We start from the raw sequence: 62,076 nt of genomic DNA, 5'->3' as shown, positions 1-62,076 counted from the left end.
CGCTCAGCCGCCATCTTGATTTTTTGACATTTCGGATTTTTCCCATAATCTGGGTCGTATGTCCGACCAAACGTCATTTTTATTTTTTTTCTGCCACGACTCCTTCTGTCTGTCACTAACTTTAAAGACACCCATGTCGCAAAAAAAACTTTTCCCCATAACTTTCAGTGTTGCCAGACTTTTTTCATAAAAATGGTAAAATGTCATTCGGGTCCCCAAACGTCACCAGACTGCATTCCAAGTTTATGGAATTTTTGGAAATTTCCATTTTCTACTATCCAGGGCCGTAGTGGAAAATTTTCTTCCAAAATGGTAGTTTTTTCCTATTCATGGCAACACTCGAATAACAGACCAACAATCGCCCGGAACATTGTACCCCACTCCGGTGTCGCCATCTGCCGGAAAATTGCTACCAAAGTTTGGGAATTTTTTGATCGCAACAAAATGGCCGCCGGCTCAGTCGCCATCTTGTTTTTTGATAATTAGTGAATGTGGCTCTTAAGAAGACTATACATGTCACAAATATTCAAAAGAAATTTTCAAAAACAATTGCGCATCTCGGAGTGACACCTCCCTAAAAACACCCCGAAATCGCATTTTCAATCCAAGATGGCGGCGCGGCCATTTTGTTTTTCCATTTTTTTCTCTTATTTTTTAGCACACCTTGGCAACCCCAACAAACCACCAAAAAAGAAAAAATTCAAGACCAAAGACAGAAAAGTTTTTCCTTTATCTGGACCATTTTCGGCGCCGAACCCCATTTTTACTTTTTTTCTAACTTAACCCAATCCCGTAAAACAATTCCTTTAAACCACCCATGTCCCAAAATTTTGAGTTTCCGTAACTCCCAGTGTTGCCAAGTCATCGAGCTAAAAATGGTCAAATGTCATTAGTTTGACCTATTTGCAGGAGGCGTCATCCAAAGTTTTGACCGAAAGTCGTTATTTCCTTTTTTTACATTTTTTGACCAAAACTCTTAAAGTATGGCAACACTGGGAATCATTGTTTTTCCAAACGATACTCCTTGACAAACTACATAATCGCCACATACAACCCGACTTTACCAAATGTTGCCAACTACCCGAAAAACGCATTTGAAAAATCGAAAATCTGAAACATTTTACAAAATGGCCGCCAACTCAGCCGCCATCTTGATTTTCTGACATTTTGGATTTTTCCCATAATCTGGGTCGTATAACCGACTAAACCTCATTTTTGGATTTTTTCTCCCATATATCCTTCTATCCGTCCTTAACTTTAAAGACACCCATGTCGCAAAAAATACTTTTCCCCGTAGCTCCCAGTGTTGCCAGGTGATCGAGATGAAAATGGTCAAATGTCATTTGCACGACCCCTTTGCAGGAGGCGTCATCCAAATTTTTGAGCGAAAGTCGTTATTTCTACTTTCGACATTTTTGGACCAAATCTCCTAAGGTATGTTAACACTGGAGAAATTTCTTCACCCAAGCGAAACCTCTCGACAAGACACACAACCGCCTCATACAACTCGACTTTCCGAAGTGTTGCCAACTACTCGAAAAATGCATTCTAAAATTTCGAAATTTTCAATTTTTTACAAAATGGCCGCCCGCTCAGCCGCCATCTTGATTTTCTGACATTTCGGATTTTTCCCATAATCTGGGTCGTATATCCGACCAAATGTCATTTTTATTTTTTTTCTGCCATAATTCTTTCTGTCTGTCACTAACTTTAAAGTCACCCATGTCGCAAAAAAAAGTTGTCCCCATAACTTTCAGTGTTGCCAGACTTTTTTCATAAAAATGGTAAAATGTCATTCGGGTCCCCAAACGTCACCAAACTGCATACTAAGTTTTTGGAATTTTTGGAAATTTCCATTTTCTACTATCCGGGGCCGTGGTGGAAAATTTTCTTCCAAAATGGTAGTTTTTTCCTATTCATGGCAACACTCGAATAACAGACCATCAATCGCTCGGAACATTGTACCCCACTCCGGTGTCGCGATTTGCCGGAAAATTGCTACCAAAGTTAGACAATTTTTATGCTCGCAACAAAATGGCCGACGGCTCAGCCGCCATCTTGTTTTTTGATAATCTATAAATGTGACTCTTAAGAAGACTATACATGTCACAAATATTCAAAAGAAATTTTCAAAAACAATGGCGCATCTCGGAATGACACCTCCCTAAAAACACCCTGAAATCGCATTATCAATCCAAGATGGCGGCGCGGCCATTTTGTTTTTCCATTTTTTTCTCACATTTTTTAGCACACCTTGGCAACCCCAACAAACCACCAAAAAAGAAAAAATTCAGGACCAAAGACAGAAAAGTTTGTGTTTCAAAAAGTGCCGCCATTTTGTTTTTTGGTTCAAAAAATCCAACACTAACAATTTTACCCCTCTCCCCTCTAAATACCCCAAAAATACCCCTGATCAGTGAGTCAGTCAGTCAGTAAGTAGGAATCGAGCTTTATATATTACTAGCTTTTGCCCGCGCCTTCACCCGCGTGAAATTTAGTTTGTCATAGATCGTCATAAATTATAGCCTATATGTTATTCTGGGTTATAAACAATAATACTGTAAAGTTTCATCGAAATCCGTTTAGTAGTTTTTGCGTGACAAAGTAACAAACATCCAGACATCCAAACTTTCGCATTTATAATATTAGTAGGAAGTAGGATTAGTAGTAAATTCGACTGATTTACTACTAATTTAGTATAAGTTCTTTCACATCCACATTCAATACGTCGTTTCTACATATCAACAATAGTATATTTTCTGTTGCATGCGATATGAAAGTGCTGCAAATAATTATAATACTATGTCAACAGAGTGACGACTGACGGTGGCACTGATCTCTTGTAAATCTTACCTGTAAATACACTATTCTATCTAATATGTCTATTATCTACACTACACACTTCATTAATTTTCTCTTCGAATAGTCTTAATAATATAAAAGTCATATACATACAACGTGGCCTAACAATGTGCCTTGCGAAACGAAAGTCCCGAAATAGAGCTCGCAGTACTCATGTTTTTTTGTTTTTCTTGCATACCTATTAATTCAAATTTTCGTCGATTAATATTAGTCGATAAATGCTTAGTATTTTTTCCAAAACACCAGAACAATCAAGTTCAGACATATTACAATACAATAAACACCCGTGTAGTTTACAGAAAAAAATTACAACTTCATTAAATTTCCATGAACGTGAGAAAAATATTATTGCCACTGTTATTGTGTTGGGTTTTAGGATTTTTAAAATATAAACCACTAGCTTTTGCCCGCGACTTCGTCCGCGTGGCGTGTTATATAAAAGAGAGATCTCTGTGTGTGGGAGAAATAAATGCTTAATTTTATTATTTTTAAATGAGTTATAGTATAAGTAGCTCAGTTAAATAATGAATTGTTATTATTTTTTAGATTATTATTTATGATAATTTGGTTTGATATAAATTTAGGAAAATACGATCAGTGGAAGCTAACCCTAAAGTACCTATAGGCTTTCGTCTGGAATTCAAAGATGAGAATGTGGATGTCAGTCGGTATGAAAGTAAAAATTTTACCACATGAAAACTAAAAACCGGCCAAGTGCGAGTCAGACTCGCGCGCGAAGAGTTCTGTACAAAATTAACAAAAAAAAAATCACGTTTGTTGTATGGGGACCCCCCTATTTTTATTTTATTCTTATTTTCAGTATTGGTTGTTATAGCGACAATTGAGATACATATTCTGTAATTTCAACTGACATTAGACAATGAAGTCTCAGTAATAGGGTCCCGTTTTCACTCTTTGGATACGGAACCCTAAAAAGAGTAGCATGGAAGATTAGAGTGGTTCGGTTGGTGGGTGGCTGGCTGGTGCAACCGGGATATGAGAAATGTATTTAGAAAACATATTATTTATAAAATTTCCTTATAAACAACGTTTCTGGTCTTTCTGGAGGGTGGTGCGAGAATGACCAGACTGGATGGCGAACTTACGCGGGAGCACGCTACATATAACTGACCATGGGAAAAGCAGGGCTGTCTTAAATCAACGCCTGCTAGCGCGAGTGTTTGACCCTGCGACTTATTAATGGTCATGGCGAAACATACCTTCAATGGAAATTGTAGTCTCCGAAATTCGAAAGGAAGATCATTTGGGATTAACGGTATTCGCGGTATAAATACCGTTTCTCCCTTTGCAGACCCAGTCAAAATAATACCTTCGACAATATTACGATGCAAGACCCTGACTTGAAGTCTCGTGCCGTTGCATAATTTAGGTGGTTTCAAATTCCTGAGCAACATTACTGGTGCACCGACTCGTAATCGAAGACTGTGGTATGGAAGACCAGCTGGATTAATAGTGTTCAAAAACTCAACCGGATAGTGAACAGCGTCTTCTGTATGTATAACTGTATCTACTGATTTATAAATCATTTCTTCACCTGCAAATGAATTTAGCAAAACGTCATTTATTAGTGCGGCGTGTTCATTTGTGGGTGATAAAATAGCTCTTTCATGCAGCCATTCTATAGGTTTATGTTGAATTTGAGCTATATTTGGATATACGTTATCTATTAATTCCGGGACTGTTGTAACTACAGTGCATAAATTTTCTGGTAAACTTATCAAACTGTCTTTTTCTGGGTATATGCCATTTCCTATTTTAAGTAGTATATTTGAAAAGTTGCCTGCATTGATATCCCCTTTTAAGAGCACTCGCATATTTTTAGTTAAGTTAAGAATTTCAATAGATGGCCATAAAACTGATCTTTTTAAACATGCTTTGATCTCGTCTGCCCGAGTTCCCCTTGGTACAACCGGTAATGTTTGTCTGAAATCTCCGGCTAACATAAGTGTCAAGCCACCCATCAGAGAGTTACTATCTCTCACGTCTTGTAAAGTCCTATTCAACGCCTCAAAACATTTTTTATGAGCCATAGTGCTTTCATCCCAGATTATGATTACAGCTTTACGTAAAACTTTGGCAAGATTGCTTTGCTTTGGAATATTGCAAATTGGGGTTTCCGAAATAGATAAATTAAGCGGTAACTTTAAAGCCGAGTGAGCAGTGCGACCTCCTTCCAATAAAGTTGCAGCAATCCCCGATGAAGCGACAGCTATGGCAATTCCACGATTGCTTCTAATCTTTGCAAGTATCAAATTAATAAGAAAAGTTTTACCAGTTCCACCAGGGGCGTCTAAAAAGAAAATTTTTCCATCGTTTTTATTGATGCTTGCTATAATTTTATTGTATATCAATTTTTGTTCATCTGTTAAGCAATCCTCATTTGTATTAACAAATCGTTGCAATCTAGGGACATCATAGTTTAGTTCACTAATATATGAACCTAATTCATTATTAAATCCTTCCAATCTAGTCGGCTTTGGTAATCCGTACCCTTCTATTGAGCATCCACCTAGAGCTAAGCACGCTGTTTCTATCTCCAAAAGGCACCTATTGAAGATTTCATCCATGAAAGAGCTTACATCGCAAGCTGCTTGCCTCTCAATCTGTCTTTTAAAATCTTCAGAAAGATTTTCTCTGAATTCATTCCATAGACTGACAGGATCTGCAACTTGACAAAATACTAACAAAATAGTAAAGAGTTCTCTCATCATGAACGGAGACTGACAAAGAGCCGCCTCTTGAAGTGTTGTACGCCAATGTTGGTCATCTTCAAGTAACCCAAGTGCCTTGCAAGCAGCTTTAAATGTTGGTTGTACAACACCGTTTATAGTCCTCAGTGATTCAAACGATGTAGGCCCTCGAACTTCATGTAAGAGCAATCGGAGGTGGTAGCACTCTGTATTATTCGGGTGTACGGTGTAAACCCTACCCAACGCGTGTTCTTTTTTAACACCTAGCCAACCATCTACATTTGCTCCTCGTTTTCTTCTTTCAAATTTATTATTGTTCCAAACATAATATGCCGGTACTTCACAGTATAATAAAGTTTTTGCAAAATCGTCGAATCTACATAGTTCAAAGAATGAGGTCAGTGTTGTTTTTGGTGGATTGGATACCCTATCAGCCAAATTAGATGGATTGAAATAAACTCTTTGACCGTTTTCTAAATGCACCGCCAGATGTATAACTGTAGGATATCGCTCATGAATAGGAAACCCGAGGATTCGCCAGACCGCTTCAGCACTACTTATATATCTTCCACTTTCATACATTTTCACTTCATCTTTCGAATCCTCCAGTGTAACAGTCGCTTGATCCGACCCCTTATTTACATATTTACAAATATATTTTATAGATTTTACGGAGTTACAGTACTCAACATTAATATGAGCATTAAATTATGTTCTTAAAAGAACCGCATTATATGGAACTACCCAGCGGTTATCGAGCTCTACCCCGTTGATATGTACAGTAAAGCCACCATCCCCTGGAGATCGTCGCCTATATTAGGGATAGCCGTCATCACCGGTCTGTGTTTCTGAAAGTAAAGGTCTTGGAAACCGTTTAGAGCACACGCTATCTTTCATACACGGAGACTTGTTATTAAAGTTGCCACAGGGGCCATGTATCATGTTCGATCTGATTATTTGATAAAGTTTCGGATCAGCATCTGGATCCGGAATCTCTGCGCAAATAATATTGTCAATCATATCAGCAGAAATGTGCTCAATTAGCCATAAAAGAATGTGTATGTGTGGGAGACCACGTTTTTGATATTCCACGGAATACATGTAACATCGAACATCACCAAAAATTCTGCCTTTATTTATCAAATCCATCATTGTTTTTACTTTGAGGCGAAATATTCTTGCTATTAAATCATGGCGGTCGTAGGATTTTTGATTTGGATGCAGTAGCTTTGTAATTTCTTCCCATTTAGGGTTGCAAGTAAAGGTGATAAATAAATCCGGGCGGCCATAGTGCCGGACGTATGTCATGGCGTCCTGGGTCCGCTCATGCATATATCTTGGCCCACCGGTGAATGAGGATGGCAGTACAACAATTTGACCTAACTGATTTGCTTCTACATCTTGTTGACCAATCGCATCTTTTAGGTGTATGTAGCTCTCAGTTCGTAGTTTTGCCTGATTGTACCTAATAAAATTAAGTCTCTCAGTCTCTATTTTGGCGTACTGGTCCACTATGTATTGGCTAAATAGAGCACAGAAGTAAAGCAAATAGTTTTCTTCCCCCTCCCGTATCATTATGTAATATGAATAGAAACTGGCAGCTGAAACTGTCTTTTTCAGAAGTAGTTTAGTGTTGGGGTCTCGCTGTGATATACCAATCGAATAACCGTCTTCTCCATGGCTGAACATTAACGGGTACTGTAAAGCATCGTATGACCGATGAATTTCACTTATGCGTTGTAGTTGACTACTGCGACTTTCTAATATAATATCCCGTTGCTCAAACTGTTGATCCAATAGCACTAATGCTACTTCATTGACAGCAGGGCTATTATAGCGTCCTCTGTGAGCACCTCCAGAGGTGCGATTGTGTAAAGTTGTTCATGGATGGACAATGAATACAATTGATCATCGATCGTTTATCTAAATTCGAATTGTGTAATTTTGTCCATTTCATGAAGACCGAAAAGTGACCGGTCGTATATAATCGTTTCATGGATTTGCGTTTTATTAATGCAAAACATTCGCTAAAACTCATTATTTTTTAACAAATAACAAATGAAATCCATGTTCAAATGCAGTTTTTTTAATAAAATTTTATGATTGCACCTAAATAACATACTTTTATTCTTAAAAACATTGAATTCGAATTAAAAATTTACCTCTGCAAATCAAATAACCAAACGCATAGAACGAATGAAATACGAGTTCCACTACCCGCCCCCAGGTGGCATACATACTTTAAGGCTAGGCAGGCTAAGTTGAATACTACTCTACAATAGGTGGCGTTAATGGACTACGAAAAACGACGTGAAATGATTACTTCTTTTTATTTATTTATACTTTAATGCCAAAATTTTAACCTAAGGCGAACTTAATCTCACATTTAATAAATTATACATAAATAAGTGTTTTGAGAAGTAGTATTTTAATCTATGTTCTGTGAATGACAAGTGTTATCTGTCAAGTGTCAAAAAACTTGAAAAACTTTTACGAAATTTTTGAATTATGTTAAATTTGTTTATGGCTTGAAGCTCAAATACGTTCCCGTCGAGATCACAGTAAGCATCGTCAAAAGGCTGAAGACATAAACAACAATGATCGAATGGAAGTCTTTTGAATGTTGTATCTTCTTCCACAGCAGTTCCAGATCTTTTCCCACCATATAGAGTAGTCCACTCCGTATAGGTTAAGTACCTAGAAAGCAATAAGCATAAATAAACTTAATTTCGAAAACTTTAAGCCAGTAAAATACAGTAGTTGACAGTACATACATTTTATCTTTCTGATGCTGTCGTTTACCCATGTTTGCTAAGTTTAATTTAACAAGCGATTTCAAGTAGGAATTCGACACAGAATCTGCTGAAAAAGAGAAATTATTTTCTGCAAACCAACCACAAAAACCTTATCTGCAATAAAAGTAACATGAAAAATTGGAAAAGTGGAAAACAAACAACACTGCTGAACAACACCACCACACGAAAAATGACAATTTTGACAATGTCATGAATGTCATATCCACAGAGCACGTCAAGCCAAAGCAGACTTATTTTTTCTAGGGCAGGGCTAAAACAGTGAAAGCCATAGTAGTGCCTAGCCTTACTGTGGCCTTACAGAGCCCCGATCACGGTAACTTTTAACGTCAACAATCCAGACACGCTTCTCGATTCTGCGATACGATTGGTCGTTCAACAGCGTACGTCAGCTGTTTTGACCAATCGTATTGCAGAATCAGAAACGCGTCTGGATTGGAGACGTTAAAAATTACCGTAATCGGGGATCAGTCTATCTAGGCCTGAGCCCCGATTACGGTAACTTTTATAGCGTCTACAATCCAGACGCGTTTCTGATTCTGCGATACGATTGGTCAAAACAGCTGACGTACGCTGTTGAACGACCAATCGTATCGCAGAATCGAGAAGCGTGTCTGGATTGTTGACGTTAAAAGTTACCGTGATCGGGGCTCTGTAAGGCCACAGTAAGGCTAGGCACTACTATGGCTTTCACTGTTTTAGCCCTGCCCTAGAAAAAATAAGTCTGCTTTGGCTTGACGTGCTCTGTGGATATGACATTCATGACATTGTCAAAATTGTCATTTTTCGTGTGGTGGTGTTGTTCAGCAGTGTTGTTTGTTTTCCACTTTTCCAATTTTTCATGTTACTTTTATTGCAGATAAGGTTTTTGTGGTTGGTTTGCAGAAAATAATTTCTCTTTTTCAGCAGATTCTGTGTCGAATTCCTACTTGAAATCGCTTGTTAAATTAAACTTAGCAAACATGGGTAAACGACAGCATCAGAAAGATAAAATGTATGTACTGTCAACTACTGTATTTTACTGGCTTAAAGTTTTCGAAATTAAGTTTATTTATGCTTATTGCTTTCTAGGTACTTAACCTATACGGAGTGGACTACTCTATATGGTGGGAAAAGATCTGGAACTGCTGTGGAAGAAGATACAACATTCAAAAGACTTCCATTCGATCATTGTTGTTTATGTCTTCAGCCTTTTGACGATGCTTACTGTGATCTCGACGGGAACGTATTTGAGCTTCAAGCCATCATCGACTTCATAAAGAAGTTTAAAATCAATCCAGTGACTGGCAAGGTAAGCTATCTGAATACCTACTATTACTTTATTTTAATTTTCAATAAAAACACCATTTCTCATATTTTTAAAAATTATTTTCATTGCAGAAAGTTGATGTCAAGTCTTTAATAAAACTACACTTCCATAAGAATGCTGAAGATGACTATCACTGTCCGGTACTGTTCAAACCTTTCACGAAGAATTCCCACATCGTGGCAATACGAACCAGCGGCAATGTGTACTCCTACGAGGCCGTGGAGCAGCTCAATATCAAGGGCAAGAACTGGAAGGACCTCATCAGTGACACTCCCTTTGTTAGGAGCGATATCATCACCATACAGGACCCCAATAACTTGAATAAGTTCAATATTTCCACATTTCATCATATCAAGAACAATTTGAGGGTGGAGACTGAAGGTATTCTTCTTTGAAATTCAATAATAGCTTATATCTGAAAGAAAGAAAGAAAAAACATTTTTTGGTACCAAAAAATAAAACAGTACAATCAACTTAAAAGGCAAAATACATTGTACCAAAATGTCTGTCTGGAATCAATTAATTTAGTAACAGAATTCAAATAAATATTTAATTTATTTTTAATGCAATTTCAGAGGAGATTGCAATGAGAAAGGACCCACATGCAAAGCTGAAATGTGTGTCAGCTGAAACAAAGGATATATTGCAAGAATTGGAGAAAGAATACAAGGCACCTGAAAAGGTTGAAACCAAAAAAGAGGTTGGTGTCAAATATTAAATCTCATTTATTCTCTAAAACAATCATTATTTATTGCTATGTACAGAATATTTTGGCTATTCGGGCCCAGGGCATTTCTCTTTTCTTTTCATGTATTGTAATAAATTAAATTTCAGGTTGCTGATAAATTCAATGCTGCCCATTACTCAACTGGGATGGTCGCAGCCAGCTTCACGTCCACTGCGATGTTGCCGGAAACTGTGCACGAAGCTGCCATAATTTGTGAGGATGAAGTCAAGTATGACAGAGTGAAGAAAAAAGGTATTAAACGTTTAACACATAGTTTTTTTTAGTGTAATATGGCTGTGTAAAACATGTCCTGAATTAACTTCTTTCTTGGCCAGAGAACAATCCTGATTCTGTGGACACAACAGTATTCTCTAAAATATAAAACAATAAAATGCTTATTTGATTTTCTGGCGTTAAGTTAACACATTGACTTATTGTCATACTCAAGAGTTATTAACCATTTTATTTTCCAGGGTATGTCAGACTGGTGACAAATTATGGCCCCCTAAATTTTGAGCTGTACTGTGACGTCACACCTAAAGCATGCGACAATTTCATCAAACACTGCAATAATGGATACTACAATGGGACAAAATTCCATAGGTCTATAAGGAACTTTATGGTGAGCTGAAGAAAATAATTTTACTTATGAGAAAAATACCAATATTACCATATTACATTAAAAAAATCTGTTGTTTTTGGAGTATTCCTTTTAGAATAAAGATAAACTGCTTATTTATTTCAGATCCAAGGGGGAGATCCCACAGGCACTGGTCTTGGTGGGGAGTCAATATGGAAGAAGCCTTTTGAAGATGAAATCAGGCCTAACCTACATCACATAGGAAGAGGGATTCTTTCCATGGCTAATTCAGGGGCTAACACTAATGGATCTCAGTTGTATGTATTATAATCATAATGAAAATCAATTTTGATGACTGTATAAACTAGAGATGAAACGGATATCCGGCAACTATCCGGTAGGCCGGATATCCGGCCTGAATTTACTATCCGGCCGGATACCGGATATTAAAAAACTACAACAATTTCCTATTAATAAAATGAAATATTTTAATCTTAGAGGTAAACATCAATAAAATGGCTTATAATAATGACGGCTTTTATTTAAAATTCAAAAAGTTACATAAAGCCATAATATTAAGGCCTTTAAAAAAACTAATTTCTTTTTCTGGGCTATTCACTCTAATGACGAATACATAAATAGTAAATATACACGGTGGCCAAAACAAAAAGAAAAATTTAGATTCCTTACATCAAGGTGTATCTAAATCACCCCCATGTGTATAATACGATTTTGCTTAGTTTAGGAGATAGAGTTAATTTTGTGATATTTTAAAATTCTATGACCTAGTAGGTTTAAAAAAAATATCTTATTTTTGGGTTGATTTTTCTCAGATTTCTTTTTTTTGACAGATTCGATATTAATTGCATATATTTGAAAAAAATTATCACCTTCCTATCTTTGATGCAAGATACAAAAGTTTTGCTAGAAACATTAAAATTATGCTTTTAGCAGAACACTAACAAATTTTCAACTTAAAAGTTTAAGTAAAAAAAATATTATTCCGAAATAATAGGATTCCCTATATTAATTCACTCTAAGAAAGTCAAAAACATGTAACGGAATCTCCGACTTACTACTGTAGTGGAACGATTACAGGAAATAGTGGCCCATTAAGTACATGTTTTTTTGTATTATTATGAATGTTCAGGAAACGGCGCAGTTTTTGAAATGGTTTTGGACTTATGGAAGTAATTTTTTTTACTTAAACTTTTAAGTTGAAAGTTTGACAGTGTTCTGCTAAAAGCATAATTTTAATGTTTCTAGCAAAACTTTTGTATCTTGCATGAAAGATAGGAAGGTGATTATTTTTTCAAATATCTGCAATTAATAATGAATCTGTAAAAAAAAAAGAAATCTGAGAAAAATCAACCCAAAATAAAGATAAAAAATTTTAAACCCTACTAGGTCACAGAATTTTAAAATATCACAAAATTAACTCTATCTCCTAAACTAAGCAAAATCGTATTATACACATGGGGGTGATTTAGATACACCTTGATGTAAGGAATCTAAATTTTTCTTTTAGACCTCACTGTTTTGGCCACCCTGTATGATAAGTAAAAATATTGCCAGATAAAATAGGCGATCATTTTTCACTGATGGTCTGATGTCATGATGATGCAGTTCGGTCAGATTACGCAGCAAGTAAACGAATCACACACTCACGAAGGCAACCGAAATCGCCCGAATTTATCTGCCCCTTAGACAAGTGGCAAAATCCGACATTCTATTCGGACTGATTCGATTTTCGAAAAGTGTGTCTAGTCTAGTCTACTAATAGACCCACTGATCGCGTTCGAAGCACCTGTGCGGCGCTAAACTCGTCACGACATGCAACGAGACAATGGGCCAACTATCCGGCCGCCGGATATCCGGCTATCCGGCCTAGCAGCTGGCCGGATATCCGGTATCCGGTATCCGGCCAAACTACTATCCGTTTCATCTCTAGTATAAACTGTACCACTAAAAATAAATACTGTTGTATTTCAGTTTTATAACATTTCGATCCTGTAAACAACTCGATGGTAAACATACAATATTCGGGAAACTTGTTGGTGGCCTGGACACACTAAACATAATGGAACAAATAGAAGTGGACAACAAAGACAGGCCAGTCCACGACATCATAATAGAAGTGGCTCAAGTTTTTGTAGATCCCTTTACAGAGGCTGAAGAACAGGTAAACACTTATTTTTAAATTTGTTACTGCTTTTCAACTAAATTATATGTAAACAAACATATTGAAATGTTCCTAATGGACTAGGTTCTAACAGATTTAGAAAAAAATTTATTCATTTTCAGCTTGCAATAGAAAGAGCTGAAGAATTAAAAAGAAAAGCTGAATCTGAAGGACCAGGAGTAAAACCGAAGAAGGCTTCAACACAACCACTGAAGGTCTTCAGAGAGGGTGTAGGGAAATACCTAAATCTTCAAGAACTGGCATCAACAACCAAATCTAAGGCTCAAGAGGCACCGCCACCCAAAAAACCTAAGAAAGATCCCAAATACAAGTTTGGTAGTTTTGATTCCTGGTAATTAAAAACTGCTGAATAAAGTGGAATGTTTTCAATGTAAATATTAACTATGTAAAATAAATAAATAATAAAAATTATTACTTTACAAAATTCATTTTATTTCAGATGAATTTCTAGAATACTGACAAGATTTTATAAACTAAATCAATGTGCTAATAATATTAATAATGCTAAATTTTGCTACACATTTTTGCATTTTAACTTATCTATCAATTTTAGAAATAGATAAATATGCTAACAATCATTTTATCATTTTCTAAGGCTGACTAATGCATACATTTGTGATAGAATTTAATTCAATAACTTCAAAATGTTTCTTTTCATATTCTTAACTGAAATATTTTTATTTTATGTGATGAATTAATAACTTCATTCTAATATTGATGTCTTACAAATAAAATATGAATATAACAATAAAAATGTGCAATATAAGTACATTTTAATAAAATACAACAAGAAAAGTTTAACATTACACTGTATAACATATTAATCTAAATGATCCTTTACTTTTACTTAAGTACTAATAAAATTCAATGACTGTATGAACACAAGCTGTGAGGAATGACTTCAATTGTAGTTTTGGCGCCTCCTGGCTGTTCTCTGTTTGTCAAATCTCATTTCCATCTCTTCTAACACCTTTGGTGTGTAGCGAACAACCAACTTGACTGACCCAACAGCCTGTTTCAATAATTCAACAGCTTTTTCATGGTTTTCTCCCTCCACAGACACTCCATTTACAGAGAGCAACTGGTCTCCTCTTTTCAAACCCCCATGGCGATCTGCGACCCCACCTGGTATAATCCGGGATATGTAGATGGGTGAATTTTGTTCCTTACCACCCATCACGTTAAATCCTAATCCTTCTTCGGTCTTAGGGAGTTCCACAACTCGAGGATGGGCATGTCCTTCTGCTGCAGCGAATGCCGCCACAGTCGCCTTCGCCGTAGCCGAGGCTCTGATATCAGCCGACCCTTGGATATCCACAGTTTCATAAACATGCTCATAAACCTCTCTCACAGCATTCAAGAAGTCACTCTGCAGCACTTTCTGCAATGCAGCTAATTTGGTTGCAGGCACCTCTCCACTTTGCTGAAGTTTTTCCAACAGTTCAATAGCCCTTTTTATATCTCTAGCTAAGGTCAATTGCTCCCCTGTGCTGCTCATTATAACTCGAAAGTATTTGAATCCAATAAGAGGAAGGGCGTAATTTTAAACAAATTATAAACACAAGATGACGAAAGCAACTATGACAGATGAGAAAGACCACAGAGTAAGACAGATCGATCAATACTTTTTTTAGCTGTTTTACGGCTCTGGGTTCCAGCACTTATGTTTACATGAATCCAATAGTGCCAACAAAAAGAACTAGAAAAGAAATGTCAAAATTGACAACATGTTAATTTATGTCAAAAAAACGTCACCAAAAATTCTTGGGTTGTTGCGATTTTTGTTTTAGTTTCAGTATTTTCTAATCAGTATTCTCCGCTCAGTTTTTATGATAGATTTGCAGTATTAAAAGCAAAATTCTGATTTACTGTCTTAAGTGTGATCGTGCTAAAACTGAAAAGTCTAGATAAGAAGTTGCCATGGATGACTTGGGTAAGTTAATTCTGTGATCATAACCTGTTTGGCTTGTTCTATAACCTTAATAAGGTGTTAAAAATAATAATCAGGACGTCTAGACGATTATTATTACGCATAAATTGATGGCAACAACGTATAAAATAGCTAATAACAACGAAGTAGATGCATACCCATCGAAGTTCGAACTCATCATCTGAGACCTATAACATATACTTTTAAGAGAACTTACAAAAGAACATAATCATAGAAAGTCGCCAAATTATTATAAATCTCATTTCAACTCAGTTTCAGTTTTGTACAGTTTGTGGGCCTTTGTCTGATAAGCTTTGTTTGTATAAGATAACAAAGTTGGTATAACATTTGTTGCATAAAAGCATTTCTCCCACACTCATGAAATCTGGTCTCTTACTAGTAAATTACTGGACTTTGTAAAGCTAAAATACTTATGAATGGTTGAGCTTGAGTCATCAACATTGAATAGCTTTCAAATAAGGTAATCCAACCACGACACACCCAGTTCCTAATTGCAAAACAGAAATTCAATTCTTTTAATAACATGATACATCTTATTAGCTAAGTATTATCTAATTATAAGTTATTTTCCTGTGATCTGACAAAATTGACGATGAGCCATTCTATTTCACGTACAAACACACTCAAAAACAGATTCTTTTTGCATTTTTATAAATTAAATATACATTACATACTGGACATAAAAGTAAGATTATTAATTTTCAATTGGGCCTTCTAAACTTATTAGGTACTTTTAATAATACCTATGTAGGACAAGTTAATAAAATGGTTTTAAGGGTCATTCATGACTTATTATTTACCTGCTGTGAACTGCTGACTTCTCTTTATTTATTGTTGAATGTTGATACTTATATAAGTTTTAATCTTGAAAGGCATTCAATAGATGTTAGTTTAGAATTTAGATAATTCTGAAGTCAGGAGTTTATCTAAATATTTCAAGTTAAATGTTTTATTTTTAGATACAAATTGGCATCTATATGTCATTGTGGTTTTTACCTCATAAAGTATTATTTTCATTGAAATATTGCCTAATTAGTATTGAGGATACAAACAAATAAAATTGATATTTACATGATCAAAAATATTATGTAGGTATATTTGCATTGAAAATAAATGAATTTTGATTATAAGAAAACAACATGATTAATTTATCAATTAATAACCTGCTCAGAAACACTATCTCCTACCTTAATGTTGCGTATTTCGTAACGCACGTCGCACGCGCAGACTGGTAAACAGTGCGTCAGTAAAAAGTTGTTCCTAACTTCTGTCACTTAATTCCCTTCACCCTGGTGACGTACTCCTATTATACCCTTGCCAATTACTCCATTTGCCTTCAAATATCCGGTGTACAGGGCCTGCATTAATCCGCACTCATTTCACGCCATCACATAAATGCTGCGCTGTAATAGGGCCTAGTAATGGCCCCTGATGGCTCCCTTTGGCGTCCGCGTGATTAATGACGCCTATCGAGGCCATCTCCCTACCTTGCAAACGTCTAATAGTCGTAAAATCAGCTCTTCACGAATTTGGGCGTGACCTTTGTTGACTTTTTAATATGAGTTTGCTGTTAAATTTTACCACAAATCTTGTAGGATTTGCATGTGTATTCAGCTATTTAAAAATTTACTGTTGTACTAATTTAGCAATTAAATCAGAGGCATAGATTTGATGGTTAACTCCTCAACGTTTGGGAGATAATTAAAAAAATACTAGGGCAGGGCACAAATCGTTTATAGTTGTTTATAGAATCAATGTTAGTTCCCTGATAAATTACTGCAAATAATCTGCTTTACAAGCAGGTTTACGGTACAAGCAGGTACGTTTTTCTCGCCTCTGGTTTTGTGTAGGAAACAACGACAATCAAAATGATAGAGCCCGATTGATTGGCATCAAATAACAAATAAACTAAGGTTTGATTGATTTGAAATATCCCAGATAAATATTTACAACCATGTCTACAATTTTACGCAGTCACCACGAAGTTCAAGTCCGAGCGTAAAACACAACAACTCTTGAAGGAATTCAAATAAATCAAAGTGGCCATCTGTCTTGCTTCCCATAGACGATCCCATTGACGAAGTGCAGCCGCGTGCCAATCCTCGGAGATAAGTCTTCTAATGAATGCTTATTTATTGCTTTATGCTCTGAATGTATTTTTGGACCAAACACCTTTGATGCACTGCACCATAGTTTCTGTCTATTAGATGTCTGTCTGGTTAAGTTCTACAATAGTTTGTTTTGGTTTTGATCGATCTGTAAATTGTCTTCACCTCCCAAAATCCATAAAGGAACACATATTTTTAAGCACTAGTTATGGTCCCTTACGCAGCCTTTCCCTGATACCGCGGTGCGTTTCATCACGCAATGTAACAGTAAAAATGTGGTTAATTTGTCCACTCCCACATGTAATTAAGTAAATTACTCCAATCTGTCGTACTTCGTTAGCGGCCGTGTCGTAATAGGTGGGCACACCATTAAGACACACCCTCCGCGTACATGCCATTGTCAACATTGATGATTTATTGGGCAGTTAGAGTACATCAACGAGTATTTATTCTGCAAAGGCTGCAATTTCCCTAATAACTTTCTTCCTAATCACCACATCCAGATTAGCCCGCGCTGATCTGTGATTACGCGTGTTATCACAATCCCTGTGAAGTCATCATGACGTCACGGGCCAGGTACGATGAGTTGCGTGTTTCTTTCCCGACCATCTATCAGTCGGACGCGTTCACCCAGCCGTAATAGTTGTGGATCGGGAATTTCGAAACATAATTTTCTTTTCGTCAAAATTGAACGATACTCTACTAGCATTTCTAAGCATTTAAGTACGTTTGGTTTTGAATATTAACCGTGTGTTGTATTTAATGTATTCGAATATTATAATCAACAGCTGGCTGAACTGAATGACGTAGTATTTGTACATGTCCCTTGCCATTTGTAAACATTACTCTTCTATTGATGTTGCGAGTAATTTCACTTTTGGCAGTTGGGCTACATTGATCTTGGCATTTATTCAATGCTGTTACAGACGGTTTTGAGTTCAAGTCTGAAGCCGCGTTAACCCGAATTAGTGTGCTGTGAGTACCAACGATAGTTGTGTGATCAGAGTCGGTTTGTCTGTCGTTTGATCTATCTAGAGCTGTATAGCGGTCATGGCATCTCGCAGTGTTTGCTCGAACCCATTCCTCTAGTTAGGTATGTAAGTGGGTTGAGCTAGCGTCGGAATGGAGACGGGGACCAGCACAAACATTTACTTCCTTATTAAAGCCCACAGGTCAGGAACAATGGTACAGTTAGTTAGGCAACTCGTAAAACGGACACGCCGTAAACTGCAATTTGCTGTTTTAATGAATGCCCGATCACGAATGGAATTATTAAAATTCCTGCGTGCTGTGATTCCACCTGGCCATTCCAGGAATTTCAAAGACAATGTCGTAAAGTTTATACGGAGTTTCAGTTCCAAAGAACAGATCAAAGGATTTAAAAGCGGTTTTTCTAATGACTATCGTAAATTCGAGAAGAGTGAGAGTGATGAGCCGGAAGTGTTGTCAGAGGACACTCGTACGCATTACGCAGTTCCCGGATGCGGCAGAGATTGTGCGGGAACAACGAAATTAGAAATACCACTCATGATTGATCACTTTCTCTCAGAATGCCACCTACTCAACTCCTGAATTTAAAATTTTCCTCTAAACCTTCGTTATTGTTGTTTAGATCGCCTTGACGTTGCTCACAAACACTATCGGCCGGGCAGATCATTAAATTAGTTTTCATCAACAGCCCTTTACAGTCCACTACTGGACTATGAGCCTCCTCCACTATAGTGGAGGGTTTTGCCATAATCCCCATAATTAGTTTTACGAGCCACTAAAATACGACACTGTTAATTAAGTCGAGTTTATAAACGGCATTCCAAAACGTGCTCAAATCAAGGAATATTTAAGTTAGCATTTTCATCATAAATCTAACTTCCATGTCGGAACAATCGTTCAGTCTTGACGAATGCATTCGATTTGTGGCCGTCTTCGCGTATAAATAATCTCCAGCCGGTGGGACTGGAGTGGCGTGCGCCGGCGCCGGCAGCCGAGCCGATGTTGGTGATCTCTACGAGACTTTAGTTGTGACTGGGACGCGTTGACGAATACTCAACTCGGAGCTCACCTAGCGAAAGCGTCACTCGCGACCTCGTCCCCGTGACATTGTCTTATCACTTATCAGTGCTTATCGATATACCGATTCAAATCACCGATATGTGGCCGGCCAATTATCGACTCTATACGCTCTAAGTAAATGCATTCTTGACGGTGAAAAATCGTGTGATAGACGTTCATTAATATTCAATTCAAGCGCTGGTGGTAATTGCAACTGTTTTCTGCATTTTCGCATCGAGTGGGACGGTGTTTACGCGGATCACGTGTAGGCTGTGATTATGGTGCTTTGAGCTCGCTGTGGATATAGTGGGTGTTTTATTTCTAAAAAACAAGCTCGCGATTGGCCCAAGATGGATCGGACAATGTATGGCAAGGTGCTGCCAGGCACTTACTATCCATTCCGCTGCGCGATGAAGGAGAACGGAATATCGCCGGGCTGTGAGTATTGTGTTTTATCAATATAAATTAAATCGACTAAAATTATATCATAGCATACACCCTCGTGCGTTTGTTTACTATTACTGCGCTGAAAGTGTTACGCGTACGTTGCAGATCATTGCGTGCACTCTCCATTTCATGAATCCACCCAACATTATTTGTGTTTATATCCCGTAGAGTGCATCCAAACGGCGTTGGTTGATCACTTGTTTATTTACTTTAAGATTATTGTGTGAAGTGCTACCGTTACTTTTTAGATTTCGACTGTAGTAACTCTACAGATGTTATGTTTGCCAGCTTGTTATTTTTGGAGTGTTTAGTGGAGTGTTGTGTCATAAGTGTCAACAGGTTTGAAATCTTGATAATGTTTTGCCGTCGAGAGTTTTTACATTTTCTCTGTGATCGTGGATTGCACGTGGACTTGTGTGTGTGGAACATACTTTGTGAGTAATGAGTTGTATGTGAAGTCATCGCAACTGTTGGGTAGTAGTTTAATTTGGTCCCATTAGCATCATTTAGTCGGGTTTGCGGTTTTGTTCTGGCTTCTTTTATGACGTCCGCGACTATTCCTGGAAGACCTCGTGGGTGGGACCTAATATTTCTAAATTTTACTCTGCCATTAACTGGTTTATAGACATTTGAAGGGAAACTCTGTAAACATTTTACGTGTAGCGAAACTTTCATATTCTGCGCTTTTTATTGTGTTCGGACCGTTATTTCTCTACTTCCATCATCTTAGATGGATCCATAATATAGTGTGTATGTATTGTATTGTGTTGTGTTGTATGACATCAGCTGCCCGCATGGTATCTGGTGTTAATCACAATGCTAATGAACACCGTGGGCAGCGTCAGCGTAAAGCCAGTTGTACATTGAAGGCTCATAGTATATCCAGAAAAATATGCATTCTCCTTCTTAACACAAGTTTGATTTATTTTCCTTCTGCGCGTTAATGACAGTACCTTGATAAAATTATTGAAAATAATAATGCTAGCTTGATTTTTATGCGAGTCTCTAGGTTTCCACCTGAATCGTACGGATTAAAAGTTTCAGCAGTTGTTTTGTTACATACAAGTGCTGTGAAAAGGGCCTAATACAAATAATGTGTATTGGGTCTTAAGATCAAAATAATAAATCAATCATATTTTGGGTAGACTACATAAAATTCTAATCACGTGTGGACGGTGGATATTACGATGCTCTGTTTATGGCGATACAATAGACCCTGCTTTGTAAATAGTAAACACAAGGACAAGTATATGTATAAGCACCTTTGGAGTTTAATATGAACCATATGTTTTGATATCATTCGTAGAGTTGGATTCTGTGTGAACAATTACAGTGGATTTGATTCTGTTCTTATTCTATCCACAGAACTTTTTAGTATCAATCACTTCCAGCAGTCTTACGATCATTGTTCACGGGTTCACCCTTTTAAATAGTATTTTCGTCAATAAGTATTGTGTTTCCTTCAAATCTTAATACTTTATCTTAAGAATAGTGTCTTTTTAGTATCAATGTCATTATCTTCATCAGTTCTCACTTCAACACGTCTTATATCCGTGATGACAGCAAGTATCATGTCTCTGGCTGTTCTTGCATTTACAATGTCGTTCCTTATTACGGGCATTTGTATTACACCCACTCTGAGCCTTGGTGCTTGAGATTTACGATCCAGATGTACTGTGCCTAGATTACACTTGTGTGTTCTATACCTATACGAATAAGCATACGAGACCCTTATTGAAAATTGCCTTAAATTTTTACTTAAAAAGTTTGTGCAAATGTTCTTCATACACATGCTATTTTATTTAGTTTATTATAAGGAAAAAACAGTGATGCAAGTCAAGGATTGACATCATCTGTTCGCGTAAACAGATCCAGATTAGTGACACACTCGTTATTGTAGGACCGTGCACCTCATTCACCTTGCAAACAATACAAGGTCGAAATTCAATCATGTTTGTTATTTTCATGGTATTAATTTTCACCGTCAGTAACAAGTGAATGCAACACAGCATTAATGTTATATTTATGTTACACCTCTATTAAATCACCTCTATACTACTAATATTACGAATCTGAAGAGCTTGTATGTTTCGTGGAACGCTAATTGCAGGAACTTCTCACTTCAACCGCCTCTGTGGTCTAGTGGTAAGACCACCTGCTTCAGACGCAGAGGTCCCGGGTTCGATTCCCAGTGGGGGCAGATTTTTCTGTTCGGTTTGGTTGGTGGTAGGGCTTGTTCTAAGTCCGCCTGGCTAGCTACCACCATCTTACCTAAGTCTGTCGCCATAACAACAATGTTAACAGCATTGTTGTGTTCCCGCAGTAAGAGGTGATAGCCAGTTCCTCCGTGGTTGAGGATTCCGGGTGAAGCTCGCTTCCACCTTCGGCCTGATCATCACTTACCATCAGGTGAGATACAGGCCAAGAGCTTCCTCGTTGTGGATAAAAAAAAAAAAACTACTGGTCCGAATCGAAAAAAAAATATTTTTCCATTTATCGAGGAAGGTTAGTAAATAAATAATCAATATTGGTAGAATTACCGTGACCTTGGCATACTCCTGGCAGGGGAGAAGGAAAGAATTTAAAGTTCACGTTGAATGTGGCAAACCAGTTTCCATTGAGCATGAATATGTCGTAAATAAACTTGACTCCGGTGACCTTTGTGAGGTTGGGTGACATAACGCTGCTCATGTAACGCACGATGATCATGGGTTTAATGATCGTCAGGATACAAAGCAGGTGTGTTAGGTTTCGGTACTATTGTAGTTTTGTTGCTGCTGTAAAGAGCGGTTTCCTAGGACAGGCTAAAACTGTAATTTAACACAAAGTTCTTACCAAGCCTACATGCTATTTTGTTTATGCATATAGCCAAAGACCCACAGCCTAAGCATTATCTTTATCTACTAAACTAGCTGTTTTGACCCTCTATTGTTTGTTTTCATAAGTCTAGTAGATATTCAATAATGCCTTAAGGATCTCTTCTTAATTTACCTCAGTCAATATTCTAAACTTTATTAAATACGCATTTTTATGAAACTGCTACATGTATGCTAATCTAGGAATGTTCGCTTAAAACTATTTACATTTTAATGTTGTCCCTACAAGTAAACTCGTGAGAAAGAATTTCATACTTCGTTAGCAGAGGATTATGCAATAAATTAGACCATACTTTGCTAAGATCATACAATTTGATAAATAATTCACATGATGTCGCGTCGGCCATACCGCCCCGGGTTAGGCGGCCTGCTGGGTATTCTGTTTATAATCAAAATATTTATGCAAATCCACTCATTACAAATGTATAAAACGTAACTGAAATCGGAATTTGATTAAATTGATTACATTATCGATCGTTTAGTTAGAGTAAGTGATGGCCGTTGGCTTCTGAAGGGAAATGTTGTAAGTTGGCAGGATATAGGTAAGGTCTAGTAAATATCTAGGATGGGTTGCACCATCTTAAATTAACTATAACAAACGTCAAAAGTCAGTCCAACTCCATACAAAAACACCAGTTATGGTTATTACGGTCAAAAGTTAAGGTGGTGCAACTTAACAGTGAAGCTACTGCATTTTTTTCATACTTATGGTAGCTTCAGTTACATTATGTGACCAAATGGCGTTACTATGGATGTGGCAGAGTTCATTAATCACTTTAACAGTGATTCATTAAATATTACTATGAATAGGTTTAAAATTGGACTTCAGAGACCTCACGACAATGAGTCAGTCTTGACGGAAGGCCAGCACCGACGAAAGTCACATTGCCTTAAAAGTCCCAAGCCCTAATAAGGATATCCATTAACATCTTGATCTTGTAGTATGGATTCGCGTCACCTTCAGCTCAAGGGAGGAAATAAGGTCTTCCAGTAATTGTATTATTATTTGTTTGTTCGCTTTCGTACAGAAAATACTGTTTAAATGTCTAAATAATTATGGATGTAACATTGCATTTATGGTGCTCTACATCATTCGAGTGAATTTGGAGATAAGATTCATTATTAGTTCGATGGTGTATTACTTTGCTACTGAAGATAAACCTGAACTCAAAAACTTACCATTTATATACCGTTAACTGCCTCTATCTTACTGCCAAAATAAATATAGCACTTAAATATTTGATTGTTCTTTTATTCTTATTATTAATAATCTTACGCTTCTTGTAAACAGACCAGATCAGAACCTATGATCAATATTGGTTCATTATTCGTTTCTAATTGAACATGATTCACTACCTATTTCGTATTAGTAGAACACAATGTTGCTATTTAGGAATTAATTAGTGCGCCTGAGTTACCGGTGCTTGAACCCGAGTTATGCGCGCTCTTGGTGCTTCAGTTTTGTTGCGGGCTGCAGCTTATTTCCTTGTTCCATAATTAAATCTTCGATCGGTGTTTTATCTACATTGTAAACTGTATCTTTAACGACTTTTTTTGCACTAAAAACATTTTAAGGATCACTGCCCAAAGACAAATCGGTTTAGTGAACCTTTTTTAGTGCTACCAATAAATTCGGATGTTCCAGATTCAGTTTAACTGTTCAAAAACACGTAATATAAACCGTTTTAAAACGATCGTTTCGTGAAATTTACAATACCATTAATCTGTTTTTATTGGTTTTGTTTTGCATTAGCTTTTCTATTTTCCTACAGATTTGATTAATTTGTCACTGTGCACAATATTTTGACTTTAACGTAAAGTATATTTTTTGCACTGATTACTGTATGAACTTTGTAAATTTTATTTGATTTCTTTGTAACTAGGGTTGCCAGGCGTCCGGATAAAGCCGGACATAGTTAGGCTTTTTGATTGCGTGTCCGGCCAAAATAACCGATGTCCGGCTTTTGTTAGGCTTTTTACGCCAGGCGAAAGTCGAGCCACAGAATAAGGCACGCACGCATCAGGACGTTAGGCAACCGATGAATGTCCGGTTTTTAGGGTAAAATGTCCGGCCAAATGAAGCACATAGTCCGGTTTTTGCGTTTTTGGACCTGGCAACCCTATTTGTAACTAATACGTATTTTTTGGCAAATTACTATTACTACCAAAAAATTTTCCGTTTGAACTTGTTTTTCGTAATGTGAAAAACGTGTAAGTGTGGTGTACAATAGAGAACATCTATCTAAAAACTAATTAGAACAACAAAATGATATAAGTCGGTCAGTAGCTCTTTGGATATTACTGCTCTTATTCGTTTAATTGTCACAAATTGGCTCAATGCCAATTGGATCTCAATTTGTTGATTATGCGTGGAATATTCTGCAAGATTTTCTATTTACTTCATCTTCAGATGTCATTTAAGTTTGTTGAACTTCGTCAGTTTTCCCAGATGTGGAAATGAGAGAAAGCGTGTGACCGTTTAACAATAGTCAGTAGTTGTTTACTTTGCTGCAGTAAAAGCTTCCGTCTATTAGTGATTGAATTGAATTGCTATTTCTTGTTTTACTGTGGCGTTTCTTATCTCTATTCATATTTAATTTTGTTTCCGCATTTAATTTCTCCCCATATACGTTTTCCCATTCAGTAGTTGAATTATCTATGTTGTTATCTGTCCAATATAGTGATAGTAAAGTATTTGTTAAATTACCGGAGAGTTTTCTCTAAACATTTGGTGTAGAACTTGTGTACTTATTCATAGCGTTTATGTCAATGTTTAATTCTTGTGTCATCAAAACAATGATTCAGCTAGGTGACATAACTAACATGTATTATGCGCATTTTATTGGATCATGCCAAAATGGTCTTCCATTAGAATACAATCCGATTAGCTTTTATTCGCCATTTATCCCTGAAACCTTGACCTGCTTCGCTAATCTAAAAGCAGACACGCTAAGGCGATTTTGCCCCTCTAATGTGACAGAAATTTGCTATTCATTCATCACTAAAGAACTAGTAGCCGCTACCAACTCTACATTATGGTATACTAAAGTTATTGTCAGGTTTTTGCAGTTTTGGTTGACCAAACCAGTCTGTCAATCTGAAATTTGACTAAGTACACACACATTGAAAAAGTTATTTTTTTCCGATTGATCATTAACCCTTTACAATTTTTTATTATTTTTTCCAATCGTTAAATCTTCTTAACTTCTTTTTGATGATGTTTAAATATACTGATGCCAACGTACTCGTATATTTTAATAATGTTTTCCTGAGCCTTTTTGTTTCAAAAATTTCTCGTTTCGTTTGCATAATCTTACGCTTTTGAATTTGTTGATTTATCTCGTGTGTTACGGTAACTCGGTGAATGACCTCATTAGATTTGAGTCAGATGCCAAATTCTTTCTTTTCGACCTTTATTTTTGTCGCCTCTGTTACCGCTTCTGTTATTTCGTAAATAGCCCAGTTTGTCATTTCTAGACATTCGCTTCCTTCTGTCAGTCGCAGTCAGTTATTTGCCACCTAGATCTTGTAAAGCTAAAGTATTTTTGTACAGCAGTTAATTGTTCCAAATGTTGCTAACCGCGGGACGATGCCTATGAGTTATAGCTCCGTAAACGTTGTCGGATTGGCAATAATAGTCAAGACAGATTGTCAACCGGCCATATTAGTGACAGTTATAGCTACTTTTTCATTATCCGATATGCCCTCTTTCCATATTTCGGCTAGTTGTGAGCCAAGCCGAGGCCCTTTCATCCCACCCACTCTAATCCTGGTCACAGTCATTATTAGGTACTCAATTGGTTTTTAGGGTTTTTTAGTGATTTTTGGTTGTGAAATACTCATGTGAACTATTCTCGTTTCCTTCTTAGAGCCTATCTTCCTGTCCATGTAAATAATTTACTCCAAAGTCTGCTGTTTTATAAAGTCCAAATTAATATTGTGTACTAAAGCGCCACCTATCAACGCTGTCGAACATCACGTGCGAAACGCTCGCGCCACAACTTTATGGGCTGTTACATCATTTACTAGAACCAGTTGGTTCCACACGACTCGGCCAGATGGCTTCTTTTACAAGTTCAGGAAATTTTTATAATTAAATTATTTGCTATAGGGATTTCAATCTGGTGCGTATAGTTTGATATGCCGAGGGAGGTGAGAATCGATCGTTATCACCGCGTCGCCCGTGACGTCACGGGTGCATTAACCGCTGCAACGTCGCACCCGCCCGCCCACGCTCGGGAGAGCGGCAATGTCACTCCGGTACGTGGACCTACCACAATTTGCACAGTTGTTGTTCTGGTAGATTTCACAAGTGTCCTCTATTAATATTGGGTCAAAAGTTTAATATCGTGCTTTTGTGAAACATACTGGTATGCTTTGATTCTCCAAATCACGGACTGTTCCGAAATTAAGTTCATCTATTCTGACTCTAAAAGCTTCGGCCAACTACAAAGTGGTGTATAAATTTTCCCAAGACTCCCTTACCAGTGTTACCGGGAACATAATGAACGGGTTGCTGTAATAAACAAAAGTGCTATAGTTTCGCCGGCTGCCAATACGAATTCCGGCTCAAATACTAAACATATGGCGGGAGATCGCATTCCTGCGCGTCGATTCTGGAATAACCACTCAGTTTTGCTATAATCCTCGAACTGGCCAGTTCGAATCGTGAGTTTAGGAATATCCTCCAAGGTTTTTCGCGGAAATGTCAGGTGAGTCATCGCTTGTGGTCTGTTGTCATTGGTTCATGATGCTCGTAACGTTTAAAATGGAAATTAAACTATGTTTCGATGCCTTTTTAACGTAACTTTTAAAATACACTCAACATCAAATAAACCGCACCTTCCGCAACGCGAACTTTTAAAGATTTTCTTCTGACACAATCATGGTACCCCAACAATATTGGTGTTATTTGAAAGCCCAATAAATATCCTTAAAGAAAAATAAATTTCATTTCTAAATAAATGATTAACATATACCATAAATGTGACTTGAAAATAGACCTTACTTTGGGCTCACCTCTGGGATCAATTAGACCAATTTTTATGGTTATAAAACCAAATAAAGATCTCACGTGTCCTCTTTAACAGATGGATAGCGATTAATCCCAACTTAACAGTTTTATAGTCATAAAAAATGGCTATAGCGTAACTACCTATTTTTTGAAGAAGTGACTCTGGATCCTTGTAAAGACACATTTTTGGGGTAAAAAAAACCTTTCCTTTAATGAAATGAAGTTTAGAACTAGGCTTTCAAATGGTACCAACGTTAGTGGGAAGTGGGGATGCATACGTTTGATAAGTGCTTGTCGCGGGAGGCGCGATTTATTTGATGCCGAGTGTAGTTTATAGTTATTTCTTTAATGGGAAGCAATTTGTCTTGTGTATATTTTTGAATTTTATGATAATGCCGACATGCAAACTCGTATTACTCGTACATAAACATGTACTCGTATGTAGTTGGCCAAACAAAACAGCAAGAATTTAAACTCATCGTCCTTTTCGTATATCTAGTGTACCAATGCAGCAATGTTATGTTGGATGAAGCATACCTACATAGATGCTGTTCTAATAAAGACATCGGAGCATTGATTGGTTTGACTAGCTAACTCAATCTGATACGTAGTCGTACACAGTAAATGATATAGTGACTTGCGCCTATCTCCTGCGTGATTGTGTGTCAAAGAACTTGAATCAAAGGTTGGGTACGCTGTCCCTCCCATTATGGACGTGTGTAGGTTTGGAGCACATGCCGGCCTTTGCGGAAAATCTTTTCTGGAAAGTAAAGACATTCCACTTTTGTAAGAAGTGCTACATGGGTACTACCTATCTAGTCCTATTTGTTCTGCGGTGGAACGATGTTGGCGTGAGACCGGTGTAATTTTTTATTGTCGTTCTTATGTTTTTGCCAGTTTGCTATTGATCAGAATTTTGATGGTTAGTGGTATGGTCACTAATCGGGATATTGTCACGGATATTCTATTGTTATGTATTTGCTTGAGTTTGAGTAGCCTTTAACATCTAAATATCGTAGAACTCTATTGGATTAGTTACATGTATTAAAAAAAGTTACTTGTTGATCAATTACTTATTTATTCAGGATACTAATTTATACATTTCCAACATTATAACACCTTAAAGTTAGTACTTCTTGCTTTAAATGCTCCAATCGAACTGCCTGTCCGGCGGCATGCCCGCGATAAGGCAACTTCCCCTTCCATTCGTCAAAGTCAACCGGCTCGAAACGACTTATCGACAGCATGCCCCGGAAGTAGTCAAAATCAATACTTAAATAACAATTTATTCTAAATTACTAAATCGTATACAATAAAAATTCATGAAATACATATGTAATTGAATATAATATAGAATAAATTCTAAAACCACTCTAATATCTGCAACAATTTCCAGGAAGTAATCAAGTAAAGTATTTAATTTTAATAATGGGTTTTAAAATTCTACCAAAATTATTACAATAACTATTTATAAGCAACTAATAATCGTATAAAATACAATATTAATTCTAAAATCATTACACATGAAAAATAATTCCGTCATTTTATCATGACCCATATTGTGTCACATCTCTAAATATCAGGATGAACTTAATTCCAGTTATTGATTATTCGGATAAGTTTGATTATCGAGCTTTAGCTAAAGCACAGTAAAGCTTCAATATAGCGTCAGTTGGACGACTATTCTCTTACTTATTTAATTTTAATTATCATCAGATTTCTATTTTCTAGTAAGTAGTCTTAGTAGTAATCATAGTGGTTGAGCTGACAGGAAGAATTTTAACAACCGTGATGCAACCAGTCGACTACCAGATGAGATGACTGTATTTGATCCGTAATTCCGTACAGGATGTAATCATCCCATATTTAAAATCATTTTCTGTACAGCCGTGTAACTATTTAATGGTCTACGGTCTAATTTAATGATGGACGACATCGTTGTGACATTTATTAGTTTTGCAGTTACATATTCGTATTCTTGGATTTCTATAAAATAACGTAATTTTTGGATAATTTTACCTCATCTTGTTCTCTATCACTACCTACTTGTTGATATTGGATGGAATTTTCTTGATTTATTATAACATCAACAAATATCTAGTCTAGATTCTTAGAGTGGGCCCAGTTGCTGGAAGAAAAAATATTTAAAAATTCAATCCAGCGGTCTTGGCCCGTAGGCCAAGCTTTATAGCTAAAAGTGAGAAAAGTCACTGGAAGACTCCAATTGTCATCCAATAAAATTATCATTTGGGTTAAGGTTCATAAAAATATTCAGAGTAATTTGGACTGATTTAAAAATGATTGATTTCATACACATGTTTTATACCAAAATATCTATAAAGCTATTTCTGAGCTAGTAAAATTCGGTGAAGGTCGATTACAAATGGAACGATCTGGAATCGGTACGTATAAATACATAGTTTGTATCTTGAAAATGAAGATTAAATATCCAATTAACCATGAATTAAAATACACCTAAACAATTGGCAATAAATTACCGCCTGTGATATATTGTCGTGTAGGTTTAATAGAACAAAGAAGTACCTACAATTATTTTAAGTCCAAACAAGCTTCTGTAGTCATCTTTAAGTGGACACAGATCGTGTACAAGGTCTCTAGGTTGTTAATAGTTCGGTTTATCGAAATCCCAAACTACGTCAATCCTTTCTGAACTGGGTTACTTTTAGAGTAGTATTATTGATAAAGGTTTAAGGTTTATTATTGATAAGTAAGAAGCTTTTACGTTTTTAATGCTTTTTCTATAGGAACTAAAATGTTTTTAAGTTTAATAACGTTGATAAGAACGCTAATTTATGATTATTGAAATAGTTTGATTTGAACTTCTATAGACCCTGAGAATGTTTTTTCAAAACGTGTTTGTTATCTTTGATTCTGGTAGGTATTTGTGTTCTTGCACCATAACTGTCACTTCACCCGTTACATTTTTGATACACATAACGAGTCCGATAAAATTTAAATAAGATTTCGTATTTGTCCATCTAATAAATCATATTTTATGACGTTCGCGGTCCTACACGCATGTATCTTAGAAGCAACAACCTAAAACAGGTTACCAAAAATAGTACTCCTCGCCCACTCGTGGTACCCGGAAGTATAGCTAATTAAGTATAAGATAATGCCTAATTATTTGTTACGAAACTGAGAAGAAGTAAATCTTGTGTTCACGGTTCGTTAGATACGGTGACGGCCATGGCATCAGCTCCGGCTTGACTAATGGATCAGACCGACTCCTCGTCATAGTCGTCATCATTGCTATTGTCCGCACGAGTGTCATTAGTTCTACATTTAAAAGGTTCATGATTCTTAAAACTCTACTTGTAACTATTATAATGTTCAAAATTGCTTGAACTCTTATTCCACGCTATCCCATGGTGATGTCTGCCTCAATTTTCTTGCTTTTCTCATCAAGGTCGTCAATGATTCGCAAAAACTTCGTATCCCTACGGGGAACCCAGTCTCCTTTATTTAATTAATCAACGCTTACAGATTACGGATTTAATGTTCTTTGGCGTGCGCGATCCCCTCCTGTCAGGAAGCGTAAAAAGTTGAATCCTACAGGTGACCGCGTCCCGCATTGCATTACCATCCGCGGCGGCTTCCGCGAACGGTGCACTAGACACCCGCACGACCTTCCCTGGTCACTCGTTACCGATACGTTTATCGCCCACACGGCACGGCCCCATTAAACGCGCAATTCCTTACCACAATGAGCTGAAGATCATTAGAAACCGTCCCACTGATGTTGCGCTAGGCGCGAGCGACCGGCTCCGGCGTGGCAGTCGCATCGACGACATCCATCCGACCACGCGCGGGACGAACGAACTACGAAACTACTAATTAACGTCAAATTACGAATGAGAGCAGTTGTTCAGTTTTGAGTGAGTGCGACGCGGTCGTTGTGAATCAATTGGTGGCGGTTGATGAGTGACACAAGTGTGAAGCGAATCCTCAATTTGTGTTCGTTAGCGAGGTTTGCACTGCTGGCTGGTTGTTCCGTGTCCAAAATATCTTGCGATTCATCTAGAATCAAATATGTTTTGACCGTATTAATAATTTACGTTGATGATAATATGCTATGATGAATTAGTTTTGCGCAACGACAATATTGTCTGCTTTCAATTGTTGTAACGACATTTAAGTTTCTTATTATGCTGTAGAGTGTAGACTGTTAGACAATCAATGTCGAAACTCGAAATCTGTCGCCCCGAAATGTCAACAGTCAATCAAAAGAACATGAAGCCGTAGTATTTGGCGGCGCGCATCGGCGTTAATTGCCTATAAATAAACAGGGGCAACACCGACCAATGAATTGAGAGCTGTCAATGCTCTCTAAAGTAGAGTATCCGATAGATTTGATAAAAGCTGACCTAACTTTGAGGGGTTTCTTTACAGCGGCATGAAACAACAAGGCTCTTTGTTGATATACTTCTGGGTTGATCTTATAGTTAGTAGCCACCCATTTCAGACTTGATAGCGTTTATTATTCTTCCAATCAAAGTGTTCGTGCAAGTATCGATGTCATGCTTGTAACTCAGGATTGACATGTTGTTAGTTATTGTGTGTATGAAATATGCATATAGTGTTGCTACACGTCACCCCAGTCATGTCTCTCTCCATAATATTTGTCGTATCCTTGTCAAGATTATGATTGGAAGTTTTAAACAGACTCCATATCAATTACAATCTATGTTAATGGTATGGTATCAAAAATATATTGGAAAAAAAGGCTTACCCTTTTAAAATAATAATGTACAACCAAATTAGTAAGTGGCAGACAACAATTAATTAATACCGCATTCATGTCATTGGAATGAATAGTGTGTGATTTATTGTTGCTTCGGGTTTCATTTCAAAACAAAGCTTTTTTTCACGTGTGGGCAGACAAGTTTAATTATATTTACAGTTCTGGATTACTTCTATGTGAAGTGTAGTTCTAGTTAGGTACGTCGGGATATAACACATTTTTACTAGGACATGTTGTAAGAAATAAGGAAGATCTATGATTACCAATCGTATAATTTTATGGTTTTGTTTCCATATTCATTGAGCTTTTCATAGAACAACATCTAACGTTACCGCGGTATTTACGGACATATGCAAATTGGCATGTCAATAGTGTGCATTATAAATAGTCCCTAAACAATAACGCTGCAGACGACAACATCAAGCTAAACTCAGTGGTGTCTTATCCCTTTGTAAAACGGGCCATTTTGCATCAAAAATGTATAGTCTGAACTGCTGTACCATTGAAAGACCTTTCCTCACATCACAAGTTTCTCTTAGGATTAGGAACGTGGCAAAAACGTATTGTGGCCGCACATTGTTGAACACTTTGTTGACGCGCGACTAACAAGTCGTATTGTTTGCAATTTGCTATACTTCCTAAGGTGTATCTATAGATAGACACTATAATTCATAAGAGAAGTGGGGGTTAGTTACTAGAAAATAAAGCTTTGGAAGAAAATATTGTTATGAAATGTGTCAGTCAAAGCTTCAGCTTTTTGGAATTTCAATTCCATTGTGAATTGCGAAGCTTTTTGTATTCTCTTCTACCTCTTCCTCGGTCCCTCGATCGATGAGGATCGCGACCACATATAGTGTTACATTTTGTATTAGCAAGGGCAAAAAAGTCCATTATTATAACCAACAGATTTCTGTCATGGAATCGTTTCGTGTGGATGGTGCCTAAACAAGTTATGGTTCTTTTGAACGCTGCCTAAGAACGTGGTGCTAAAATTAATTCTCTATGTAAGTTACCTAATACCACAGATAATATAATACTAGTACAGATGCATCATCCCATACTCGAAATGTGGCCGACCTAAGTCTTGAAACTGCTCCGGCCCGTTTGGTTTCCTAGTGGTGATAACAGATCGCGCTAGTGTGCCGCAGCGGACTTGACCGTCCCGCGGTTTGCGACCCGCTAATGCTTTCTATTCTAGCAACTTGAGCGGAGTATTTATTTGGCGTGCTATGTCAAAAGATGGCGCTAAAGCCAATAAGTTTACTGCTTTGTTTATGAAGGAATGTAACTAAGCAAAAAACAGATTAGAGACGCTATTGAAAATTTCGACACGGTATAATAATGTCCAAGTAGCACAATGATCACAGCCGACGCTCAATATCCAGCAACCGTGGGTTCGTATCCCGCTACAAATTATCATCATAAAACTCCAAGTAGTTTTATTTTGTTAGGTATATAAAACAGGGCAATATCGAAACATGCAGTAATAAAGGTAGAATTATCAATAAAAAACTTATTTTTCCATAAAAATATTCAGAAATAATTATTATGTAAAAAAAACATAACCCTCCTTCTGGAGCAGTCAAGTAAATATCAAATGAACTGTTCGTAAAAAATACAAAATCAGTCTTTATTGTTTTCTCTTTAAATTGCATTAAAATTGAACTTATAAAGCGCCTTTTTACTCTAAAAGGTATCAAATTATGTATTAAAAAAGAAAAAGAAAGATTTATACTTAGTCTACATTTTTTTTAATTAGGTACTCGCAATATTCAGGACATCTACATAACCCGTCCCATGGTCGGGTCTTTTACCTTAATAATTTCTCAAAACAAAATTGGTAGTACGTAAGTTAGTATCTACTGTACTTGGTGATAAATACTAAAATGAACTTTGAAACTCTGAATCCATAATATTATCACCATGAAATGCACTATAGTCATTACTAACTACCTAACTAATGTTTGTATACGTATAGCATTTGCGAACCAAAAAAAAAANGTTCCCGTGCTAATACCTAAGTTAATAACTTGATGGACTTGTTATTGATTGTGTGACTTAATAATAGCCCTTGCATACTCGTTGTAGAGTCTGTGTGTGTTGTAGACCTCTACTACTATCTCGAAGTCTTACAGATACTTTCTTGACATGCTTAAGAACTTTATAACTCTACATAAACAATGTAGTGAACTATTGTATGCCAGATCTTATTTTATTATTTCTACACCGCCATTGTCGTGCGCCATTACAATTTAATTACACCAATCATAGCAGGCGCGGACATTTTATTTGTCAAGTGAACCGCGACCATCTGTCAGCCACGCTTCCGGCAATCACTCTGCGACATAAAGTGTCACTGCGCACGTGATATTGTCTTGCGACATGTCAATACCGTGAAAAGTTACATGAACATGTAAATAATATCAAAGCTATTTATTTCCACAATGTTCCACCTGAAGCAGGGTGCTTTTAAAAGTCTACATCTGAAGAAGAATTAATCATTTCAGCTCTTTGAATCCATTTTGTTACATTTTGGTCCTTAGACTACTGTTTCCGATTCAATATCTATTCATGTAATCACCCTTGCTAAAGCGAAAATTTTTCGCTTATCTACGATTAGTCTATCTGGTTTTATGGAAACCTTTTTACTCTTATCTAGTTCAATCAGTAGTACGTACTGGCCTTCAGTCAGGTTACACCCACTGCGATGGGCGCCGCCCACGGCGTGTGGACAAAGAACAAAGCTAATCTTTATTCGAATAATCACTCGATTTTAAAATCGCTTCAACATTCAAGATATGCCTTCTAGCTGTCATTAGCGGGAAAACAATGAGGCTAATAACTCCGCTTTGAAACAAACATAATGTATGCCAAACATACCGTTATTATCTGTAATGCCACTGCAATTAAAGCAATTTGGCTGTAGCTGACCCCACTGTCTATACTGAGATTACTTTGGCGACGGAATCAAACAAGAGACTACTTGTTCTCAAGTGTTATGTAGAAACTAAAGGGAAAACTGTTTAATTCCGCTTACGACGACCACGTGAGCTTTCAACGATTCGTGAGGCGGCGCCCGCCCACGCACTTACGTAAAACACAGGTGTCGCCAGCCCTTCTAATGACGACCGCACAATTTCTATTAAAAACAACCTCTTCGCTCGAACCTTTTATAGAAACCCACTAATTTAAATAGTAATTTGGACGTGCCAACTCTACATCCCGTCTCATCGACGTATCAGTGTTCAGAAGTATTTCGACCATTGTTACACTTTGGCCTATTTTTCGTCGTCTCGCCGTGAAGAAAATAGGTTAACGAAGAAGTCAGTTCGCTATAGGTTGTGAAACGGCGGAAATGACCACCTGACGGGAATAGCACGTCGCGTAACTCTGTCGCCAGCTCCGCAGTGCGACCGCGCTATCACCCAGCGTCGCCCGCAGATAACTCACCATCTGACCGAAAATAACCAGTCTTATCCCAGCCGCGGTGCAACCACGACTGCCGCGAATTTGATCAGCTCCGCCTTTTATACCCTGGTGTAGAGGGATGGCGTCCGTGCGCACGCGCTCTGCATCCCCCAAATCCGTCTCGTTCTCCCCCGTCCTCGAACGCAAGTACAGTGCTGACCGCGGACCTCTGAACCCCCCCGAGTTGAGTTCGACCGATTGGAGGAAATACTTCTCAGACTTCAGCGCATACTTAGGTAAGTGAAAAAATTGATACAATTACCAATGAGTCAGGTGGCTTTTATAGTGCGGCCTTGCGCTATATCGGTAGCGTGTCAGTGGAGCGTTCGAAGCCACTCCGTAAACAAATGTTGCGCAATCGCATCTAATCTGTAATGGGTCGAAGCTTTTTGTCTATTATGTTTGATGTAAACCGGGGTAATGTTTTTCTTGACCGCGTATCTATTGACTGGTTAGAAAACTAATACGGTTGTATTGTCCAGTCTGTGTTGGTGATTTTGTAAGTTGCGGCTAGCACAGTATCTATCGGCCAAGGAGCGGTGTCAGCTCGCCGATAACCTTGCGGTTCGGACCGCAAAATGCTTCATAGATACCGACAAGTTGCATTGTTTATTAACTAGCATATCGCCGCATGTAAAATTATGTTACACGCAGATACAATGCAATACGCGATATCTGGAGTTGAGAAACTTAGAATGTTTCTGGGTGCTCTTTTACCTGAAACATTCGTATTTTATGTAAAGCTACACTATTTCAAGCAAACACCTAATTGCATCGGTAAAGTTTTATTATGGTTGTAAACTTACTTTTCTGAAGGGTGTGCAGCAGGGCTCTATCTTGGAACTCTTGTTTTCTTATTTTATTTGAAACTAATAAAATTTTCTGCTGAAATATATTTCATGAACTCTTAACCCTAAATACTTTAATGGAATTATCTAACTCAATAAAATATTTCGGAAGTGATAGTTTCATTTCAAATAAAAATCTTAGAATAGAGGTAGAAAACACAAACACAAAATAAAATTTCTCGTAGCAATGATCAAACGATCATCCTTGCTACGGCCATCGATACAATAAACTACGAGCATGTTAAACGCCTTGTAAAGTTTTGCTTCTCGGAGCTACGAGCCAACACTACGAGTGACTGTGCTAAGAAAATCCTAACAGGCGCTAACTGTTCTAAAGAAAACGCAAAACTGGGCGTAGTATTATCATAAGAATCTTTTAATAGAGAGTAAAAACTCAAGATTTAATCTCATTTATGAATAAGTTATTTAGAACCAACGCTCGTTGCGCAGTTCATTAATAATACAAGAACTAGCTGCTACGAGGCCCATTCATAGACAACTTTTTATTTTCCGGCATAATATGGTTGGTTTTTGGTTTGGAGATCTTTATCATTCGTTCATATCCGAATAAAGTCTCGCTGTTTGGAGAGTTTTAATCTAGTTATGAGTAGGTTGTAGGTTTTAATTTGGTTGGGAAATTCATAAAGGTTTTTCTGTAGAGCGTCAGTTAGCCCTAAATCTTTTGGGCTGCTGCATTTGCTGCATTCATCAACATCGGAGACTCTTCATTGTTTTTATTCTATTTATTAATTAATTTACTTATGCACAACCGAATATGGTTCTTAATAGGAATTTGCAATTGCACTTATCTCTACAACTTTGAGACCAGGCGCCGCGCCTTTAAACCTTGTGGTTATTCCAAGAGGTCAATTCCAATAAGGTCAAAGTTACTATCTTCCAATCGAAATGCCGCCAATAAGCGAGAGCAAGCGAGACAAATTCCGCGCCCGCGTCATCGCATGACGCTCGGCTTCATTATCGCGGCGTCAGCGCTTCATTGATGACCAGTACATTCCAGCGCTGCAGCGCTTACGACTTTATTACAAAGCAGTTTTTAAAAACTTTGAGATTTGAAGTTGTTAGTTGATAAAGAAGTAATTTTTTGGATCTTCTTCATAAAGTAGAGTAAGACGCTCCCCGGATGAACTGACCGACGACCTTACGCACTGCAGCGCTTACAACTTTATTAGAAAGCAGTTCCTTATTAACTTTGAGATTTGAAAGCGTTAGTTGATAAAGAAGCAATTTTTGGACTTTCTTAATAAAGTAGAGTAAGACGCTCACCTGATCAATGAACTGACAACCTTTTATGAATGTAGTAGTGGCTGAAGGAGAAAAACGGGAGATCGTGCTTTATGGCTCATCTTGATAGGCTTCTGACAGTTTATGTAAATATTATAATAATTCGTAATATTTCCAGAAAAATGTTTCTTACGCATATCTTCGACCTACATTATTGTCATACACTAAACCATTACAAATTATCGTTTGGGAATATTCTTTAGTTGGGTGAATTTAAAGGCTTTAGAATATCGAGAAATTTTAAAATTCATAACAATACAATTTTTAACTATTTGTTCAATTGACTCTACGTCTACATACTTAACTCTATCATTACTTACAAGCAAAATTATTGTACATATTACTCATTCATATCTAGTTTGCATACTGGATAGTAGGGTGGTCCTTATTCCTATGAAAAAATTTTTTTTCTTATATTTTTTCGGGGCACCACGTAATTTGAATATATACCATATGAAAGTTTTTCATTATTTTTTTTTTAATTTTTAAAAGACATTTAGGGGTCGCTACCAAGGTTTGAATAAAAACAAAATCTGTATTTGTTAGATTCATTTATTTTTAAAGCTAAAGCCAAATAAAAATATTACAAAATTATTGTTGTTGCTATGAACTAAGATATTATGTACAATGTACACATTTAAATCAATTATTTTTAAGATATAAGAGTTTACTTGTTAGTATCTCGACGCGTCGGTACCATGGTCGGTACAGAAGAGGGGTTGAGGGGAGAAGGGGACAAGAAGCGATTGTCTATTCTATCTATGCGATGTTCATTTGCACGTAAAATGTGATATAAACGCTTAAATAAAACATTTATGAAACCATGATTTAAGATCTTCAAAGCTTTTTTAAATATTTTGACAGCTGGTAGCGACCTCTAAATCTTAACCAAAAAAAAAAACAAAAAAAGCTAATTTCATCTTTAGAGGTATATAATCGAATGAGGAAGTGCCCCGGGGATAATTCAAAAGTCGAAAAATAAGGACCACCCTACTGGATAGCTATTAAATAGAATTCATATTTACATAAGATGATTCAAACCAAACAAGGTTGAATAAAACGTTCAAACTACATATCGGTAAACCGAATAATGGACATATTACGGGCTCGTACAGCGCTCTGTAGCGACGCGCTTGAAATTCAAACGTAGAAACGCAAATATTTATGTGAACAATGTGTTAGGCTGTGCGCGATTTTTGCGGCTGCGCCTCGAGGTGAATCAGTCCTGCATTAGTCTATATGAGAGTCGCCCGCGCCTCCTTAGCCGGCATAAGGAGATATTTAAATTTAGAATCCCTCTGCCCTTGGTTTGGGGTTCCTTTTTTTTTTTCGCAAGTCGCTCGACCAGACCAGTTTCATGTGATCAGTGGTTGCCGAAATAACTAACTCGGAACGGGTTTGAATTTGTATCAAGATGTCAAGAACACATTATACGGTAAACGACGACGTTTATGGAAAAATATTGAAGACCAATTCGGATTTGAAACCGCAGACTGACTATGCTGAGGTGTACGAAGCTTGCGAAGGATTAGGTATAGTTTTATTTATAACATTCTTTGCTAAAATGTGTCCTAAAACTCCTAAATAGCTATCATCGTTGTATTTCGTTGCGGGTCCAATGACAGTTTAACTTTCCCCGGGACAAACTTGACTTTCATTGGTTGGGTTTTTGTGGCGGTCAAGCTGTAGATCCTGGCTACACAGGAGTTGCAGTGGTGGAAACGAGAGGTGGGAATAGTCCCGTTATCATCGTTGTATGTGATCTCAAAGATATTGATTGTTCTAAAGCTTCATGGTGTCTTATCTATCTTCGTTGAAAGAATTTCATTAAAGCATTCCGTCGTTGACCGATAAGAAACGGTGTGCAAGCGAGATTGTTCTCATCGTAACCTTATTAAAATTCACCTGGATCGTAACGAGTACTCGAAAGGTATTGAACTCCGAAATCCAAAACTAGTTATGGATAAACACGTTCAAGGATTACGGATCGAGGACTTGACAAATACACTTTGGTCGGACATGTTTTGTGAAGTGCAATACGTTTGGCAAGAAATGTTTAAAATACTGCGATGAAAATTTTGAATGGGTCAATTTTCTTATTTATAAGAGTATGTGCACACCGTTGATTTTTAGTTGGCCGATAGTTCTGCCCGATTTTAAATTGTATGAAGAATCGGCCAAATCGAATCGGCGTAGTGTGCGCACTCCCATACATGCCCAATGCCCATACTGATCAACTGCCCGACTAAACTATCGGCCGACGAAAAATCAACGGTGTGCGCCTACTCTAAAAGGGTTCATCATCTTGTCCCTTTTATAACGCTCTACATTGGCAAAAAAAAGCCCTATAGGGCTCAATTGGAGGCATGTACCTAGTAGGGAAACACGCATTTTTGTTATTCCTTTTGCTTTCAAGACTTTTTGCTGACAAGTATGTTTTCATTTCAATTGTTTCTCAAGAACTGCTAGTCTCATCGACGATGTTGTAATTTTGAACGGTTTTCTGTCTGTCTTTGGTAAAACACGAACTACATTATTATTCTGTTGTAAAATCTGTCCATCTATATCAGCCTTTGGGGGTTCGTCTTCGAACATAGGCCTCCTCTTCAACCTTCCACCGACTTCTGTTCCTGACCATTTGCATCCAGTTTATTCCAGCTTGTTGCCGGATGTCATCTGTCAATTTTTAGGCAAATGTGGTAAAATTATAAGTCGCAAATTCGCAATTCGTAATAACAAGGTCGTTGTACTTAGAGTCCCATGTTGTTCTAACAGTTCTGTAACACCAAATGGCTTTAATTGCTGCAGTTCCCGTGATCCAGTATTTACCTACATCGCCCCAATTAAACGGGGGACTTAAATAAGCCTGATGTCATCAGTCGCTTGTTTGTTTATAAACCGTTTAATTAATTTGTCTTATAGCTGGTTTATAGCCGTTATCACTTGCCATATCTACAAGAGATGACACTTAGGCTGAGTTGCACCATCTAATTTTAACGGTAACTATGACGTTAACCGGTGTTTTTTGATAGAGTTTGACAGATTTTTGACGTTTGTCAAAGTTAAAGTAAGATTGTGCAACCCAGCCTTAGCGTTCAGAATAACTGTAAACCTATAATAATTATCGTACTAGTAAAAGATATTCAGTCAATGTTACATTGTAAAATCGATGTTTCTTGCAACAAATAAAGTCCACCAGCACTATCTATGAGGATATGCCTTTATGTAATATGTCAAGGGTTATTTTATGTATTAATTTTTCCTTGCCTATAAGAGCTCATAGAGGTAGCAGGAAGGCGCTGGATGCAGGCCGCCACCAAACGGCCATTGTGAAAATCATTGGGGGAGGCCTATGTTCAGCAGTGGACGTCATATGGCTGAAATGATGATGATGATAAGATCTGACCTCGAATAGTTTCCATTACTCTAATAAACCTGTATTTCTTCGAGTCCATTTCATGACCCCCCTTTCTTTAATTCCAGATGCGCTGCTCGCAGACCTCCAGAACTCCATCAACCCTGGCGCCCGCGTCGGCAGTCCAGTCGGCCGGACCAGTTCCCCTGGTGGCCGGACCGCGTCTCCTGGTCGAACCAGTTCCCCTGGCGGCAGGGGGGCCTCACCTGGCCGGCTCAGCTCGCCAGGCGGCAGTCTAAGCTCCCCCACATCCACTGGCTACGGCTCTATTAATGGATCGAGGAATATCAGCTCGGATTACCACAAACCCAGCTCGGTAAGAATGTTATCACGAATAACGTGTCACCCTTTTTAGGGTTCCCTTTTTGCCATTTGGCATAAGGGACCCTTACAGTTTTTTTCTTCTTTTATCAGTCTCTATTTGAAGCCAGTAATTTGACAATGGGATCTCACAAAATTCAGAATAAGATTTATTGAAATATCACGTTAAATTATGGGTCAATTGTCAAATTGCTGACTAATTTAAACTAAAGCTTAAAAAATTGCTTTAGTGGAATCTTATGCCATGGTAGAGCAAGTTAACACAACAAAAAATTGTTTTACGGGCTAGCTTTCAGTCAGTATTATCCGTAAAACTAAGTAGTTTTTAACAAACAGGACATTTTATTCTCGATATTTTTATTTAGGACTCGATCAACTCCTCTTTACTCCTCTCCTTTGAAGATTTTATTGGAGCTATTTGTGAGGGTTTCTGGTGACTTATCACAGTAATCTTAAAGGAAAAAACCTTTAATAAAAAACTGACTTTAAAAAATTTAACTGACTCCAAAAAAGTATACTAAAAAGTAGAAAAATAATTACGTTCTTTATTTATTTAGGATAATTATTACGTCCATAATTGATATTTTTGGAGTCGGTGCCGGTAAATTTAGTACGTTTCTTGAGCTTGGCACTTGGCAAAATAATCTTTAAGTATTCGGTGAACATCGATTACTTAAATATACCTAGACGACGCAATTATCACAGTCAAAGTGTTCACATGAGCATGCTAAAAACTAAAAATGCTCATACAATACAGTCCTATCAACTTAAGCTGAGAATTGCATTTGTGTGAGTGATCGCCAAAAGTACCGTTAGTAAAACACATACAAGTAAATAAAATTTTAATGTTTTATTAAAAGGAAGTCTATAAAACACTTGCTACCAATTGGGCCGATGTAACGACACTTGACACATCCTTTTAAATAAATAAATAAATAAAAACAGGTCCTCGCTCAGCATATGCCAAGGCACGAATTACCTCGACGCTGATATTCTGCGAGCACCGTTTATAGAGAGGGCGTCCAGCCAGCCTTACAAAATACAACAAAAAGACAAACTTTATAAAATTACAAAATAAAAACAGACTAAAAACTTTTCGTTCACACCTTTAAAATACGTATTCAATTTGCATAAAATTTCTTTCACTTGACTGCTTAATGGATTTCGTACAGGAAATTCACTTACAGTAGGAGCCATTTCACTAATATTTGGAACACAATTACATAAAATTACACGTATCTGCTACCAGTACCGGGGGTGAAGTGAAGTATGTGAGCGACAAGGAAGCGGTGCGTGGCGGACGCGCCGCGCTTCAGGCCGCTTGCTATAATAAACCATGCGCGGGACGCGCCGCGCTTCAAGCCGATTGCCACCCCAAACTATCGGTGTGCACTCACACAAATGCAATTCTCAGCTTAAGTTGAGAGGACTGTACTGCTCAACCAAATTAAATATTTTTTATGGGACCAAATGGCAACTATTCCGCATCGATCAAAACAAGAATCACGTAAATCGGATCAGAAATCTCGGCGTAGGTAATCGTTGTACATACATAGAAAAAAAAATACCAACCGAATTGAGAACCTCCTCCTTTTGTCGAAGTCCGTTAAAAATGGCTATTTTGTGTTGCTTGCTGGTTGTGTAGCAGAAAGTTACGACAGAGTCTACTATTACCTCACTTGGAATAGATATGTACGATGGTTTGTTCCCTTATTATCCTTAAGCGTGAGCGATGTTTACTTGACCTTGTGGTTGTGGTCACAGAAGTCAGTTTGTCATTTTGTTCGTCATTCGTAAGTTTTCATACCCAATGAAGTCAATACAAATAACGTAATAATTTACGTATGTAATTAGTTTACGTCGATATACGTAAGGTGAGGTTTCTTGTGTTTACACTAGGGATGATTTGATCATACGTTACGTTTACGTTACATAGGAAAAATTACTTGGAAAATACTATGACTGTAAAACACAGTAAAAATTGTCTTAAGACGTGTATAAATTATATTACTGAATAATTATACCAATTATTCTACAAATCAGAAAAAAAGCAGTGTTACATGTTTTACAAATCGTCCCAAGTAATAGGCATTTCATGTAAAATTATTCACGTAATGTAAACTGTTACTATTTCGATGGCTCCTACGTATAAGGGCGAAACTGCCGCTTACGCCTTTTTCCAATTATTTAAGCAATGATTTCACTTTGCTCTAATCTATAAAATCAGTAAGAAAAAAAAATTTTTTTTCCATTAGATACAAAATAAAATTTTAGGCAAATAGGCGTATGTGCAAAACTACGCCACGTATAAAGCCCAATCATACGATTCGTCAATCTATACGAGTAGTTGCTTACATAAACGTATATTTTTTATAATCCAAATCTTAAATAAAGCCATGAAATTATTTAGCAAATTGTTTTATTTATAAATTATGACACATTATATAGTTATTTAATTTTTAGCGTTAAGAGTCGCATCTCAAACTAATTTGAAAATTATAAATAACTTGAAAAAATCGAACTGCCTAAGGCATCGTGGGTTCAATTCCCGCCTTAGGCAATTCGATTTTTTCAAGTTATTTATATTTTTTAAAAATATGACACATTATGTTAAAAGACCTAACTAAATCTCGAGCACAGTATATGGGCGTATTTGCGTTAAAACGTAAAACGGTACATTAAACGACTTTTTCTAACTGATTTATTATTGATATAGCACATGATAACAATTAAAATAATTACATGCATAAATAAAGAGAGTAATCGCTTAAAATATTATATTTACGTTGTCATTTAAGTCTCTTTACGTTGAACAATATACATGAAATTATAGAAATATGCCGACGTAAAAGGGCAATGCGTAAAATCTCAAAATATATAAGAAAAATATAAAAATTGATAACAGCAGTAGCAAAAGCATTACATGTTAAGGCTAAATGTGAAATTTCATTAAATTCGTTTTAGTAGGTCAGAAGATATGACCCAAAAATATGGTTCTGGCCACTAAAATGGCTCTCCTGTAAAATTTACTTTTTTCACTTACGCCAGTATACGTAGGAGCCATCGATTTGCTTCTTGTCACGTTAACTAACGCTGGTTATGATGATGTAAACAAAATCTCTAAACAACACAATAGATACGCACAGTGTTAAGTGTAAAATTAGTTTGTGTATCACTTGTTTCCCATTTGGTCAGCACATTTCAGGCTAACAGGCTTGAATGAAGCTGATTGTTTAAAATACCATAACTTTAGCTAGGTTAGTCGATAATATTATGACTATGATATCATATGAATAATGAATATGATAAAATATATGAAATAAAAAAATCGCTTCAGTCGTTCAGAAGCTATGATGTTAGAGATAGACAGACACAAACATATAGACAAGTAAAAAAAAAGTGAAACTTATAACACCCCTATTTTTTGTGTCTAACGATAAAAATTAATTGCATGTTTTTAAGAATGTGTGCTTTGGAGAGTACAAACCGCTATAGCGACTCTACGAAGATAGGCTGGGCCTTGAAACTGATAACATTTATCAATATTATTAAAAATTGTCGTTATCATTAAATACATATTTTAGTTATAAATAAACAGTATTCTGACGCATTAAGTAAACGGTCTGACTTAAATTATATTATGACTGAATAAGACGATAAAAATATTTATGTTATTGGTTTGTTATTGTTTTGTGTTGTAATTTTAATCCATTTTTATATAATTGTAATGCACTGTCCACAGCACAAAATAATACACTCTTGTCACAACTCCTTGATGCCGCACAGTGCTAAGATTCAGTGGTGTCTCTACAAATGGCCATTTGGCCGAATGTCCAAAGTTTTTCGTCTACATCATTAAAAACTTAGTTGTACATAATTTCAAATGCAGGAGTGCTTCAATGAAATCAAAAATAGTAGCGCCAAAGCCGCCAAAGCTGAAGAGCTTCAATGAAAACAAAAATAGTAGCGCCATCTCGAGTTTGAATGAAGAACTTCTCAATAGCAAAACACTTTTCCTCTTTGGAAATGAGCCAAAGTGTTCTTGATCCGCACTAGATGGCTCTACTCATCTTTCTGTGAACTAAATATGTATTGTGAATAACAATAAAACAAGAGAATTGAAATATAATTTTACCATTTTTAATATTAAAACAAATTATTTTCAATATTATTATTAACCCCCAGGACTAGGCTTACCATGATTCTTACATTTTTGAGGACAACTTAGATACATTTCATCCTGAATTTAATATTAAAACTGACTGTTTAGATTGTAGTAGCACCAGTCCCACACCAGGAACCAGTAGTACACCATTTCTAATTTCACATCAAAATATTAACAATCTGTCGAATTTCCCGCCACTTTTGTTACGTTTGGTAGCACTGCCGTACTTCTACCAATCATTAGTCATAAATAAAAGCGACAAACACGACTTGGTACGATCTGTACCTCTAGTAGGAAAAACTTTCGAGTTCGTTTCGTTGCGTATTCAAAGTGTCATCGAAAAATTTTGTATGAAAAATTAAACAGCGCCCCCTAGGGCGGCTATAATATAGGGGGCGCTGTTTAATTTTTCATACAAAATTTTTCGATGACACTTTGAATACGCAACGAAACGAACTCGAAAGTTTTTCGTACTAGAGGTACTGGTCAACCTTAGGCACATTGCGACTTTCCACATTGATTGTTAAATAAAAATAAACCTTACAGCTATAAAGAAAATTGGAATAAGCTACTTGATTCTATGATAGACAAGGAGTAGTTAATTTTTTTTTGCAATGATTGTTGTAATAATTGAGTCACAATATCAAAATTACTTTTAAAATGTCGCTTATTCGGTTTGTTACTGGTACACCCACCCTAAGTTAAAATATTTAATTGAATTCAACGAAAAGTCGTTTAGACAATATTAATTCTGACGAAATAGATGTAAAAAATATATATATTAAACAAACATTAGTAAAACAAAGTCCACGTTCAGAAATATACGTACTGGAACATACTTAATGATTTGGCATAAGGGCAAATAACGTTCCGGAATCGCAACGAACACAGACGTAGTGCTAAATATAAATAAAACATGTGGAGACGTTTTCATTGTTTTGTCCTTGTCATTTCATGAAAACATTAAGTCTGGAGCTCTTAATATACGAGGGCACTTTTCAAAGTTAATGTCCCAAATAAAATACAAATCATATCGAATTCTAAAAGTCAGACGCGCGTTGTCGCCCCCCAATTTCAAGCTAAATTTGTGCTGGTTTAAAAGACATCATGTCGAGTTAAGACTGTCATAAAAATTACTTAATAAATAGATGTTGACAAGCGGATGAGCCGAAAAAGATTGTTAGTGTACCTACGCCAAAAGCAAAAAAACGCTGGCAACTGCTAATTGCACTATTACATAGTAAAGTGTTTTCAAGGAATCCGCGATAATATTTTTCTACTATGTATCTGTCCACCCATGGGCTTATCGAGGGTGTGGGATAAGGGATTTTAGCTAGCTCCCCCTAATAATGGTACGTCCTTACAAACCAGTGTTATAATTAATACGTTCTTAGGTGTAAGCGTGGGGGACCCTGGCTGAAAATCGGATTTGCTCTCTCCTAGGCCAAACTGCCACTCTCCCCTGGCTAAGGAGGCCCATGAATCAATCTAGCTAGCTATTCAATCGACAGCATTGCAAATTAAAAACATTTTTGTTACAAAATGATACTTATTATGATTGCCTTATGCCCATTTTCACCATCAATCCCTAGTTTTAGTGATCCCTATGGTAACACCACAGGATTTTTAGGTTCACTTAAAAATTAGGGATTGATGGTGAAAACGGGCATTAGTTGCTTCACTGTATAGCTGGACGTGCTGTCGTGTATACTTTAAAGTAATGTAATAAAATGTACGATTATGATTAGTTTATTATGAGTGACTTGTTTTGGTGTTGGTGTTTTCTCGTACATCGGGGCACGCTAGGAGCGGCTGGCGATGATAAATTACCCGTGTCCGAAACGCTATAGTGATGTTACGATGATTTAGGGCGCTCGTCAGTAGTTGATCTTATGGCCTGCGCTTCGGGGCGCGTGCCAAAATCTACATTTTCCTCTAAAACTAACTATATCCATTACACATTTTGACAGTATATGAAATAATTGAGTAAATTTTAGGAGAAGCTGAATAATGTTGACCAATTAATTTGTCCACGAAATGCTCAACTGCTCCTAGTAAGCACACTTTAATATTTTTTGAACCTGAAAAAAACTTTAACTGTAAATATCAGACACTTTAATATTTTTTGAACCTGTATAAAAACTTTAACTGTATGTTAAATATCAGAAGTGCCTGTGCTTTACTTGATAAACAGTGGTATAATATTGTACAAAAATATAAAAGAAAAGGTTAATATACTATTGATTACTATGAACACAACGCCAGCTGTCCGACAAATGCTCCAATAGAACAAGCCTGTTATTTCCCGTACCCTCTTTCCTACTTTAAATTACATACACTTATAGTAATTTACTTCAATCAACAAATTGCATGGTATTCATTCCAAAAATAGGTCACATAATTCTATTTACTTGTTCTGTCAGCTTACTAAGATAATAAAATCTTTTCAACATGATGAAAGGCTGAATTTGTAGAACTACTTTTTTCAGCTTGACAAAATTAAGTGTTTCGTTTTCCCAACTCGAATATTTTTTTAAAAAACCCTCACTTTGCAATAAGACTAATGAAAATAATGATTTAAACAACATCAATATAATATACCTTCCTTTTCATTGTCAACAGCCTACGTATCAAAACACAAGTTCAATACACGAACGCACAGTGCCCGTGAAGTATGGCGGCAGTCAAGCGAGCTATGGTGGCCACACGCCCTCGTACAACACAGGACAGTCCGCCGGGTACGGCCGGACCACCGGCCGGGGTAACCTGACGGAGTTGGATATACTGCTGGACGATTTGGGCAACGCAAGATATGGGAATTACGCTGATAAGAGCGCTTACAGTGAACGATCTGGTAAGTCTTGATTAATTTATTTTAACAGATTGTTAAGAGTCTAATATAATTATTAATTTTCTTTGATCATGAGTAATTTGAATCAAGAAAAATATTTTCTCTCATGACACTGAATCATGAGACGTTTTCTTTCATTGTTATTTCCAACCAAAAAGCATTATTTTAACTGTCGTTACGTAGATTTTAAATACCTAATAGGTTTTAAAGTTTTACTATTACGGATGCTGTGTAGTAGGTATACCAATTTCCGATGTCTATTTGTTACTTTCACACCCAGTTTTTTTTTTGTAATTTAGAGTATATTTTAAAACTGTTGCTTTTAAGCGCGCTCTACACTCGCGGCGCGAAAGGCCGCGAAAGCCGCAAAACGCGTGTGTAGATGGTTTCGCGGACTTTCGCGCGTTCACGTTCACGCTTCGCGCCGTTCCCCGTTCGTTGTCGGTTTTTTGTCCCGCGACAAAGGTTCGCGCTTGGTTCACGGCGCGCGATCGCGAACGCAACTACACTCGCAGTTTTTCGCAATAGCTGAGAAGACGCCGTCGCAAATGGTTGTGCATTATTGCGTACTTACTAACGTTCTTTTTTTTTAAATGAGTAGGTACTAGGCATGGAATAATGAACTTAAGTTGAAATTTATCGAGTGTTTTCAATCCGAACCAATACTTTGACAGTCCAAACACAAGGACCATAAAAATAAGACCCACTATGCCTGGACGCGGATAAGTGACATTTTGAATATTCCAGTCCAGTTATAGAACCTATAGAAAGAAAGTTAAGGATTCCACTCATAGTGGAGCAAGCTCAAGTGAAATATATGTATAAACCCATTAAACATTTTTTATTTGTGTCTTATTTTTAATACATAGGTAATTGTAATACGATATAGCACAGAGCGTCAACGCAGCAACAATCACGTCGTCATCCATTGAGGCCGCGAACGAGACTGCGAGGTTTCGCGAGTGTGGAGAGACACATATAAACGCGAAGTGCACGGCGCGAATCGCGGCGTGAATTCACAGCAAGAATCGCGCGCGAGTGTAGAGCGCGCTCAACATCTGTAATGCGAAAAAGTGCGTTGAAATATTATGATAAATGCCGTGTCATGGAAACTAATAGTTGAATGTTGTTTTTGGCAAGGACGCCTTTTCCCCACTGACCTCGCGGAAATAGATCAAATCTGCACTGGTTTCTGTTTATTTGATTTAGTTACTGCGTTTACGCATCTCTTCTGTTCTTATGTGAATTAGAGATTATAAAAAAGCTTTTTGAAGTTGAAAGAAGCTTTCTTGAAGAGTACACTGTAAAAGTCCTGCAAAAGCATTTTAAAATAATGAAAGTAAATATTGTAAATAAATCTAGTCCATAACGCCATTTGGCACGCGCGAAACTGACACTAAAATTTAGATATTTGACTTTGAGTCACTACTTCGCATTTAACAGGGCAATAATTTACGTAAATTAACTCGGAATAGAGCTAAAGATACATTTATCTAAAGATCCTTAAATCATTTTGCATTTTGGTAATTCCAAAATGAGTAGACTTTAGCAACTATAATCCAATTAATATGAAGGATTTCAAGAGACTGAAGGTATGACCAAGAATAATTAATACGTCAACTGTCTGTTTAAGATTTCCAAATAACAAATTAGATCTATTTGCGAATGTCTAATGCCCTGACGTTATAAATCCCGTGGACGGATGCCCCAACACGTGTTTAACTTTACATCATTGAGAATTGTCACTTCACAATGGCTCGCTCTTGGCATCGCGGACGCGTCTAGCCCAGACGAGGTTGATATAGTACGTGAGACGAAATTATAGGACGTTAGAGCCGTAATTTTGATTTAATCAAGCCACTTTCGTAAGCCATATAGCAATTTAACTGATTGCTCTTTGGCACACAGTTAAGGTTGCTTTGGAGGTCTTTATCGTAAGTTTTGATGTTTCAACGATATAAAGATGGTTTTATGTCCACTAAAAATATTCTCATGTTTAATATGTCAAAACAACAGTAGTTTCTAGTAGTAAATATATAGTTTGATAATAAATAAATTGTGCCCTTCAAGTTGCACGATTAACCACAATAATTCTGATGATTATACATAATAATGTTAATTCTGTTCCCATGATGTCCGAAAATATCCTTTAAAAGTATGCTACCCCTTCTGTTCTAACCCACCTGTTGGGAGGCCTTGTCAAAGAAATATAGGCAAAATTATTTTTGGCTTCGTTCCTAATGAGTGAAAACGCTTTTATTTTCATCGTATACTTCATTCGTAGCTTTAAAGACTCTTGTAAACATGACTTTTACTGATGTAACCTCGAGCAACGGCCTCATCGTCTTGAGATCTTACCCGACCTTTCCTTTTTGTTTCGATTCAATTGTATTTGTTAATGGCAATTAGATATACTGATGGGCATGGCACATCTTTATTAGCCGGTTTGTACTTCACAAAGGAAGGTTTTAGGATTCATAGGACGACGTAAAACTGATATTTTTTTATCCTATCTTTCTTATTTTTTTTCGACTCTTCAATGATGACAACCTTATACATATAATGGTTGATATTGAACATGTTTCGTTGTTTCAGTAACAGATGGCTACGCAAGGACCAATGGAGCGACTAGTCCTGCGTCCTCAAGGCCGACCGTGGACTCACTCCTCGACCAGCTCAGCACAGACGTGCCTAATGGGTAAGTTGTTTTACAGTAAAAAAGTTGTCAATTTCATGCTATTGATGTCTCCTCTGTCTAACTTATGTCCCGAATCTGATGAGGCATCGGTTATCTATGTAAATCGTTTTTTATGATCGTTCACTTCACGATCGAGATACTCAAACGAATCTTGAATGCGAAATTACGTCACATTATCTTCTTTCGTGAAAACACTATTATTTACATAGATGTTTTGGGAGATCACTTCAACTTCTTCAACCTTTATGTTGATTGTCTCATAGATTCGTCTCAAAAGTTTCAAAAATGCCCTTTGTTTTTTGTTTTTACTGCTGTTGTATAGTAGTTAGTCTATTTTGGCACAAGAGGCATTAAACTTAGGCCTGTTGCCCACGCATTCGAACGTATCACACACGTGATCTGACAGCTGATCCACCGCGTATGCTCTCAATTGTTTTTACATTTCAGCATTGTTTGAAATTCTAACAATTTTATCATTTTCATTGTTAGCGAATAGAAGACAGTGGATAAGCGCTACATCTTATTTATTTCCCGCGTTTAGAATAGAATAATGTTTAATAAAATGTGGTTGTCAATGTCAACTTGGCACAATGTAGCAGACTTCGCAAAGACTTTGATGTGAAGCTTTGATGGCCTGTTTACACACGAACTCAATTTGTGGCCGTAACAATAGCTTTCCGGCTGTAAAAAGTCGAAGTGGTCGTAGACACTTTAACAGCTTGGGATATAGATTATAGGGCCATATACTGGGTCGTTATTAAGTCTATAGTTACAAAACATTGTGGTTAGTAAAATAAAACGTGAAATAGATTCTGATTCCCATTCCCATCCCATCTCATCATACTCAACATGTTTACTAAAAACTTCAAAATCCGAATTTGATTTTGATCCAGATGAAAGTTTATTCATAATAGCAATCACGCTTGTTATTGAAATGAATTCTGGCAAAAAACTTATGAAGTAAATATTTCAAGAAACGGTAAACAACTTACATAAAAGACTGAAACTTCCCCGCGACCTTGAAGATCGTAAATGAGTGTCACGACCTCTATTCTATTTTTCAAGAAAGTATTTTTAGCTGTTCCCATGGAAAAATATGTTTTGTGTTGATTGGGAGGCAGATCTTTAATTAGGAACCTTTTTCCCTTCTTACTGGATTTAAAATATTTATTTGCCATAAACCTAGTGAAAACTTTCTGGAAGTATGAACCCTTCGACGCATTTTTCGTTTGGTGAAGTATTGTTTGCTTCCTCGCAAGCTTGGCGAGTGTAAATTAATAACTCAAGAAGCACAGATGGTGAATCAAATTTTTGGTGATACTTACAGCTCAAATCACATTCGTCGTCGATAAGATTTGCCTGTACTCTCAATATTAATTATTATGTGCCTATCTTCTTCCATCGTCATCACCACCCTGATCCTAGGCCGTAATATGCCTATTTTGTCAGTAAAAAACAATTATTTTTGTTTTGATTCGCCGAGTCATATCGCCTTTTACGCAGTTTAGCAAATAGCTTTTTGTATCAAGAGTGGAACTTTTTCCTGTTTACTACTAGTAGTAGTTTAAATACTGCTATCAGTATTTCTCTGTGTTAGGCCTGATCAAGCAATATCACTTTCAGTGTTTGTGTCTCTTGATCTTCTTGATTTGTAAATAACGGAATGGCTTACTGACTTTTGTTGTTATATGAAGCTCACAAATCTTAGGTATTCTCAAACGATGCTTGGTTGGACGGTGGGGATTCTTGGATGGCTCAAACATGGAGTGCACGTGCGGTTTTGTTCGCCAGTCGATGAAGCAAATGATGTCGTGCCCTGAGTGCCCGAGCAACTACACGCAGGAGGATTTAATGAATGCTGCTGACATCGCTACTCTTGCAGCGGAGTTCTGGGCTGACACTGTGTAGGTTTGTTGTCGATACGATAAGAAGAAGACAAACGATGCTTGCTTAAGTGAAGCAGCAAATTGAACGCACAGCGTTGTGATTGGTTCGTGTGTCACCCTGTGCGTCTACGCGCACTGTGAGACCTCATAGTGATGTTTGTGAATACAGGCGTTAGGGCGGTACGGTCGTAACGTATAGATAGTTCGGCGTGACGAGCAGCCGTGGGCCGATCGGCAGGGGCCGTGTGAAAATTGCGTATTTTTGTAGCGCCCGCCTACAAATAGCACGCTACGTCAGATATACACCGGTTTTGTTGTAATAATCGCCTATACTTAGTGCGACCATGAGCTTGTGGAAAACATTGAAAATTTATTTTTATTACACGTAAAATTATTATACGATCAACTGCGCAGCGCAAGCACATGTTATTTATTGTTTGTTCAGTTAGGTAGTTAAATGCAATTTTATTACTTACATTAATTTTGCTCTCATACAAATATGTATGTATGTTCGATCGAACTTTACATCATATAAAACATTAGAAGCTCTCTTTTACTATAAATCGGCACTATGATTTATTATTCAAAACTACGTCAATTTTGATAAGCAAAATGATTAAAAAATTTAAAAAATTTCCGTAATTTTTCCAAAATCATGGTCACCCTAAACCGTCTGCCTACAATGAGCACAATCGAAACGGATAAATCTTTCTTTTCATTATAGTTTCCATTAAGTCGATCTTGTCGTAACTGTAATGTGTTTACAAAAACTGTAGTCTGTGATATAGGCTTATTTTTAACTAAGAGAACATAATAACATCTGACTGTATTAAACAAACATTGTTTTTGTGCGTGCATAATAATAAGTATGCAAAGGAACTTAAAATAATGCTCTAATGAAATCTGAATGCTGTCGAGGGCAATGTGTTCTGTTTTTGGGCACATTGCTGCGACGCTGGCCCCGCCCCCTTTTCACATCTCCCTTTAGTTTTTGTGATCTGTGGGCCGTGCCCAGCCCAGAATGGTCTAGTGCCCACCCAAGAAAATCATAGAAATAGTAAATCTACATACCTTATGACACTAATCACACGCTGCATTGCTCTTGGGTCCAGGGTCCCCCTGAAAATTAACCCTAGATACGTCATTGAAGCTAAACATGCTTGTGTCATGATGATTACCACAACAGTCCAGTGGCTGCGGGTTCGAACCTGCGTTCCTCGGTCAGTCCGACTCTGACGTCATTGGGATATTGTCGTTTCTCTGTACTGTGTCTCAGTTCATAGATCCTTTTCAAGCATAATAAAAAGTGACTAAGGAGTGCCAGCAAATGTTAGACAACTTATACTTAAGCGTCAATATTTTTGATAGACTCGTTTCATCATCGAACGCTCGTATTGATTTATGGTTTCCGTTACTCTGCCCAGATTATTTCTGTACACCGGCAGTTATCCTCAAGTTTCTATATAATAAATATCTCCGCGTATTCATAGGGCGTGTTGACACGACCCGTTTGCGTCAACGGATCGAAATACTCCGGCGCAGTCGCAAACAATGGATCATGTTTCGGCAATCGATTTTATACTCGATAAATCATGCAGCTGAAATACAGCAATAATGGTGCTAGTAGCATTGTATAAGCGCTATTGGCACTCCTGCGCAGCTTCCGCCCTTTAATTAGTGCGCTAACTCAGATCTGTCGCGCGGCGCACCTGCTCCCAGATTTCGTACGTGTATATTACACATTATTTACTGGACCGCATTCGTTATGAACACAGACTAATTAGTGATGGTGACTTTGTTTATGGTTTTGAGATAAATTATGTCTATTGTTTTGTTTATCTTGGCAGCGGAAATGCAAGAAATAATGATAAGACTTTTCTGGATACAATCATTCGACTCAAAAAACGACTGATCAAAATCCAGATATTCCATATTCGTTTCTCTAAACAGGCATAAGAAATAAACACATGTAGGGCCTATGTTTGTAACCCTGTTTTATCAAATAAAGATCCCATCAAAAACAATACTTGTCAAAAAAACCAAGTCTCGCAACTCAGTTGTTCTACGGTAAAAAGTTGTGAGATCCATGTAATACCAAGTCCAGGCCAGGAAATCTTTAACGTTTTACATAAATATATTGACTTGGCCATCGCACTAAATAATTTAATTTACACGTGTTTTCATGCGATGGCCAAGTCAATATATTTATGTAAAACGTTAAAGATTTCCTGGCCTGGACTTGGTATTACATGGATCTCACAACTTTTTACCGTAGAACAACTGAGTTGCGAGACTTGGTTTTTTTGACAAGTATTGTTTTTGATGGGATCTTCATTTCTTTTTGTATTTTGTAGACAGCAGTTATGTATCTAGAAAACTGGACCGAAATTGAAAAATTTTACTCGACTTGGCGGTTGCACTACCGTGCCCCCAAATATTTTAGTTTTTCCTTGATTCATACACCAAACACTACTTATATTCCAAATTTGAAGCTTCTAGGTCTGCTAGAAGTGCCTTAGAGTTTTGATGATCGGTGAGTCAGTGAGTCAGTCAGTGAGTGACAAAATTAAGTAACTTTGACCCGTTATAATTCTTAAACTACTGGTTCAAATTGAATGAAATTTTAAATATACCGTGTCTTTACAATGCCTGCATAGATAATGAAAATTCAGCCTTCTAGTTTTATCCACAACGAAGTTACAGGCGGTCGAAAATGGCCTGAATTGCTTCGAGAAAAGGATGGTACGGCCGTGCCGCTTTTTTGCTCGACTTGGTGGGGGCACTGCCGTGCCCCCAGATTGACCTTATTTTTACTTTCCTTTTAACAGCCGTGCATCAACATCACCCGTTCCGCCATCGTCCGGCACACTACCCCGGCCCGGCACCAAGCAGGTGACCGTCACGGTGCAAGAGACGGTGGTAGAGCCGGCGCTGCAGCCCCCGCCGGCGCCGGCGCCGGTCCCGGCGACGACTGTGGCGCGGCACCATCACCACGCCTCCAGCGCCACGAAGGAGCTCGATGACCTGATGGCCTCGCTGTCGGACTTCAAGGTATGTATCCCAACAGGGACACAAAACAGGTGACAGTGATGGAGCCGGCGCGGCACCACCACCACCATGCGTCCAGCGCAATGAAGGAGCTCGATGACCTGATGGCCTCGCTGTCGGACTTCAAGGTATGTATCCCAACAGGGGCACAAAACAGGTGACAGTGATGGAGCCGGCGCGGCACCACCACCACCATGCGTCCAGCGCAATGAAGGAGCTGGACGACCTGATGGCCTCGCTTTAGGACTTCAAGGTATGTATCCCAACAGGGGCACCAAACAGGTGACGATCACGGTGGTGGAGCCGGCGACCACAGTGGCGCGGCACCACGCATCTAGCGTTACAAAGGAGCTGGACGATTTGATGATCTCGCTTCCGGACTTCAAGGTGTGTATCCTAACAGCCGAGCATCAAGATCACCCGGAATATAGAAGTGTTAGAATGGCACAGTTCTCACGGTATTCCAGACAATTCGGAAAGATGACGGTCGTTTGAATTGAAATACAAAATTGAAAGACGAAGGGATGTTCACTTTACTTTTATTACTTTTCAGTGTCAAATTTTATCAAGTTTAGTGTCATTATAACGTACCCAATAAACCGCCAAAAATTTGATGGCGTCTCACATAAAGACTAACCAGTAAATTGAAATGCGTCAAATGAAAGCAGACGTAGAAAACACCTGAAACGTGAGCGCAGCAGGCCCTATCATTCACCTGCGATTATTGACCGTTCCAGCTCATATTAAAATAGATTTATTAGCAAACTAACTGTAATACATCAAATCAGCCGTATCTAACAAGGTGACTGATGATGGTCATTAAAACTTGATGAATGAATTATGACCACTATTACAGCCTCACCATAACTGAGACTACGATTTTTGGGCTCATTCTTTTGTTCAATCAATCGGATGTCTTGAGATGATCACGTCTTTGGTCTTGAATTTAATTATAACGAGATTGATTATCTGCGTATCTGCTTCGGCCACTCTTGTTTACATTAGCGCATGCACGTAACGGATAGTAAGGAGTGCAAGGTCATCCTTCAACCGACTCTACACTATCCGCTAAATTCATGTTCCCAGAAACCTGCCAAAAAGACACTTGACCCAATATCTTAACGCATAAAACCGACATTAAATGTGCCTGCACGCACTGGCCTATACAACTTTTCTCATTCATAAAATCAGTATTTTCAGAGTAAACCAACGTATTTATAATTCCTGAAGTTGAATGTTTTCACTCAATTTTACGAGCTGCGGAATCAGAAGTCAGGCTGACGCTGAGTCACGCCCCCTAAGGTCCAGTATCGGGCGGCAGGGGCTCATAGCACACTGCACCACAGTAACTCGGCTTTTCAGTTTATTATAATATTTACAAGTCTCCTTTCTTGGTCCACGTCTATTTCCAGCCCACGAGCAGGCAGCTCTCCAGCGGCTGCCGTCTCGCTCGCACCCGCGCCTCGCGCCTAGCTAAAGATAGTCCCGAGCGTTACATCACAGGCGTGGTGGGGCCGCGAGCTTATAATATTAGAGTACATAGTCAAACATTTCACTCGAACCGCATTCGCTCCAGTCCACCACGACCGGACGGTGTTACCTTCTGTACGTTGCGATCTCCGAAACCAAGACTCGACTTATACAAGTCGGGGGATTCGCACATACAGAAAGTGACATCGGTTGGATAATTTTGTTTGATATTGCAGGTCAGCGGAACAGGAGGAGAGGGCGGAACCCACGTGTATCGCGAGAAGCGCGCGTGGCAAGAACACTACCGCAGCAGCCCCAAGCAGCCCGAATCCGCCTCTCTCGAGCATATGCTCGGATCCCTCCGCGCAGACATGAGCCGCCAAGGAGTCCAGACGCCCCAGAAGGGATGCTGCAACGCCTGCGAGAAGCCCATCGTCGGACAGGTGGCCGCCGTTCTGTCTTGGAAGCAGAACTTGGATGTGACAGTGAACCAACGTCTGCTCCCAACGCAGTGTGATATAGTGTGACGAGACTGAAGTGATACTAAGGATTGTCGTTTCGTACAGGTGATCACCGCGTTGGGTCGCACGTGGCACCCTGAGCACTTCACCTGTGCCCACTGCAACCAGGAGTTGGGCACGAGGAACTTCTTCGAGCGTGATGGCCGGCCGTACTGCGAGCCGGATTACCACAACCTGTTCTCGCCGCGATGCGCCTACTGCAACGGGCCGATCCTCGACGTCAGTTCAATCAATTTCGTTTTCATCCAGTTTCAATGAGGGAGCTCCTTGGGGTTAAAAGGCGTTTTGTGTTTCAGAAATGCGTGACAGCCCTGGAGAAGACTTGGCACACGGAGCACTTCTTCTGCGCCCAGTGTGGGCAGCAGTTTGGGGAAGATGGTTTCCACGAGCGGGACGGCAAGCCCTACTGCCGTGCCGACTACTTCGACATGTTCGCGCCCAAGTGTGGCGGCTGCAACAAGCCCATCATGGAGAACTATATCTCAGCGCTCAACACACAGTGGCACCCCGATTGCTTCGTCTGTAAGGTCAGTATCACTCTCAATAGGAAGTTCCACAGCTGCCAGAGAAACATCGAAACAGGTTTGTTTACACTTCATGCATCTATGCCAGGTCAAGTATACACAAACCTAAAAGTTCACTAACGAGCATAAGTTTCTGGACTTTTAGCCACCTCGATACTAATCGATTGTTTCGATCGTGCAGGAATGCCAAACTGCAGTCAAAGGCAAATCTTTCTATGCGATGGAAGGAAAACCAGTATGCCCCAAATGCGTCGGAGTCGACGAGGATGAGTAAAGGATGATGCGCCGACCCCCAAAATGGATGCCCTCCCCCAATTTCTTTTACAGCTATGCTCGCCGGCACCGGCGTGGGAATGAATGTAAACACACAAACACGAATGCTAAATGAGTACACCAACACACATTACACCAAGTATAGGGTACTTAAATAGGAAATAAACTATGTAATATATTTTTGTAATATTATTGTAATGCTAAGATTTATAATAAAGAGAACAAAAATAAAGAAAAAAAAAACAAAAAAAATATTAATTAACAAAAAATACAAAACAAATGAAAATAAATAAACAAAACACTGCGTGTCGCGACGCGGGCGCAGGGCGCGAGCCCGCCGCAAGGTCGCGTGCGTACGCGCATGGCAATGACCTTTTATCAATTCATTGTTGTGCCGCGACGGAGGGCGGCAAAAACGCAGCTAAATAGTAAACGGGGTCAAGTGCTAGGCGTATAGGGTTCCCGATGGAGTCGCGGGCTCGCTAAAAATAGGGCCGCGCGTGACGTCACTCGCGTCTGCAGCCACACCGGCTGTCGTAAATCAGGTCGCTTTGTTTATGGGCCATCGGATCAAACGCTATTTTTGACGCACTCCGCGCTATTATTAGAGCGTCGTCAAGCGACTAATAGATTGACATTGCCTCGCTTTCACAGTTTACAGATATTTCTATATGGTGCAGCAAAACAAAACTGCATCAAAATTAATAATAGCCTCCATAATAATATTTACGAAAACAGTTGCATTAAAAACATGAGAATAATAACTAATTTATCACTTTCAAATCCACGCCGATTAAAATATTTACTTAGCGGAAATGTGAAATTAAATACAGTAACTACAATAAACACATTTTCTTATCCAAGTGCAGTACAAACAATTATAATTGTTATAACAATGCATTTAAAACTGCGGTTACATATTAATGCGTGTGTGCTAGAAAAATACACAATGTCAAATATTATAATACAGGCGGACTTAGAATCAAAAATACAACTTCTCAAAGACGTCCTTAGAAAAAATAACTGGATAAACATAATATTTCATGTAATTATACCCCGGACCTAAGTGAAAATGTGTTGTATGATAGAACGACAGACCCGTGGCTCGGAGCCAAGCGTATGAAATATGCGCACTAAAATTATAAAACTGGCGGAATGATGTAATTATTCATTTACCAAGTGACACAACAGCTTTCAACACAAAACACTAACACAAAACTAAAATAATAGTAGAGATTCTGTAAGATCATGTTATCATAAATATTCGTCTGTAATTGGGCAGGATATAAGCTTATAATCCCATATTTACAAAAACGTTATTAACGCTTGGTCACATTGTCACTATCACTATCACTGTGTGTGATGAAAGACAAAACAGTGTCAACAAAGTTATTGGGCTGTTTTTAGCTAGAGTCTAGCTTAGGCCCGATTCGACCAAACTTATATCCGAGAATAACTCCTGGTATAACTGGCACATTGACAGTTTCAGTATGGGAAATATGTCAAAGCTGACGATTTATTCCGAGATTAAAATTTACTCTTGTTTGGTCGAATCCACTCTTAAGGTATCATCAGTTTTGACATATTTCCCATACTGAAACTGTCAATGTGTCAGTTATACCAGGAGATATTCTCTGATAAAAGTTTGGTCGAATCGGTCCTTAGTAGCATAAAGTAACTCCTTTCTTACGGAGTAAAAATTATTGACACCTAGTTTCTAGTAGATTTGCCTTGTCTGTTTAAATCCGAAAGTGATAGAACATATTCAATGACTCTACAAATACACATTAAACCATTTACACTTCACATTCAAACTCATCTTACGAAAATCATTCCTAGGTTGGTACTGGTGCTAGATGTAAATTCCCTCTAACTAAAGTATCAAGTATACAAAAGAGGCGTGACTTAAATGAATGATAGATGTGATGTGATGTGTGGTTCCGACAAAGGCCCATCCCCATTTTCTCTTTGATATCGTAAAGAGGCGACTAAGGGAGAAATATGGTAACATCAGTCAGGTCTCCCTAACCCGTCTGTTCAGCGTGAGTAGTGTAGGCAATATCCTCCTACCTTTGGTAAATTAGAGAGGATCATCCTCCTCCTGCAGTGGAGACTATAGGACCTGATGATGATGAATTCATCATTTCAACAACCAACATCGGCCCTTGGAATGATTTTCATATGGGCCGGTTTGAATCAGTCTGCATCCAGCGCCTTCTAACTATCTTTATAATGTCATCTTTCCACGTTCTTGACGTCTCACTACGACTAATTAACTTATTGTTTCGTTTCCAGGAGTGCCGCGAGCCCTTCCACGGCGGTTCGTTCTTCGAGCACGAAGGCCAGCCCTACTGCGAGACGCACTATCACGGCAAGCGCGGCTCGCTTTGCGCCGGCTGCCACAAACCAATCGCCGGCCGCTGCATCACGGCCATGTTCCGAAAGTTCCATCCCGAGCACTTTGTGTGCGCCTTCTGTTTGAGGCAACTCAATAAAGGCACCTTCAAGGAGCAGAACGATAAGCCGTACTGCCATATGTGCTTTGACAAGCTGTTTGGGTAGAGGTTTGGTGAGATATATCACGATATACGAGAACCTACGCTCGTAGACTGGTAACATTCGTGACAGAATCAATTCTTCAGAAAAAAAACAATACATACGTATTGTGTTTCCGAGGTAGGGTAAGATACCCAGTTCTCCGGTTGAGAATTCTAGGTGAAGCTTGCCTGAAAACTGATAATCATTTTCCATCACGTGACATGCAGGTTAAGAGCGTTATAGGTACTAAACGTAACACTACTTCGCTCTGTGAAGCAGTCACTAAATTGAATTTTTCATGAATGTTACTTCGTCTAGGAGTGCTGATCAGTG

The 62,076-nt window shown here is 37.9% G+C and overlaps 3 protein-coding genes across 7 annotated transcripts; 2 read left to right on the top strand and 1 right to left on the bottom strand.

Annotated features, from left to right (window-relative positions):
- Positions 1 to 9,159: 9,159 nt before the first annotated feature.
- LOC114366064 (RING-type E3 ubiquitin-protein ligase PPIL2) lies at positions 9,160 to 13,550 on the top strand. The gene is made up of 9 exons (XM_028322833.1): positions 9,160 to 9,380; positions 9,458 to 9,677; positions 9,767 to 10,076; positions 10,271 to 10,395; positions 10,530 to 10,674; positions 10,896 to 11,044; positions 11,168 to 11,319; positions 12,995 to 13,184; positions 13,307 to 13,550. Exons 1-9 carry the CDS (start codon positions 9,349 to 9,351, stop codon positions 13,538 to 13,540), a joined length of 1,557 nt encoding a protein of 518 aa, XP_028178634.1. The 5' UTR covers positions 9,160 to 9,348; the 3' UTR covers positions 13,541 to 13,550.
- A 209-nt stretch (positions 13,551 to 13,759) lies between these two features.
- Positions 13,760 to 14,795, bottom strand: veli (L27 and PDZ_signaling domain-containing protein veli). Its single transcript, XM_028322831.1, has one exon. It carries the CDS (start codon positions 14,701 to 14,703, stop codon positions 14,107 to 14,109), a length of 597 nt encoding a protein of 198 aa, XP_028178632.1. The 5' UTR covers positions 14,704 to 14,795; the 3' UTR covers positions 13,760 to 14,106.
- Positions 14,796 to 14,957: 162 nt separating this feature from the next.
- Positions 14,958 to 61,855, top strand: Pax (paxillin). 5 transcript variants are annotated; one of them, XM_028322846.1, is made up of 9 exons: positions 14,958 to 15,138; positions 41,517 to 41,764; positions 48,557 to 48,788; positions 51,381 to 51,483; positions 56,198 to 56,420; positions 58,124 to 58,330; positions 58,454 to 58,627; positions 58,705 to 58,935; positions 61,501 to 61,855. In XM_028322846.1, exons 1-9 carry the CDS (start codon positions 15,126 to 15,128, stop codon positions 61,765 to 61,767), a joined length of 1,698 nt encoding a protein of 565 aa, XP_028178647.1. In that variant the 5' UTR covers positions 14,958 to 15,125; the 3' UTR covers positions 61,768 to 61,855. The 5 variants fall into 5 exon arrangements, with proteins under 5 accessions (XP_028178647.1, XP_028178646.1, XP_028178644.1 ...); XM_028322845.1 differs by lacking the exon at positions 14,958 to 15,138 and adding an exon at positions 19,477 to 19,751; XM_028322843.1 differs by lacking the exon at positions 14,958 to 15,138 and adding an exon at positions 35,855 to 36,119.
- The last annotated feature ends 221 nt before the right edge of the window (positions 61,856 to 62,076 follow it).

Source organism: Ostrinia furnacalis, unplaced genomic scaffold (assembly GCF_004193835.3).
Source record: "Ostrinia furnacalis isolate ACB-3 unplaced genomic scaffold, ASM419383v2 OfSCF0526, whole genome shotgun sequence".
NCBI classification, from domain to species: domain Eukaryota; kingdom Metazoa; phylum Arthropoda; class Insecta; order Lepidoptera; family Crambidae; genus Ostrinia; species Ostrinia furnacalis.
This window is presented reverse-complemented; position numbering and strand designations above follow the sequence as displayed.

Excerpts from the sequence above, each read along its gene's own strand:
- veli (XM_028322831.1), bottom strand. The coding sequence starts at position 14,703 with ATGAGCAGCACAGGGGAGCAATTGACCTTAGCTAGAGATATAAAAAGG.
- Pax (XM_028322843.1), top strand. The coding sequence starts at position 35,963 with ATGGCGTCCGTGCGCACGCGCTCTGCATCCCCCAAATCCGTCTCGTTC. Across the intron at positions 48,789-51,380 it reads CGCTTACAGTGAACGATCTG|TAACAGATGGCTACGCAAGG; the intron begins GTAAGTCTTGAT and ends TCGTTGTTTCAG. Across the intron at positions 58,628-58,704 it reads GCAACGGGCCGATCCTCGAC|AAATGCGTGACAGCCCTGGA; the intron begins GTCAGTTCAATC and ends TTTGTGTTTCAG.
- LOC114366064 (XM_028322833.1), top strand. The coding sequence starts at position 9,349 with ATGGGTAAACGACAGCATCAGAAAGATAAAAT. Across the intron at positions 10,675-10,895 it reads TGACAGAGTGAAGAAAAAAG|GGTATGTCAGACTGGTGACA; the intron begins GTATTAAACGTT and ends TTTATTTTCCAG. Across the intron at positions 11,045-11,167 it reads GGTCTATAAGGAACTTTATG|ATCCAAGGGGGAGATCCCAC; the intron begins GTGAGCTGAAGA and ends TATTTATTTCAG.